Source organism: Nicotiana sylvestris, chromosome 2 (assembly GCF_000393655.2).
Source record: "Nicotiana sylvestris chromosome 2, ASM39365v2, whole genome shotgun sequence".
Taxonomy (NCBI): domain Eukaryota; kingdom Viridiplantae; phylum Streptophyta; class Magnoliopsida; order Solanales; family Solanaceae; genus Nicotiana; species Nicotiana sylvestris.
Window position 1 is genome coordinate 33,747,928 of NC_091058.1, and position 72,089 is coordinate 33,820,016.

The window sequence follows — 72,089 nt, forward strand, 5'->3', positions numbered from 1 at the left end:
ATTGCGGTCCTCCCTTTCTCACAGAATTCATTGTCTGACTACCTTGGATATTCTGATCTCCCCCTTCCGTCTTCGATTTTCTCGCCATTTCAGCTGTCGTTGAGAGAAATTCTCATCCTAGAGAGAGAAAGTCTTTTAGTCTCTTAACCCACATTTAATGTTTTATTTCTCTTATTTTCTTTATCTTTGTTATTCACTTTTTGTACACTTACAGTTTTATTATTCATTTATATTACATATTTACTTCCTTTATCATTTTCTGGATCTTCAAATTTTATTTAGATGTAATTTAATCATTTTCTTTTTCTATGTATCTAATATTTTTATTAATTACAAAAATATTTATAGTGATGCATCAGACATAATATAATATAATATAATATTAATCAGCTACATGTAAATTGAAGGGACGTATCACATATTTGTTTATGCATAAAAAAATTAAATTCAAAATGAATATAATCGAACCGAATTAATCCAAATTAAACGAATCTAAAAGTGTACACCCTCAATTTTCTTCACTAATCGATTTGCATTAAAATAGTGGCACCCGCGGGTATCATATCCTAGATTCGTCTCTGTGTAAGATCAAACATGTAAATAGAAGAAATAATGTTTGTCATAGTGCAAGACATTAAAGTGAACGCCAACGAAGTCATCACATAATTAAGATGACGTCTTCTTCATAATCAAAGTGATTCATATTTGCTTTTATTTTGCATCTTCTTAGTTGAGATATTTCGTGAAATTGGAACGTGTATACTTAGCTTGGTGAATTGATTCTAATTAGTTTTATTCCGGTAAATACGTTGTCATTCAACATTTGTTCTTTGTTCGTTTTGTTTTGTCATTTTTCTTCTTGCACAGATACAATTTTCTAGTAGCTGTAGCTAAGACCGGGTATGATATTAGGTAGTTAGATGACAGGTTGAAGATATAGTTTAAGAAAATATTTGTTTGATATATAAAATATTTTACTAATATTAGTTGGTATAGTACTACCTGCCATTCTATCATATTTTTCACCTTCACAAAATCATGTTGTAATCTCATGTTGTTATTGTTAAACCATTGAAGCGTGAGAATGGAGCTTCTGAATGTATCGAACAAGAAGAGAAAGAAGATTCTAGAAGGGACTCCAATTGTATTGCAAAAACTAATCAAATTATTTACAAGACTAAGCTATACATACTATACACTTGACTGCTAATTAACTTAATCTCTTAGCCAACTAACATAACTGACTTGGCTAAGAGTGCATAGCTGTCACCTAATGTCCTTCTCACCCTCTAAGTTGTTAGACTCACAGCTGCCACAAACTGTTACTCTATTCATCTCAATACCCCCCTTCAAGCTAGGTGTTGTAAAGATATTCAAAACACTTAGCTTGGAAAGTAAATGATAATATTGCACGCTGCCAGGTCCTTTGGTCAATATATCTGCCTCTTGATCTTCTGTTGGAACATATACCGAATGGATTAGTCCTTCTTGCACCTTTTCCCTTATAAAGTGACAGTCTATCTCTATATGCTTGGTTGGCTCATGAAATATAGGATTTTTGGCTATTTGCATTACTGTCTTGCTATCTGTGAACAGCTGAATAGGAGTTGAAACTGCAAGTCCTAGCTCTTTGAACACTCCCAATAACCAGATCAATTTAGAAACGGTTAATGCTATACTTCTATACTCTGACTGTACTGAAATCTTTGCAACTGTATTCTGCTTCTTTGATTTCCACGATATCAATGAGTCACCAAACTTCACCAAATACCTTGTCACAGATTTTCTTGAATTTGGGTAGCTGGCCCAATCTGCATCACTATATGCTCTCAAGGTCATGTCACTATTTGCACTTATTAGAATGCCTAGACCTGGCTCATTTTTAATGTACCTTACCAATCTGTATGCTGTCTCTAGATGAGATCTCTTAGGTGTTTGCATAAACTGGCTCAAGGTCTGCACGGTATAGGCAATATCAGGTCTTGTCAAATGTTAAGTAAAGAAGTTTCCTTATAAGCCTTTAATACTCGTTCACAGTTGTAAGTTGTGAATCGTCATTCAGATCACAATGCATATCATATTCCATAGTTGTTAGCTTCCTATTCTGCTCCATTGGTGTTATAACTGGCTTTGAGCCTGTCGGTCCCAACTCAGCTATGAGTTCAACTGCATACTTTCTCTGACACAACAATATACCTTTCTGAGACCTACTTATTTCTATCCTCAAGAAGTACTTCAATGACCCTAGATCTTTAATCTTAAAAGCCTTGTGAAGTATAGTTTTGTCTTCTTGTATTAAAGTTTCATCATCTTTTGTTATGAGAAGATTATTAACATAGACAAGGATGATGACAAGTTTGCTGTGCTTTATCAGAGTAAACGGAGAATGATCATGTTTGCTTTGGGAAGATCCTGCCTGTAAGAGAGCTTTTGGAAGCTTCAAGTTCCATTGTCTTGATGCCTGTTTAAGCCCATATAATGATTTGAGTAGTCTACAAGTCTTATTCCCCTATTGACTACCAAAACCAGGTGGAAGCTGCATGTAAACCTCCTCTTCCAGGTCACCCTGAAGAAAGGCATTATAGATATCCATTTGGTAAAGATTCCACTGGTTAATAGCAGCTAAAGCAATGACTGCCCTCACTGTAACCATTTTTACTACTGGAGAAAAGGTCTCCTGATAATCTAAACCCTCCTGCTGGCTATAGACCTTTGCAACCAGCCTAGCTTTGGACATTTCAACTTCCCCATCTAACTTGTATTTGACCTTGTACACCCATATACATCCAATGGGAACTTTCCCTCTAGGTATGTCAACTACCTCCCAAGTATTGTTCAGAACAAGAGCATCAATCTCATTGCCTCAACCCATCTAGGGTCCTTCATAGCCTCCATATAAGATGTAGGTTCTTTATCTGATATAACAGCTAAGAAAGACCTATAGCCTTTTGAGATAGAATTGTAACTTATGTAATTGGACATAGGGTAAACACAATTTGCGGATGAACTTCTTTTGCCTAGACAAACATAGTCTTTTAACCATGTTGGAGGTTTAGAATCCCTTAAAGATCTTTTGGGTTGTAGTTCTGGTTCTGCAATAGACTGCTAAACATCAGGAGCTTGATCATTCTCTGCTACTACCTCATTCTCATGAGTCTGTTCAGTTTGTGGCATATGTTGATCCTCATGTAGTACTTCAGGTATGTTGGATGTACTTTGTATTTCAGCCACCTCCTTTGGATGTTGAGTTTCCATATGATTAGGACTAGCTTGATGGACTATCTAATCATCTTGAAATTCCAGAAAAAAAGGAGAGTCTGCAGTTCTCTTCATGGATTAAAAAGGAAAGATATCTTCCCGGAAGATCACATCTCTGCTCACAAAGAACTTCTTCCATTGAGATCATATAGCTTATAACCCTTCTGTGATATTGAGTATCCCATAAGAACTGCAGTTATTACTCTTGGTGAAAACTTATCAACCTTTTCTATGACTGTAGAATAACATAGACAACCCATGGTCCTTAAATGTAACAAGCTTGGCTTAGATTTATGAAAAACTTCATATGGAGACTTGCCACCTAAGTTTGAGGATGGTACTCTGTTGACAAGGTAAACTGCTATTAGCACACAATCTCCCTAGAAATGCAATGGCATACTTCCCTGAAATCTTAAGGCCCTTGCAATCTCTAAAATGTTCCTATGTCTCCTCTCCACCACTCCATTTTATTGTGGAGTGTGTGGACAACTGCTCTGGTGAATGACACCATAACCTGCTAAGAAATCTCTGCACTCTTTGCTAAAAAATTCTGCACCATTATCAATTCTCAACATTTTAACATCCTTTCCAAACTACACATGCACTAGTTTAAAAAAGGATCTTAATAAGACAACGATGTCACTTTTCAACTTCATTAGAAATATCCAAATTATCTTTCAGTGATCATCTACAAGTGTTAGGAAATACCTATTTCCATTATATGTAGGAACTCTATATGGACCCCAAATGTCCACATGAACTAATTGAAAAATATCTACAGCTCTATTGTTGCTAAGAGTAAATGATTTTCTTGTTTGTCTAACCAATGGAAATACATTACAACTTTTGAAACTACAACTTGATATTTCTTTATTTTTCAAAAATCCAGCTTCTTCATGACCACTGCAAGTATGTGTCCAACCTTTTGTGCCAGGTGAATATGTCAGTTTTTATCTTTGCTATAAGACAACTCCTAATTCTTTGAGCTTCCTTATTCATGTCAATCTTCCTTGGGATCAAGAGATAAAGGCCACCTCTTTCCTTACCAATCCCCTTCACCCTCCCAGTGTACAGGTCCTGAAATACACAAAATGTTGGAGAAAAGTTCATTGATAATAAATTATACTTAAACTCAGGCACACACAACACATCATGGACTGTAGCATTTCCTGTGAGATTGTAGCTACATTGATAAGTAACAAGGACAAACGTACCATTTGGGAGGTGCACATTACCTCTCTTATGCTCAGATAAATTGATCACATTATGCAACAAATTATGATTTGAAGTCATATGATTAGTTTCTCCAGTATCTATAATCCAAGGATCTCTACAATTTTCAAAAAAATGTGAAACGTAATTACCTACCATGTTAGCCATGCGATCCTCTGCCTTCTCCTTGTTTAAAAACCTCATAATCTGCCCATGATTTTTCTTGTCCATGATTTTTATCACTTACCACTGCATTTGCTTGTCTGTACTGCTGATTCCTCTTTCCTTTAAGGCCCGGTGGATATCCATGTAGCTTATAACAAGTTTCTTTTGTATGACCTTTGAATCGACAATACTCACAATACAGATTCCTAAATTTCTTAAACTTTTGTAGGATTTTCCCTAGCACTCATGAACACTATGGAATCATTCATATCACTTGCCAGATTAACTTGGGAATTAGACATACAAGTTTTCCTCTGATTTTCCTCATTTATTAATATTGCAAAGGCATGACATACTGAGGATGATGGAGATTGTAGTAAAATTTGACTTCTAATTAATAGCTCCATATGACTCATTTAATCCCATTAAAATTTGAAAAAGCTTTTGTTGATCTAGATGCTCAATAAAGTCCCTTGTTCCATCATTTACAAGAAGTGAAGGAATTAAAAATTCATATTCATCCCACAGAGATTTCAGCCTTGAATGATAAACAAAAATGCTAGAGGTACTTGAGAAATTATGGCTATCTCTCGTTGAAGGTTATAGGCTCTAGAACCGTTAACTTTGTTGAAACGATCCTCTAAATCTAGTCAGACTTCATGAGCATTATCAGCATAAACGATTCCACTAATCAACTCTGGTGAAACAGTATTCATTATCCATGCTAGGACTTTTGCATTGACTCGCTCCCAATCCTCTCCTAAATCTTCAGTGAATTGGCACTTCGTACAAGTTTCGTCAATGAACCGTAGCTTTCGCTTTGTTCGCAATGCATTCACCATCACTTTTGTCACGACCCCAGTTCACCCTACGTGAACCATCGTGACGACATTAGTCTCTACAACTAGGTAAGTCTAAAATGCGGAAAATAAACTAATTTGCGGAAGAAAATAATTTAAAACAGAAATAGAGTGATATAACAGCGTTTAAAAGTGTCGCTCGGCATACACAATATAAATCCTCAAAACTAATACATTTTCCCAAAACCTGAAAACCCATGAAACACAAGCTACGAATATAATAAAAATGCTCTAACTCCGGAATGTCTACATCAACAGAAAAGATAGAAGGGTTGTCACTACAAGATAGAATGGAAAGGGACTCCTCGGTCTGCGGATGCAACCGATATACCTCGAAGTCTCTGGAGCAGTCACCTCGCCTCAAGGGTGATAGGACTGAGTCGCAGTACCTAGATCTGCACATGAAAAACATGTGCAGAAAGGGCATGAGTACACCACAGCGGTACTTAGTAAGTGCCAAGCCTAACCTCGGTCGGGTAATGAAGAGGAAGGTCAGGGCCCTACTAAAATAAAATAAAAATTATAAGGTATGACGGTATAAGATAAGCAGTACAGTTGAAAGCTAACAATAAGGATTTAATACAGGAAAACAAGGAATTCAATAACTGAAATAAAGGCAAAACAATCACAAGGAAATAACCGGGGATCTCTCAGTATCCCGAGGATATCTTAGTACTCTCAATATATGTCTGGGATCTCTTGGTATTTCGAGGATCTATAGGTTCCTCAATATGTGGTTGGGATCTTTTGGTATCCCGAGAATCTCTTGGTATCCTCAATATACGTGCTAGGGATATCTTGGTATCCTCAGTATCCATGCTAGGCATCTCTCGGTATCCCGCACCTCAGCTCAAATCATAAATACGTTCAGGGGAACCCCTGGGATGCTGTCCCGTAGTCCCAAAGTAAAACACGCGACCACAACACAAGGAATATTCATTTAAGCTCAATTTGCAACAACACAAGGAATACTCATTTAAGCTCAATTTCGTACCAAGTAAACAGGTAATTCTAACCTAACATGCTTCACATAATACGATTAAGGCAGTTTAAGCAAATAAACAGTTAAGTCAATTAGACAAGCTTTTTCTAAGCTAACAACAGGTTTAAATTGCAAGTAAGATAAAACGGGAAAAAGGAACACAATTGAAATTACTTTAAAAACCGGATTTTCAACAATTAGCTCAAGTACGCACTCGCCACCTCATGTACAGGCCATTGCAATTATCAATACCAAATCCTAAAGGGAAGGTCCCCCACACAAGGTTAGGCAAGCCACTTACCTCGAACCGGCTCAAATCAATCTGAAACCACGTTCTTACCACGAGTACTCGACTCCAAATGGCCCAAATCTATTCAATTCAATTTCATAATGTAAATAACAATTCAAGTAACTGATTCTACAAAGAAATTCTAAGCTAATATGCGAAATTAGGTAAAAAGACCAAAATGCCCCTTGGCCCACAACTCAGAATCAAGTAAAATTTATATTTCCAGAATCCTCACACTCTCAAGAGTTCAGTCATACCAAAAGTACCAAAATCGGACCTTAAATGGTCCCTCAAATCATCACTCAAAGGTCTCTAATTAATCAAGCCCTAACCCCCAATTTACCACTAATTTTCCTTAGTTTTTCATGTTTAAATTGATAAAAATCATTCCAATAACGAGTTTAGGGACCAAAGACCTTACCCCAATGAACTCCTCTGAAAATTTCCTTTGAAAATGCTCCCCAAGGCTTCTTCCCGTTAGAAAAGAGGTGAAAAATGGTTAAATTTCGCGAAGGCAAGTATTTATATGTTTCTGCCCAGCGATTGCCGCATCTGCGGTCAAGGGAGCGCACCAGCGGTCCCGCACCAGCGGAAGAATGCATCGCAGGTCCGAAAAGTCACTTAACAGTCTAGGTCCGCATTTGCGAAAACCCAGCCGCACTTGCAGATCCTGGAGCTCTAGGCCAAACTCGCTTCTGCGGCGCTGCACCTGCGGTCCCACACTCGCAGGTGCGGTTATGACAGAAAACCAGCAGCTAAAGCTGCAACTCCAAACTTCAAAATCCTTCCATCAACCATCCATAATCATCCCAAGGCCCCCGGGACCTCAACCAAAGGCACCAACAAGTCTAATACCACTATCCAAACTTTTACCAATCCTTAAGACACCTAAAACAACATCGAAATGACGAATCAACCACAGATTCAAGCCTAAGAACTCTAAAACTCTAAAAATACGCTTTCGATCAAAACGTCTATCAAACCTCGTCCGAATGACCTGAAATTTTTCACACACGTCACATTCAACACTAAAAAGCTACTCCAACTTTCGGAATTCCATTCCGACCCTCGGATCAAAATCTCACTATTGAACCGGAAACTTCAAAATTCGACTTTCGGCATTCCAAGCCTAAACTAGCTACGGACCTCCAAAACACAATCCGAACACGCCTCTAAGCCCGAAATCACACGATGGAGCTAACTGAGCCATCAGAATTCCATTCCGAAACCGTCTTTACACTGTTTTGACTACGATCAACTTTTCAACACTTAAGCTCTTATTTAGGGACTAAGTGTCACAAAACTCTCCAAAATTTAAAACCGAACATCTCGGCAAATCAAAATAGCAGAAATAAATACGGGGAAGGCAATTAATAGGGGATCGGGGCGTAAATTCTTAAGACGATCGGCCGGGTCATCACATCCTCCTATACTTAAACATTCAGTCATCCTCGAACGAGCATAGAGACATACCTGAATTAGTGAAAAGATGAGGGTAACGGCTGCGCATCTCCCGCTCGGTTTCCTAGGTTGCCTCCTCGACCGGTTAACCCCGTCACTGAACCTTTACTAATGCAATGTTCTTTGACCTCAGCTTTCTAACCTGCCTGTCCAGTATTGCCACTGGCTCCTCAACATAGGATAGATCCTTGTCCAACTGGACTGAACTGAAATCCAACACGTGCGACGGATCACCGTGATACCTCCGGAGCATCGAAACATGAAAAATTGGATGAACTACTGCCAAGCTGGGAGGTAATGCAAGCTCATAAGAAACCTCCCCAACACGCCTCAATAGCACGAAAGGTCCAATAAACCTCAGACTCAACTTCTCTTTCTTCCCAAATCTCATAACGCCCTTCATAGGCAAAACCCGAAGCAGAACCCGCTCTCTAACCGTATAGGAAACATCACAAACCTTCCGGTTCGCACAACTCTTCTGTCTGGACTGAGCTCTATGGAGTCTATCCTGAATCACCTTAACCTTCTCCAAAGCATCCTGAACCAAGCCTATGCCTAATAATCTAGCCTCATCCGACTCAAACCAACCCACCGGGGATCTACACCGCCTACCATATAAAGCCTCATATGGTGCCATATGAATGCTGGACTGATAGTTGTTGTTGTAAGAAAACTCTTCCAATGGCAAGAACTGATCCCAAGACCCTTCAAACTCAATCACACACGCACGGAGCATATCCTCAAGAATATGAGCAATGCGCTCGGATTGTCCGTCCGTCTGAGGGTGAAATGTTGTACTCAACTCCACCCTAGTACCCAACTCATGCTAAACGGCTCTCCAAAATCGTGATGTAAACTGATTACCTCTATCTGAAATGATGGAAACTGGAATACCATGCAGACAAACAATCTCCTGGATATAGATCTCCACCAACCACTCCGAAGAATAAGTAGCACATGTCGCACCTCCTTTTTTACCGCGGGGCGCGTGGGGAGTTTTCTCCAATTAAAGGACAGTCGAAACGGGATTTATTTAATTATTTAAGAGTCGCCACCTGGGAATTTTAAGGCGTCCCAAGTCACCAATTTCAATCCCTGAATCGAGGAGAATATGACTCTGTTTATTATTCTGCGAACCAGAAATCCTGAGTAAGGAATTCTGTTAATCCGGAAGAAGGTGTTAGGCATTTCCGAATTCCGTGGTTCTAGCACGGTCGCTTAACTGTTTTTATTATTGGCTTAATTATCTTGATTTTATTAAATATATTGATGTTACATGATTTTACTACCGCTTATACTTATTGTGATTGAAGACCCTTCTTTGAATCGAATTACGCGTACGTATATTCGTGTTATAAATTTAAAAATGCGGAATTGTGTCACGCGTACGTGTACACGATAACTTTTGGTAAGATATTTATTAAACAATCATTTTTCGAAATTGTGTCGAATCAAGAATATTTGTTTTTTTTTAAAATAGTGAACCGTACATCTCGGGTTTTTATGAAATTGATTTAACGCCTTTGGAAAAATCCTTTTATTAAATATTCGCTCGAAATTGCGCGTACGCATAATCCGAATTTTTTGCTTTTAAAAATATAATCAGGGTACGCGAACGTATCCCTAATTGCGCAAAATATTTGTAATGATATTAGGGATTTTTCCACAAATTGTTTATTATATTATGAGAAATCTTCATTTAAGATACCCTTTAATTCTTGAAAAAGAATTCACAATTTATTGAATGTTGCCCGTTGATTATAATTTCCGCATATAACATGTTCATCCAAGACTATTCAAATTCAAAATAAAGAATAAGAACATGATTAATACTATTCTTCACAAATACAACATATATATCTACATGCCCAATAATGAATTGTATATGAAACTAAAAATGATTTATAAAGGGAAGAATATTTTTTTTTAAGAACTTTTATTATTTCTATTTAGTGCAAGTCCTATTTTTAATTGTCGTTGATAAAAGTGTTGCAATTTGTATATCTCATCTTATTCTCATATACGTGCTTTTAATCTAATAGGCCTAATTATTTATTTAGGATGGTAAATAGGCATCAAATTGATAATAAAGGGAATTATTGTACAAATTAATTAACAACATTGCTTTACATGCCACCTATTTGTATGTCTTGAAACATTCGTAGCACTTTAACATCGTAATGAGCCATAACAACTCAACTCATTATCCACTAATGGTTCTATAAATACCTGTTATCATACCACATAAGAATGTACAACTTATATCATTCCATCCATAACTAAATCAAGTATAAGAATAAACTAGCAATATAGTTTTGATATTTTTACTCCATTCTAACAATGCCATAAGGCCTAGTAAATAGCCAATCTTTATGTCATGTTTCTTGCCTTGACAGTTCAAATATAATTAAACTAATGAGATGAAGGACTAACATTATTACAAAGCTTTATACGAACTTTCAAAGTAAGACAATTAGCTCATAGCTATCAAATTGAATTCACTACTAATTAACTAACATGAAACAAAAAAATAAAATTTAAACTGATGAACTTGGACAAAAAAAAAAACAGAATTTTCAATTCAAGCTTCATTGATGAGTCATGTTGAATCTCTTTCCAACTTAAAATTTAAAAGACATGTACCTGAAAATGAAGGTAGAAGGAGTAAATTTCAGCAGTAGCAGCAGTAACAAAATCAATGGAATAGCAGTCTTTCCACAGGTTTGAGCAACAATAAGACCCAAAGAACCCAGATGCACAGTGACAGTACTTTTAGGAAGTTTCAGGTTTTTAACTGAACAACGATATTGAACAAATCCGGACAGATTTAATGAAGAGAATGATATTTCTGATTCTGAGACTTGGAACAAAACCGACTAAAAAATTCAATTTTTAAACACAGAATCAATTTCAATACTAACTTCCGATGTAGAATTCTGTTTTAATGTTTCTGTTTTCCTTTCTTTCTATCTTCCTTTTCAGATTTCTGTTTCTGCTTGATTTTCCTCTTTCAATCTCCTAAAATCTGCCCAAGATCTCAATTTTCCTTGTTCTAATCTCTCTGAAAACTGAACTTTAAAATTTCTGTCTGAAAACTGATTTCTCTCTTTCTGAAAACTCTTAAGGTCTGTCTAAATTCTGTTCTGAAAAAAACTCTTAAACTCTCTTCAAGTTTTCTGAAAAAACCTCCCTTCCAAATCAGTCCCCATTTCCCTCTATCTTATACAGGTCTGTCCCCCCTTTTTAAGTGCTGCCCGGACCCCCTTTTATCTTTTAAAAACAGAAAAAATTCCATTAAAATCTGCCTTTACTACTTTAAATCCCATCAAGTTAACTTTTTCCTGATTTCTAGCAGCCCATTATCCCTTGTTCCCCATTAGTATCATTAACTAATAGCCATTAACATACCACTTTCAGCCCTCTATTATATCATATTACCTCACTGTTTCATTACCAGTAGTACCCCTGAAAACCTACTGTTATTACTGAAAAATCAGAACCCACTGTAAAACAGATTCTATAATCTGTATAAACTTAATTATCCTTCTGATTTACAGCTATAACCAATCCTATGATTTTGAGACAGTATATCACATTTCTAATAACTGATTGACAAGAACTGAATTTAAACAGGGGATTCTCAACTGAACACTGAATAAAACACCCTTAACATTACACAGAACATGCAGGATTATTTCAACTGAAATTCAAAACTGAACTAAAAGCAAACAAATACAGGAGCATTGTCAATATACTGACAATGCCCTGTTCAGAAAACAATATATACATACCATTGACAAACTTTCTGAATTATTAAAAGAGAATCAATTAATTGGGAAGAACTAATTGACTGAGTTCAATGACAATAAACAATTCCAAACGGATAAACAAGGTATTACAAACAGCATTAATGGCAATAAGAATTTACAAAACAACTAATCGACGAACTTAATCGAGTCGATTACACATATTATGACCATTCGTAAACAATAGAAACAATAGTATGATTCTGATCCAATAGACGAGTATGAGACAGTATAACAGAATTGACTAAAAAAATATGAAAAATTAAACAGACTAATGAAAACAAACATAGAATACTCATAGAATGCTCATAAGAAACAGAAATTACCTCTGAACCTTTAAATTCAACTGAACTCAACTCGACTTGGATTTGGACTTTGTTTGAAATCAAACAGACCTTAGTCGAAGTATTTTCCACTGAAAATACTTCGACTAAGGTCGATTAAACCTCAATCTTTATTCAATCTGGACAGAATCCAAAAGTCTGGTATTTTTAGGGTTCTTGAAAGTTCGATTTGGGACTTACTCATTTCTGGTTAGATTCGAGGGAAACCAAAGATGTTCTAGGCACGAGGGAGGTCAGGGGGGTAACTGGTGTGGGTTTGAAGTAGGTTGGGATAAGGTCAGGTTGTACTCGAATCTTCAAATGAAGATTCGAGTAGTTCCAGTATGATTCGAACCATGCAACTAACAGATCCATGATGAGGGTATCTAGGGGAAGTTGTGGTGTTATTTTGGAAGCCATCGGAGAAGATCAGGTTTTCAGGCCAACCTTCGATTTAAGATTCGAAGGGTTGGGGCCTGATTCGAAGGAAACTAAGGTCATATTCGTGTAGAGGATGTTCAGGGGATCTTAGGGTGTTATTTTGGTGACCGGCGGCGTTGATGCCGCCGGGTTTCAGGCTTTGGGGTCTTAGGGCGGCTAGGGTTAGGTGGGAGGGTCTGAGGAAGATGGTGAATAGTGAGAGGAGGGGGGTGTTCAGTTAGGGGTCGGGGTAGGGCTTGGGACTTATATAGGGGTGGGGTGGATTGGTATTGTCCGTCCGATCAAGTAAGATGAAGGGCCAGGATCAATCCACTAATCCAAACGACGTCGTTTGGTTTAACGTTGGGGTCGGACTGAGTCGGGTCACTGGATCGGGTTACGGGTTACGGGTAAAGGTGATGAAATCGCGTCCGTTGGTTGGATTTGATCCAATGGTCCTTGATAAATGTGGCCAAACGTCGTCGTTTGGTCTTGGCTTTGGACTGGACCGGACTTGGGCTGCCTGGATTGGGCTAAAGGGGGTAATTTGGCTTGGGGCTGGATTTAAATCCAGGTCCGATTTTTATTCTTTTTTCAACTATTTCATTTTTCTAATTTAAATTTCCAATTTTAATTATAAAACAATTTTAACTTCACAAAAATATATTAATTACTCTATAACAATTATTTAACACATAGACAAAACATCAATCACACAGTGAAATATTTAAAATAGAACTATCGCATATTTTTGTGATTTTATTTAAATTATCTTTTAAATGCATAATTAAATCCTATATGCATGCAACATGTATTTTATTTTATTTTTCATTTTATTATGACAAAGTAAACATTTACGGACATAACACAAATATTTAACACCACGCAAATTCAAAAATTACACAGTAAAAGAAATTTATTTTATTTTTTGATTTATTTTGGAGTAGTTTTCGTTAAGGCAAAAATCACGTGCTCACAGCTGCCCCTCTTTGTGCGGAAACTCGAAGAGTTTTCATGCAAAGATAAAGTGAGCGGATACGAGCGATTTTTGCCCGTTCGAATACTCCGTGGAAGCATTTTTGAAAGATTTGACCGAACCTCTGCTTCAAAGGTTTCCTACATATCCTTGGCTATAAAGGAATCAGGTCAATGTAGTTCGAGAAGTTTTGGGTAGCTGGGACTACCGTGGGATTGCGATGTTACTGCTGTTTCGTGCTATTTTTACTGCTTGCTGACCTCCTTATTACACCTTACTTCCAAGGTAATACAAAAAGCTAAACTAGACTATGGTACATGAATTATAAAATCTTATCTAGATTATGCCCTTGCGTTTCTTGTTGTCTTGATTTCTTGGTGACTCTTGGGCGTTTGGCTTATTCCGTATTCCTTTTCATTGTGTCCCGTATTTCTTTCATCTGTTTGGGACTCTTGTTGTTTCTTGCTGGGGATTCTGTTGGACTCCTCTGCTTTATTGATTCTAAGTGTGCTCCTTTCATATGAGCGGACTTTTGATTTCAACACTTCAATTGCATTCCCTTGTTCTTCAGGTGGGTGCCTGACTGTTTCTTTTCTTTCTTCATCCTCATTCTCCAGGTGGACGCCTGACTTGTTTTTAACTTATTCATCCTCGTTCTCCAGGTGGACGCCTGACTTCTTTAATTCTCATCCTCATTCTCCAGGTGGATGCCTGACTTCTTCTTTTCTTTGTCCTCATTCTCCAGGTGGACGCCTGACTTCTTCAATTCTCATCCTCATTCTCCAGGTGGACGCCTGACTTCTTTAATTCTCATCCTCATTCTCCAGCTGAACGCCTGACTTCTTTAATTCTCATCCTCATTCTCCAGGTGGATGCCTGACTTCTTCAATTCTTCATCCTCATTCTCCAGGTGGACGCCTGACTTCTTTAACTTCTTCACCCTCATTCTCCAGGTGGACGCCTGACTTCTTCAATTCTCATCCTCATTCTCCAGGTGGACGCCTGACTTCTTCAATTCTCATCCTCATTCTCCAGGTGGACGCCTGACTTCTTCAATTCTCATCCTCATTCTCCAGGTGGACGCCTGACTTCTTTAATTCTCATCCTCATTCTCCAGGTGGACGCCTGACTTCTTTAATTTTCATCCTCATTCTCCAGGTGGACTCCTGACTTCTTCAATTCTCATCCTCATTCTCCAGGTGGATGCCTGACTTCTTCAATTCTCATCCTCATTCTCCAGGTGGACGCCTGACTTCTTTAATTCTCATCCTCATTCTCCAGGTGGATGCCTGACTTCTTCAATTCTTCATCCTCATTCTCCAGGTGGACGCCTGACTTCTTTAACTTCTTCATCCTCATTCTCCAGGTGGACGCCTGATTTCTTCAATTTCTTCATCCTCATTCTCCAGGTGGACGCCTGACTTCTTCAATTCTCATCCTCATTCTCCAGGTGGATGCCTGACTTCTTCAATTCTTCATCCTCGTTCTCCAGGTGGACGCCTGACTTCTTCAATTCTCTATCGGGTATTTCCTGACACAAATATTATACTTGCCCCTGTTTTAAATCAAAGAAAACTTCGTTAGTTTAAAGCAGGGTGGTTGGCTGTGGTATTCTTGCAGATGGTGATGCTTCTCTTCGTCTCTCTTTATTGCCTTGGAATGGTTGAAAAGACTGTTTTGTCCTTGTAATTGATCCTTGACTATAGGATTCCCCTCTGTATGTTTTCCTTCAAAAACCTTTTAACTGTAATCATATGCCCCTTCTGACTTTGCTGATCCACTTTTGATTTTACCTTTCTTACACCCATATTTTATCTCCCACCTTTCGTGGCTGTATTTTGTAACCTTGAATCTTGGTAGTATACATTGGCATTCCTTCTTATTTGTTTGGAATAAAACTTATCTCAAAGCTTAGAGAAAGTAAGATTATTAGTAGCGAAGTACGCTGATTTCGACAATTATAGAATGAAAAGAAGAATCCAATTTTTGGATGACTGTTGGAAAAGGAATAAAGGACTTATCTGATTGGAATTACTGGCACCAATGATCAGGGTACGCATTTCGGATTACTCAACCCAGTCTTTTAATCAATCTCCTTTCAATTGTCTCAATGAGTTTTCATCGATAAATTTTCCTCATTTTTCACTTCTTCACTTCTTTTCCGCCTTATGGTGCCTACGAAGGTTTTCACCAATAAGACTTTCTCATTTTACCTTTCTCTCAACTTTCGTCGCCTTATGGTGCCCGTGTGGGTTTTCACCTATAAGACTCTCTCATTTTTACTTTCTTTTCTTGTTTGTACCAGAGTGTTATGAACCACTTCATTTGCTTGCCTCAGCATTTTTCTAAGATTGATCGAAAGGTCTTTTTGGTACGGGGTTAGAAATGGAAATGGTATTAAAAGCTAAATAGCTTTGGTATGGGTTTACAACTCTTGGAATCTTTTCTTATTTCCAATACGATTCCTGCCCTAGTTTTTGATTGGGGTCTCTTAATGTTTCTTTTTCGTGCACATTGTGTATGTTGTGCACCCTATGACCGAGCCGTGAGGCGCCTACGTATCCTTCTTTGAGGAATCAGGTCAAACGTAGTTCACTAAATAATAGTGATGTTTTTTTTGTTTTTTTTTAATTATTTCATACTTGATTTTTTTTTTATTGATTCCAAGAGAGGGTAGGAAAGAAACAAGTATGGCTCAAAGGGAAAGCAAATGGTATAGTGTTTGGATAGCAGAATAAATTGCCTTTGTCATTTCAATCTTCGAAATAGTGCTAAATACAAACATTCAAAAAGTTATGCATAATATCTCTTTACCGCGTCAGAATTGATCGCCATATCTATGCATTTGCCTTCAATATCTGTTAAACATAGTGCACCATTCGATAATACTCTGGTCACAATGAATGGTCCTTGCCAATTCGGGGCAAATTTGCCTTTTGCTTCAACCTGATGTGGAAGAATACGTTTTAGCACATGCTGACCTACTTCAAACTTCCGGGGACGCACCTTTTTGTTGTATGCTCTTTCTATTCTTCTTTGATATAATTGACCATGGCATACTGCGGTCAATCATTTTTCATCAATCAAGTTTAACTGTTCTAGACGGGTTTTGACCCATTCATCATCATCAATCTTTGCTTCGGCGATGATCCGAAGGGAAGGAATCTCAACTTCTGCGGGAATTACTGCTTCAGTGCCGTATACCAACAAATAAGGAGTTGCTCCTACTGAAGTGCGAACAGTAGTGCGGTATCCCAATAATGCAAATGGTAATTTTTCATGCCATTGTTTTGATCCTTCTATCATTTTCCGAAGTATCTTCTTTATGTTTTTGTTGGTTGCTTCTACTGCTCCATTCTCCTTTGGGCCGATATGGGGTAGAGTTACGATGTGTAATCTTAAACTGTTGACATACTTCCTTCATTAAGTTGCTGTTAAGATTAGCACCGTTATCTGTGATGATCACCTTCGGGATTCCGAATCGACATATGATATTTGAGTGGACAAAATCGACCACAGCTTTCTTGGTCACTGATTTGAATGTCTTGGCCTCAACCCATTTGGTAAAATAATCAATAGCTACCAGAATGAACCTGTGTCCATTGGATGCTGCCGGCTCAATTGGTCCAATCACATCCATGCCCCAGGCAACGAAGGGCCATGGTGCCGACATTGTGTGCAACTCGGATGGTGGAGAATGAATCAAATCTCCGTGTATTTGGCATTGATGACACTTGCGCACAAAACTGATACAATCTCGTTCCATGGTAAGCCAATAGTAACCGGCTCGGAGGATTTTCTTTGCCAATACATATCCACTCATGTGAGGTCCGCAAACTCCTGAATGTACTTCAGACATGACAGCTGCAGCTTGTCTGGCATCTATGCATCTTAATAATCCAAGATCTGGTGTTATTTTATACAAAACTCCTCCGCTTAAGAAGAATCCATTTGCCAATCGCCTAATGGTCCTCTTTTGATCTCCTGTGGCTTGTGCGGGATATATACCCATCCTGATATACTCCTTGATGTCATGGAACCATGGTTCACCATCAAATTCTTCTTCAACCATATTGCAATAAGCGTGCTGATCGTGGACTTGAATATGTATTGGATCTACATAAGCTTTGTCCGGATGGTGCAACATTGATGCCAGGGTAGCCAATGCATCGGCAACCTCATTATGGATTCTTGGAATATGTTGGAATTCCACTGATTGAAACCGCTGACAAAGATCATGTAGACATTGTCGGTATGGGATGAGCTTCAAGTCTCGGGTTTCCCATTCTCCTTGAATTTGATGTACCAAAAGATCCGAATCTCCCATGACTAAGATTTCTCGGATACCCATGTCTGCAGCTAGCCTTAACCCCAAAATGCAAGCTTCATATTCAGCCATATTATTGGTGCAATAAAATCGCAATTGAGCCGTAACAGGATAGTGATGCCCTGTTTCAGAAATGATTACAGCTCCTATTCCGACTCCTTTCATGTTAGCGGCTCCATCAAAGAAAAGTTTCCAGCCAGGCTTTTCAATTTGCTTCACCTCGTCAATATGCATTGTTTCTTCATCAGGAAAATAAGTTTTTAATGGCTCATATTCCTCATCGACCGGGTTTTCGGCTAAATGATCGGCCAGTGCTTGAGCCTTCATTGCAGTTCGAGTCAGATAGATGATGTCGAATTCTGTGAGTAGTATCTGCCACTTTGCAAGTCTTCCCGTTGGCATGGGTTTTTGAAAAATGTATTTCAATGGATCCAACCGAGAAATGAGGTAAGTAGTGTAGGATGACAAATAGTGTTTCAATTTTTGAGCTACCCATGTTAGGGCGCAACATGTCTTTTCCAGATGAGTATACTTAACTTCATAAGTTGTGAACTTCTTGCTAAGGTAGTAGATGGCCTGTTCTTTTCTGCCAGTGAGGTCATGTTGCCCCAATACACAACCAAATGAATTTCCCAAAACCGTTAAGTAAAGAATCAAAGGTCTTCCTGGCTCTGGCGGGACCAACACGGGTGGTTTCGACAAGTACCCTTTTATCTTATCGAACGCTTCTTGACACTCATCGGTCCATTTGACCGCAGCATCCTTTTTCAACAATTTGAAAATTGGCTCACAGGTTGTTGTGAGCTGAGCAATAAACCTGCTGATATAATTCAATCTTCCCAACAAACTCATTATTTCAGTTTTGTTCCTGGGAGGTGGCAATCCTTGGATGGCTTTGATTTTTGATGGGTCTAGCTCGATGCCTCGTCGACTGACTATGAATCCCAATAACTTTCCAGATGGAACTCCAAATGCACACTTGGCAGGGTTAAGCTTGAGGTTGTACCTGCGAAGTCTTAAGAAGAACTTCCTCAAATCCCCAACGTGGTCGGCCTGATGCTTTGATTTTATGATCACATCGTCCACGTATACCTCAATCTCCTTGTGTATCATATCATGAAACACTGTGGTCATTGCTCTCATATAGGTTGCTCCGGCGTTCTTTAAACCGAATGGCATTACCCGGTAGCAATAAGTTCCCCATGGTGTGATGAATGCCGTCTTTTCTGCATCTTCTTCATCCATTAGAATTTGATGATATCCGGCATAACAATCCACGAAAGACCCTATATCATGCTTGGCACAATTGTCGATCAAAATATGGATATTGGGTAATGGGAAATTATCCTTTGGACTTGCTTTGTTGAGATTGCGATAGTCGACGCATACTCTAATTTTGCCGTCTTTCTTTGGTACAGGAACGATATTAGCCAACCAAACAGGATATCGAGTGACTCGAATGACCTTTGCTTCCAATTGTTTGGTGATTTCTTCCTTAATTCTCACACTCATGTCAGGCTTGAATTTTCTCAGCCTCTGCTTGACAGGAGGCACTGTTGGATCGGTGGGCAATTTGTGAACCACTAAATCAGTGCTCAAGCCCGGCATGTCGTCATACGACCATGCAAAAACATCTTTGAATTCTATGAGTGCTTTAATTAACTCCTCTCGGATCTTTGGCTCCAGATGGACACTTATTTTAGTTTCTCGGATATTACTCGTGTCCCCTATATTGATGTCCTCGGTATCACTCAAGTTAGGTTTGATTTTTTCCTCAAAGTGAATTAACTCTTTACTAATCTCTTCAAAAACCTCATCTTCATCATATTCTGATTCATAATCACAATATATTTCTTGAATTAATGTTTCGGAACCAGATTGATTTTTAAGACTGGGCTGAGGATTCCTCATGCATGCCATATCACTAGAGCCAGCGTAAAAGGAACAAGACTCCTTTCGAATTGGGAGAGGAGTGGTTTTCCAATTATTGAGCTTTGCTTCTGGCCCAACGAATTGAACTTCTGCGTTGCTACACCCTTCTCTGCCTTCCAACATATTCACATCACTAAATAATTTCTCGAACCTTTTAATTAATTCCTCCTCAGGATTGACCCAGGATTTAGGAATTGTTGTTATCGGGCGATTTTTAGCACCGGTCTTGACAAAAGACTTTAACAGATGTGGTACTGGTTTTGGAAGAACCCATGCTTGGTGTTTCAACTTCCTGGCCCTTATTACGTCATTGGCGGTGGGTATCAACCCTAAACCGAATGTTCCCCAGTTCTCGGGGAGAGATACTGGTTGTATAATTCCTTGCAAAGATAAACCCAGACCTTTGCCGGGTATAAAGCCATTTTGTAACATTTCATAAGCTACCATGACTGATGCAGAGGATATCTTTGGATTTGGAAGATATTTCCCCTCTGGAATTTTCTCTATTGACACTGTGTCGGTCACTTGGTATACCCATGGTCCCTGGTCATTTTCTGTTCCCTCGACCGGTACAATGGTACTGCTGTGAGCATTTAAACTTTCTTCTCCATACACGACTACTTCTTGATGATCCCATTCAAACTTGACAGCCTGATGTAGTGTTGACGGGACTGCTTTAGCAGCATGGATCCATGGTCGACCCAACAACAAGTTGTAAGAAACAGTCATGTCCAACACTTGGAATTCCATTGTGAATTCAACTGGCCCTATAGTTAGTTCCAACACTATGTCGCCAAATGAATCTCTGCTTCCACCGTCAAATCCTCGTACGCAGATACTATTCTTTTGGATCCTCTCCTCTTTAATTTTTAATTTGTTTAAAGTGGAGAGAGGGCATATGTTTGCACTGGACCCATTGTCAACCAATACCCGGGTTACTACGGAGTTTTCACATTTCACGGTGAGGTAAAGAGCTCTGTTGTGCTCGGTACCTTCCACAGGTAATTCATCATCAGCAAATGTAATTCTGTTTGTCTCAAAGATTCTGTTGGCTATTTTTCCCAAATGATTTACAGAGATCTTTTCAGGAACATGAGCTTCATTCAGGATTTTCATCAACGCCAGACGGTGTTCCTCTGAATGGATCAGTAATGACAACAATGAAATTTGAGCGGGGGTCTTCTTTAATTGATCCACAACAGAATAATCATGGAGTTTCATTTTTCTTAAAAACTCCTCCGCCTCTTCTTCCGTCACAGCTCTCTTTGTTGGCATTGGATTGTTTTTAGTTTTTCTCAGCTCTTCGGGAGTAAAACATCTTCCCGAACGAGTCAAGCCTTGCACCTCACACACTTCTTCCTTGATTTCTTTTCCCTTGTACATCACAGTCACTCGTTCGTAGTTCCATGGGATGGCTTTGTTGTTGATGACCGGCAGCTGGATTACAGGTGCAATAATAACCCGATCTGTACGGGCTCCTTCCACGAATACAATGGGTTTGTTAGCAACCCCTGGTACTATCACTTTCGGCCTTTCTTGTTTTGCGGCAACTTTGCTCGATGATCCCTCATCGACTATCATAGACGGTTCATCACCATTTTTGTTCTGCTTAGACACCGGCTTCTCCTCTATTAACTGCTTATCTGGATTGGTTTCATGAGATTTGATCATCATGACAGTTTGTGACGGCTTCTTTGTCTTCCCATCAGCTTGTATGATTTCTATCATATTAGCCTCTTGATGGGCTGGCATTGGATTTCTATTGATATTTGGGGCTTCGGGGGTTTGAACCTCGATTTTATTAGTATCAATCAGCTCTTGTATTGCATTTTTCAAATGCCAGCATTTCTCCGTATCATGGCCTGGTGCACCGGAGCAATATTCACAGCTAATGGTGTAATCCAGATTCTTTGGAGGAGGATTGGGTAGCTTGGATTGTATTGGTCTCAGCATGTCTAGCTGTCTCAGCCTGTGGAACAGACTAGTGTAAGACTCTCCCAATGGAGTGTAAGTTTTCTTTTTCTGTTCCCTTTCTCCCCTGAATGCTGGCCTAGGCCTGAAACCTGGTCCGGGATAGGCTCGTGGGTAAGTATTTGGTGTGACAGGAGCACGCCAATTGGTGTGAACAGGTGGCTGATTGTATGCTTGAGCATGGTTAATGGAAAAATGAGGCTCTGAAGGGTGATAGTAGTGTTGGGATGAATCATGGTGGTAAGCTGATTGGCGAGGTCGTTGTTGATTATAGTAAAGCGGTGAACCTCTGGGTCCCGGCCAAATTCCTGAATCAACTACTGCTGCTTCCTCCCTCTTCTTTCTTCCGATTCCTCCTACCCCGCCTTGAATAGCTTGAGTAGTTGCCTTAATTGCTGAATAGCTCATGATTTTATTTGTCTTGAGGCCTTCTTCCACCATACCTCCCATCTTCACTACTTCGTTGAATGATTTCCCAACCGCTGAAACCAAGTGGGCATAGTAAGTTGGTTCCAAGGCTTGGAGGAAGTAGTCTACCATTTCGCTCTCCTTCATAGGAGGATCCACTCTTGCTGCCTGTTCTCTCCACCGAAAGCCATACTCTCTGAAACTTTCATTGTGTTTCTTCTCGAATTTTGTCAAAGATAATCGATCTGGGATGATTTCCGGGTTGTATTGGAAATGGTATGCGAATGCCTGTGCCAAGTCATCCCAAGTGTACCATCTTCCATGGTCCTGGCGTGTATACCACTCCAAAGCTGATCCGCTTAGACTTTGGCTGAAGTAAGCCATCAATAATTCATCTTTTCCCCCAGCTCCTCACATCTTGCTACAGAAACCCCTTAAGTGGGCTACTGGGTCGCCGTGCCCGCTGTATAGGTCAAATTTAGGCATCTTGAAGCCAACTGGAAATTGTACATTAGGGAATAAGCATAAATCTTTGTATGCTACACTGACTTGCCCACCTAATCCCCGCATGTCTCGGAACGACTGTTCTAGACTTTTGACCTTCCTGAACATCTCTTCTTGTTCAGCATTTTTGGCTGGCTTGTCAATTTCGGTTGGGAGATCAAACCGAGGAGCAGTTGAATTGATTTCGGAGGCTTTGAAGGTGGGCTCCGGGGGGTAATATTGGTTGTCTTGGGCCTGAAATGTAGGCTCACTAGGAGATTTGTGAAATGTAGCAGGGGGAGGTGCTACGAAAACAGGAGTCATAGGTGGAGGAAGGTACGGAACTGGTTTTGGAGGTGGAGACTGTGGTGTCTGAGAGGTGGTGCCTCGGTAGTGCTGATAAATGGGGAAACTTGGGGATAATTCAGTGGTGATATTATCCTGAGTTTGGGTCATTGATGGAGCAGGGTTATTTGGGTAAGATGGGGGTAACTGTCCTGTAGACCAAGCTTGGTACATCTCAGCCATTTGCTGCTTGAGCTTAAACATCTCTTCTTTCATTTTCCCGACATCCATCTCTTCTATCTCCATACCTGTGTCAACATCTGGGATAGACATACTTTCGGGTATTGGTCCTTTTGATCTTGTGTGATAGTGATAATATGCCAGTATACTCTTTAGAGAAACTAACTGCTTGAATTCTGAAAATGAACAAACTTGTTAGTTTTGAGAGTTTAACATATATATAATCACACGTTGAGATGCAATGCTCCTAGACAAATAATCTCTTTCTATTATGCATTTGCTCGGCTGCTTGTATCGTCCCAGCTTTCTTGAAATTGAAAATTGTCATTCACTTTTATTTACTATATATATCTTTTATCGTGGTGGTCGAATCTTAGAGATTGCCTACGTATCATGCCTCACATGAATCAGACCTTGCGTAGTTAGGACCAAAGGCAATCACTTTTATTTATTACACAAAGATGGAATTACATTTGAAAACTTTAAGAAAATGGCTTGAAAACACACACTTAAATCAAAATAAAAGATACAATTCTTAACACCTCACAACGTGCCCCACTTTCCACTTTTGTTTGTCAAATATTGGATTATCTGCTCAATGTGGGGCTTGACCCGGATGGCCTCCCAGCGTACGATACATCCTTTCCAACTCCATTGCTAGATGACGAGCAAAAGTGGGTGCATGCTCTGTAAACCTTTCATAATCCATTCCTTGGCAGTTTACATAACTTTGAGATGTGAAGACTGCCAAGTCGTGGATTTGTGCCCTGAAACCTTGGAGACGTTGGTCTTGGTCTTGCAATTGCTGCTGACGAGTGGTGGCTATATCTCTGACACGGTTTTCACGATCTAGAGCTGATTCTAATAGAGCTCGGAGTCTGGCCTGCTCTAATCTTGCCTGTGATCTTTCCCTATCGAGGTCTGCTTGTTGATGTTCTCCGTTGCATCTTCTTGCCTCTTCTAGTTGTGCACGAAGTTGGTCTTCTGATCGCATCCAATAGTCATTTTCCTTCTTGAATTGTGCCTTGTCTTTTTCGGATTGCCTATCCTGGCGTTCCTTGTTAGATCTGGCTTCTTCGTTTAATTGTTGGATCCTTTCTTTTGCCTTGCTCAATGCCCTTTCGTTTTCCGCAAGAATGGAATCATAATCTTGCATTCTTTCAAAGAGATTGGCGATGGTTTTTTGATCCTTCCAGCTCCTCTTTGGCGTTTCAGAAACTCTTTTCATTTTTTGGAATCGAGCATGAAGATTTTCATTCTCACAAGCTAGACTCTTCTTCTCGCCTTCGGCTTCTTGTGCTTGTAAATCTTTTTCCAAACTGAGGCTTCTCAGATTTTCTTTTAGGGCATGGATAGTTGCTTTGTACCCTTTTTCCTTTTCTCCCCAGATCAACCGTTCTTGGATTTTATCATTGAAGTTTTGAACATGGGGTCTTTTTGTTGGCCTTTTTAGCTCAGGTTCTGGTACATCATCCACGCGAGACCGTTTTTCGAACCACCTTGCATATCCAGGATTTATCTCACCCTTTGTAGCGTCTAGGACTTGAGTATCACTTTTCAAGTATCGGCACCCATTCCACATCTGCTGAAGTAGAGCTTCGGGAATAGTGGCTTCTGGGTGTAATTCGATTACTTGCATACTCAAATCTTCATCATCAGGAACTATTTGATATCTCCCTAGTTGCCTTAGGACTCTTAGGGGTGCATACGGCTGAATGCTTCTCAATCCCAATAGTAGTAGATAACTATTTGAGGTTGACATATGTATTGCTTCCCTCATCGGGAGCCATCCTAGGGTCCATTCAATTTGATTTGCTGTTAAAGCCTTTAGATGAGATACCCATGCTTCTATCCCTTCTGGAACCTGATAATTTTTTGTTCTTTCCTCATAGCTTTCGATGCAATTATCATTGTTTGACCCATACTGTATGATCTTGGGCTGTTGTTGGAGATGTTCAATCACCCACATTTGCAACAAAATTTTGCATCCTTCGAAGACTTTTGCTCCTGATTTGCATAAAGTCAAAGCCCGATAAATATCTGATAGAATGATGGGGACAAGGGTGTGATTTTCTTTAGTGGTGAGGATTTGCACAACTTTTGCGGTGCGAATATCAATTGTTCGCTCTTTATTTGGGAAGACCATGACTCCTAGAAAAGCCACCATGAAAGCAAATCGACGGTGCATCTGCCAAGTGTCTTTGTTTTGCTTATTAGTAAGGCCTTTCTCATGAATTTCGAACCCATCTGACTTTCCGAACCTTGAATACAAAAAGTTGAAAGAACAACATCCATTGATGACATTGCTTTTCCTGATTTGACTGCTGATGTTCAGAAGACCGAAGAATCGATGTACCGAAGGAGCCTTTGTGAATATCAAGCTTTGATTTCTTAAACTTCCGTCAAAACCAACATAGCCAGCTATCTCCTCTAATGTAGGAGTAAGCTCGAAGTCAGATAAACGAAAAACATTGTGAACAGGATCCCAGAAAGTTACTAACGCCGTAATCAGATCATCACGAGGTTCAACTTTCATAATGTCCGTGAGATTTCCCAAATGCTTGACGACCCATTTTTGACCGTCTTCGCCTAAATCATATCACCACATTTAAAGCTGACATAGAAATTCTTCCGTACTTGTGGATGAGGGACTTTGTGTGGTGCTCATTTTGTATCTGAAATTTAATTTTAATAAAGTCAAAATTCATTTTGGAAAATTTATACTAAAAAAAATCATTTTCGATTTTTTTTTTATTTATTTATTAAATACCTTTATTTCAAAATTTAAAACTATATTTTTTCGAAATTTTTAAAACAACCCATTTTATTCCTTTCTTCTTACCATGATTTTATTTAAGCTGGTCAACAAGCATGTTCGAGGCAAATGAATGCACAAGTAACAAATAGGATGCATCATGATGGTCTTTTAATTTTGGGTTCACCTGTCCTAGACAGACCCAACCCCTGTGTTGAGTCTCCAAAGCCAAATGTGTATGATGCAAATAGACGTTCCTACTAGTGATCCGGTACATGGCTGAGTTATTCTAAGTGTAAAACCTTAGGTTGATTGTTCTAAACCTGGCTTACCCAAACGGACAGTTTGAGCCGAAGCGGGGGCAACGTACCGGGAGCACGAAAGTCTGCCCGGCCTAGTTACTTGTCCCAACTCCGTCTTATTTGGTATGACTTTAACAGAAAGGTGGGTCACGCGCACGTGTACACCATAAATTCAGAAGACTCAGAAAGAAGGGGGTTTCGTAGCAGTTGTATATATTCATAATTCAAATAATATCAAATCGGTAAAAAGAAACATTTAGCATATTAGCATATATAAACAGTTGAAAATCATATAATAAATAAAGCCAATTATTGCAGTTATCTTAAGCTCGAATTCTTTAAACCCTGAACCAGTGGTTCTGGGTTGCAAAGTTGGTTCCCCAGCAGAGTCGCCAGAGCTGTCGCACCTCCTTTTTTACCGCGGGGCGCGTGGGGAGTTTTCTCCAATTAAAGGACAGTCGAAACGGGATTTATTTAATTATTTAAGAGTCGCCACCTGGGAATTTTAAGGCGTCCCAAGTCACCAATTTCAATCCCTGAATCGAGGAGAATATGACTCTGTTTATTATTCTGCGAACCAGAAATCCTGAGTAAGGAATTCTGTTAATCCGGAAGAAGGTGTTAGGCATTTCCGAATTCCGTGGTTCTAGCACGGTCTCTTAACTGTTTTTATTATTAGCTTAATTATCTTGATTTTTATTAAATATATTGATGTTACATGATTTTACTACCGCTTATACTTATTGTGATTGAAGACCCTTCTTTGAATCGAATTACGCGTACGTATATTCGTGTTATAAATTTAAAAATGCGGAATTGTGTCACGCGTACGTGTACACGATAACTTTTGGTAAGATATTTATTAAACAATCATTTTTCGAAATTGTGTCGAATCAAGAATATTTGTTTTTTTTTAAATAGTGAACCGTACATCTCGGGTTTTTATGAAATTGATTTAACGCCTTTGGAAAAATCCTTTTATTAAATATTCGCTCGAAATTGCGCGTACGCATAATCCGAATTTTTTGCTTTTAAAAATATAATCAGGGTACGCGAACGTATCCCTAATTGCGCAAAATATTTGTAATGATATTAGGGATTTTTCCACAAATTGTTTATTATATTATGAGAAATCTTCATTTAAGATACCCTTTAATTCTTGAAAAAGAATTCACAATTTATTGAATGTTGCCCGTTGATTATAATTTCCGCATATAACATGTTCATCCAAGACTATTCAAATTCAAAATAAAGAATAAGAACATGATTAATACTATTCTTCACAAATACAACATATATATCTACATGCCCAATAATGAATTGTATATGAAACTAAAAATGATTTATAAAGGGAAGAATATTTTTTTTTAAGAACTTTTATTATTTCTATTTAGTGCAAGTCCTATTTTTAATTGTCGTTGATAAAAGTGTTGCAATTTGTATATCTCATCTTATTCTCATATACGTGCTTTTAATCTAATAGGCCTAATTATTTATTTAGGATGGTAAATAGGCATCAAATTGATAATAAAGGGAATTATTGTACAAATTAATTAACAACATTGCTTTACATGCCACCTATTTGTATGTCTTGAAACATTCGTAGCACTTTAACATCGTAATGAGCCATAACAACTCAACTCATTATCCACTAATGGTTCTATAAATACCTGTTATCATACCACATAAGAATGTACAACTTATATCATTCCATCCATAACTAAATCAAGTATAAGAATAAACTAGCAATATAGTTTTGATATTTTTACTCCATTCTAACAATGCCATAAGGCCTAGTAAATAGCCAATCTTTATGTCATGTTTCTTGCCTTGACAGTTCAAATATAATTAAACTAATGAGATGAAGGACTAACATTATTACAAAGCTTTATACGAACTTTCAAAGTAAGACAATTAGCTCATAGCTATCAAATTGAATTCACTACTAATTAACTAACATGAAACAAAAAAATGAAATTTAAACTGATAAACTTGGACAAATGGAAGAAAAACAGAATTTCAATTCAAGCTTCATTGATGAGTCATGTTGAATCTCTTTCCAACTTAAAATTTAAAAGACATGTACCTGAAAATGAAGGTAGAAGGAGTAAATTTCAGCAGTAGCAGCAGTAACAAAATCAATGGAATAGCAGTCTTTCCACAGGTTTGAGCAACAATAAGACCCGAAGAACCCAGATGCATAGTGACAGTACTTTTAGGAAGTTTCAGGTTTTTAACTGAACAACGATATTGAACAAATCCGGACAGATTTAATGAAGAGAATGATATTTCTGATTCTGAGACTTGGAACAAAACCGACTAAAAAATTTCAATTTTTAAACACAGAATCAATTTCAATACTAACTTCCGATGTAGAATTCTGTTTTAATGTTTCTGTTTTCCTTTCTTTCTATCTTCCTTTTCAGATTTCTGTTTCTGCTTGATTTTCCTCTTTCAATCTCCTAAAATCTGCCCAAGATCTCAATTTTCCTTGTTCTAATCTCTCTGAAAACTGAACTTTAAAATTTCTGTCTGAAAACTGATTTCTCTCTTTCTGAAAACTCTTAAGGTCTGTCTAAATTCTGTTCTGAAAAAAACTCTTAAACTCTCTTCAAGTTTTCTGAAAAAACCTCCCTTCCAAATCAGTCCCCATTCCCCTCTATCTTATACAGGTCTGTCCCCCCTTTTTAAGTGCTGCCCGGACCCCCTTTTATCTTTTAAAAACAGAAAAAATTCCATTAAAATCTGCCTTTACTACTTTAAATCCCATCAAGTTAACTTTTTCCTGATTTCTAGCAGCCCATTATCCCTTGTTCCCCATTAGTATCATTAACTAATAGCCATTAACATACCACTTTCAGCCCTCTATTATATCATATTACCTCACTGTTTCATTACCAGTAGTACCCCTGAAAACCTACTGTTATTACTGAAAAATCAGAACCCACTGTAAAACAGATTCTATAATCTGTATAAACTTAATTATCCTTCTGATTTACAGCTATAACCAATCCTATGATTTTGAGACAGTATATCACATTTCTAATAACTGATTGACAAGAACTGAATTTAAACAGGGGATTCTCAACTGAACACTGAATAAAACACCCTTAACATTACACAGAACATGCAGGATTATTTCAACTGAAATTCAAAACTGAACTAAAAGCAAACAAATACAGGAGCATTGTCAATATACTGACAATGCCCTGTTCAGAAAACAATATATACATACCATTGACAAACTTTCTGAATTATTAAAAGAGAATCAATTAATTGGGAAGAACTAATTGACTGAATTCAATGACAATAAATAATTCCAAACGGATAAACAAGGTATTATAAACAGCATTAATGGCAATAAGAATTTACAAAACAACTAATCGACGAACTTAATCGAGTCGATTACACATATTATGACCATTCGTAAACAATAGAAACAATAGTATGATTCTGATCCAATAGACGAGTATGAGACAGTATAACAGAATTGACTAAACAAATATGAAAAATTAAACAGACTAATGAAAACAAACATAGAATACTCATAGAATGCTCATAAGAAACAGAAATTACCTCTGAACCTTTAAATTCAACTGAACTCAACTCGACTTGGATTTGGACTTTGTTTGAAATCAAACAGACCTTAGTCGAAGTATTTTCCACTGAAAATACTTCGACTAAGGTCGATTAAACCTCAATCTTTATTCAATCTGGACAGAATCCAAAAGTTTGGTATTTTAGGGTTCTTGAAAGTTCGATTTGGGACTTACTCATTTCTGGTTAGATTCAAGGGAAACCAAAGATGTTCTAGGCACGAGGGAGGTCAGGGGGGTAACTGGTGTGGGTTTGAAGTAGGTTGGGATAAGGTCAGGTTGTACTCGAATCTTCAAATGAAGATTCGAGTAGTTCCAGTATGATTCGAACCATGCAACTAACAGATCCATGATGAGGGTATCTAGGGGAAGTTGTGGTGTTATTTTGGAAGCCATCGGAGAAGATCAGGTTTTCAGGCCAACCTTCGATTTAAGATTCGAAGGGTTGGGGCCTGATTCGAATGAAACTAAGGTCATATTCGTGTAGAGGATGTTCAGGGGATCTTAGGGTGTTATTTTGGTGACCGGCGGCGTTGATGCCGCCGGGTTTCAGGCTTTGGGGTCTTAGGGCGGCTAGGGTTAGGTGGGAGGGTCTGAGGAAGATGGTGAATAGTGAGAGGAGGGGGGTGTTCAGTTAGGGGCCGGGGTAGGGCTTGGGACTTATATAGGGGTGGGGTGGATTGGTATTGTCCGTCCGATCAAGTAAGATGAAGGGCCAGGATCAATCCACTAATCCAAACGACGTCGTTTGGTTTAACGTTGGGGTCGGACTGAGTCGGGTCACTGGATCGGGTTACGGGTTACGGGTAAAGGTGATGAAATTGCGTCCGTTGGTTGGATTTGATCCAATGGTCCTTGATAAATGTGGCCAAACGTCGTCGTTTGGTCTTGGCTTTGGACTGGACCGGACTTGGGCTGCCTGGATTGGGCTAAAGGGGGTAATTTGGCTTGGGCCTGGATTTAAATCCAGGTCCGATTTTTATTCCTTTTTCAACTATTTCATTTTTCTAATTTAAATTTCCAATTTTAATTATAAAACAATTTTAACTTCACAAAAATATATTAATTACTCTATAACAATTATTTAACACATAGACAAAACATCAATCACACAGTGAAATATTTAAAATAGAACTATCGCATATTTTTGTGATTTTATTTAAATTATCTTTTAAATGCATAATTAAATCCTATATGCATGCAACATGTATTTTATTTTATTTTTCATTTTATTATGACAAAGTAAACATTTACGGACATAACACAAATATTTAACACCACGCAAATTCAAAAATTACACAGTAAAAGAAATTTATTTTATTTTTTGATTTATTTTGGAGTAGTTTTCGTTAAGGCAAAAATCACGTGTAGTACACACAGGAATAAAGTGAGCGGACTTGGTCAGCCGATCCACAATCACCCAAATAGCATCGAACTTTCTCAAAGTCCGTGGGAGCCCAACTACAAAGTCCATGGTGATCCGCTCCCACTTCCACTTAGGAATCTCTATCTGCTGAAGCCACCCACCCGGTCTCTGGTGCTCATACTTCACCTGCTGACAATTTAGGCACCGAGCTACAAACCCAACTATATCTTTCTTTATCCGCCTCCACCAATAGTGTTGCCTTAAATCCTGGTACATCTTCGCGGCACCCAGATGAATGGAATACCGCGAGTTATGGCCCTCCTCAGAATCAACTCCCGAAGCCCATCAACATTGGGTACAGAAATCTGACCCTACATCCTCAATACACCGTCATCACCAATAGTCACATCTCTGGCATCACCGTGCTGAACCTTGTCCTTAAGTATAAGAAAATGAGGGTCATCACATTGTCGCTCCCTGATACGATCAAATAAGGAAAACCGAGAAACCATGCAAGCCAGAACCCAACTAGGCTCCGAAAGATCCAATCTCACAAACTGGTTGGCTAAGGCCTGAACATCCATCGCCATAGGCCTCTCCGATGTTGGTAAATAAGCCAAACTCCCCAAACTCTCCGCCCGGCGACTCAAAGCATCGGCCACCACGTTAGCCTTGCCCGAGTGATACTGAATAGTGATATCATAGTCCTTCAGTAACTCTAACCACCTCCTCTGGTGCAAATTTAGATCATTTTGCTTGAACAGGTGCTGCAAGCTCCGATGGTCAGTATATATCTCACAGGGAACCCCGTATAAGCAATGACGCCAGATCTTCAGGGCGTGAATATTGGTAGCTAACTCAAGGTCGTGGACAGGGTAATTCTTCTCATATACCTTTAATTGTCTGGACGCGTAGGCAATCACCCTACCGTCCTGCATCAACACCGCTCTGAGGCCAATCCTTGAGGCATCAAAATAGACCGTATAAGACCCCGAACTTGTAGGCAGTATCAAAATTGGGGTTGTAATCGGAGTTGTCTTGAGCTTCTGAAAGCTCGCCTCACACTCTTCCATCCATTGGAACAGAGCACCCTTCTGGGTCAGTCTGGTCATAGGGGCTGCAATCGATGAAAACCCCTCAATAAAACGACGGTAGTAACCCGCCAAGCCAAGAAAACTGTGGATCTCTATAGTTGAGGATGGTTTGGGCCAACTCTGCATGATCTCTACTTTCTTCGGATCCACCTGAATACCTTCACTCGATACCACGTGGCCTAAGAATGCCACGAAATCTAACAAAAACTCGTATTTCGAGAACTTAGCATATAACTTCTTCTCTCTCAGAGTCTGAAGCATAGTCCTCAGGTATTGCTCATGATCTTTACGACTCCGGGAATACACCAGAATATCATCAATAAAGACAATAATGAACGAGTCAAGATACGGCCGGAACACACTGTGCATCAAATGCATAAAGGCTACTGGGGCATTGGTCAGCCCAAATGATATAACAAGGAACTAGTAATGACCATACCGAGTCCTGAAAGCAGTCTTCGGAATATCTGGCTCTCGAATCATCAACTAATGGTAACCTGAGTGCAAGTCAATCTTAGAAAACACTTGTGTGCCCTGACGTTGGTCAAACAGATCATCAATATGAGGGAAAGGATAATGGTTCTTCACTGTAACCTTGTTCAACTTGCGATAATCAATACACATACGCATAGAACCATCCTTTTTCTTCACAAACAAGACAAGAGCACCCCAAGGTGATACACTAGGCTGAATAAAACCCTTATCAAGCAATTCCTATAACTGATCCTTTAACTCTTTCAACTCAGGAGGAGCCATACGATACAGATGAATAGAAATAGGTTGAGTGCCCGGCAACAGATTAATGCCAAAATAGATGTCTCTATCAGGCGGCATGCCCGAAATATCAACTGGAAACACATCGGGAAAATCTCGTGCTACTGGGACTGAATCAACTGAAAGGGTATCAATACTGACATCTCTCACATAAGCTAAATACGTATCACACCCCTTATCAACCATACGCTAAGCTTTAAGGAAAGAATTAACTCTACTGGGAGTGTGATCTAAAGTATCCCTCCACTCAACACGCGGTATACCTGGTATAGCCAGCGGCACGATTTTGGCATGACAATCAAGAATCTCCCACAAGAGTAACCAAACACGACCAATAAATACGGTCCACAATTAGAGAATCTCCCACAGGAGTGGAAATATAAATAGGGGAACTCAAAGAATCCCGAGGTATACCCAAATGCTGAGCAAAATAAGAAGACATATAAGAGTAAGTGGAGCCTGGATCGAATAGAACCGATGCATCTCTGTGACAAACCAGTATAATACCTGTGATGACAAAATCGGAGGCAACAAAGGAAGGGCATAGTATCGGGCCTGGCCTCCCCCTCTAGGGCGACCTCTACCTTCCTAACCTCTACCTCTGGCTGGTTGAGCAGGTGGGGTAGCAACTAGAGCTGTAACCATAGCCTGAGAACTCTGCGGGCGCGTTGTGGCTGAGAAGTCTATGGAGGCGCACTCTTCCCAAGTCTAGGTCAATCCCTCACCACATGGTGTGTGTCACCACACTCAAAACAAGATCTGTGAGGATATGGTGGCTGTAACTGGCTCCGGCCAGGTCTGCTGTACTGACCTCTGAAAGCACCCCGCGTAGGAGGCGCGCTAGATACCGGAGGTGCATAATAAGGCTCCTGAGGTCTAGGAGCAGCTGGAATACCAATGGTTGCTGGAAGAGCTGAATGAATAGGGAGACTTATATAAACCCTACCATGATGGCCTACAACTAGGGCACGGGCACCAGAATAATGGCCCGACTCTAGAGACCTCTTGGCCTCCCTCTCCTCTCTCTCCCTAGCATGCATACCCTCAATCCTCCTAGCAATGCTCACCACCTGCTGATAAGAAATATCCATCTCCAACTCACGAGCCATGCTACACCTGATGCTGGGAATAAGGCCCTCAATAAACCGGCGAACCCTCTCACGAATAGTAGAAACCAAGGTCGGGGCATGTCTAACCAAACTAGTATAACAGACAGCATACTCTGAGAGAGTTATATCACCCTGGCGCAAGTACTCAAACTCTGCGTGCCATGTGTCCCTGAGGCTCTGAGGAACATACTCTCTCAGGAACAGATCTGAAAACTGAGTCCAAGTCAGGGAAGCAGCCTCATCCGGACTGTCTAACTCATAGGTGCGCCACCACTCATAGGCAGCTCCTCGAAGCTGGAAAGTAGTGAAGGAAACCCCGCTCGATCCTGATATACCGATGGTACGGAGAATACGGTAACACTCATATAGAAATCCTAGAGCATCATCTGATGCTAGACCACTGAATACAGGAGGCTTGTACATCTTGAACCTCTCAAGCCTCAGCTGCTCATCCTCGGAAATCGCTGCCCTGTCCTCGGGGTGATCTCGGATTGCAGGCTGTACAGGAATAATCTTAGGGACCTGATCAACATGCACTCGCTACTCAGGAGTGCGGGCGGCGGGAGTTTGTGCTCCTTCCCCGGCCTGAGATGTGGCTGCAACAAGGGGAAGCAACCCTTCCTGAGCCAAAGTGGTGTGCATGCTCATGAACTGCGCAAGAGTCTTTTGGATAGCTGGAGTAGTAGTAGCAATAGGCATATCAGGTGCCTGGACTCCGGCTGGAACTACTGGTGGTACCTCGGCGGCAGCTCGTGCGGGTGTTGTGGCTGCACCACGTGCGCGTCCTCGGCCTCTACCCCGGCCCTGGCCCCGGCCGCTGACAGCTGCAGTAGGGGGTGTGGGTGGCTGATCATCTTGGGTAGCGTGTGTCCTCACCATCTGTGAGAGAATAAAAGACAGAAGTTTAGAATTGTGATATCAAAATCTCGCTCGACAAGAAAATCAAATGAAGTGGAATTTTCCTAACAGTTACAAAGCCTCTCATAGATAAGTACAGACGTCTTTGTACCGATCAGCGAGACTCTAATAAACCGGCTTGTGATTCATGACTCCTATGAACCTAGAGCTTTGATACCAATTTGTCACGACCCCATTTCACCCTCCGTGAACCATCGTGACAACGCCTAGTCTCTATGACTAGGTAAGCCTAAAATGCAGAAGATAAACCAATTTGCAGAAGAAAACAATTTAAAATAGAATAGAGCGATATAACATCGTTTAAAAGTATCGCTCGGCATACACAATATAAATCCTCAAAACTAATACATTTTCCCAAAACCCGGAAACCCATGAATCACAAGCTACGAATATAATAAAAATGCTCTAACTCCGGAATGTCTACATCAACGAAAAAGATAGAAGGGTTGTCACTACAAGATAGAATGGAAAGGGGCTCCTTGGTCTACAGACGCAGCAGATATACATCGAAGTCTTTGGAGCGGTCGCCTCGCCTCAAGGGTGATAGGACTAAGTCGCAGTACCTGGATCTGCACATGAAAAACATGCGCAGAAAGAGTATGAGTACACCACAGTGGTACTTAGTAAGTGCCAAGCCTAACCTCGGTCGGGTAGTGACGAGGAAGGTCAGGGCCCTACTGATATAAAATAAAAATTATAAGGTATGGCGGTATAAGATAAGCAATACAGTTGAAAGCTAACAATAAGAATTTAATACAGGAAAACAAGAAATTCAATAACTGAAACAGAGGCAAAACAATAACAAGAAAATAACCGGGGATCTCTCAGTATCCCGAGGATCTCTTAGTACCCTCAATATATGTCAGGGATCTCTTAGTATCCCGAAGATCTCTCGATATCCTCAATATGTGCTAGGGATCTCTTGGTATCCGCAATATACGTGCTAGGGATCTCTCGGTATCCCGCACCTTAGCTCAAATCATAAATACGTGCAGGGGTTCGCCCAGGATGTCATCCGGTAGTCCCAAAGTAAAACACGCAGCAACAACACATGGAATACTCATTTAAGCTCAATTTGCAACAGCACAAGGAATACTCATTTAAGCTCAATTTCGTACCAAGTAAATAGGTAACTCTAACCTAACATGCTTCACATAATACAATTAAGGCAGTTTAAGCAAATAAATAGTTAAGTCAATTACACATGTTTTTTCTAAGCTAACAACAGGTTTAAATTGCAAGTAAAATGAAACGGAAAAAGGAACACAATTGAAATTACTTAAAGAAAACCAGATTTTCAATAATTAGCTCAAGTATGTACTCGTCACCTCACGTACATGACATTTAATTATCAATATATCAAATTCTAAGGGGAAGGTTCCCCATACAAGGTTAGGCAAGCCACTTACCTCGAACCAGCTCAAATCGATCCGAAACCACGCTCTTGCCACGAGTGCTTGGCTCCAAATGGCCCAAATCTATTCAATTCAATTTTATAATGTAAATAACACTTCAAGTAACTGATTCACAAAGAAATTCTAAGCTAATACGCAAAATTAGGTAAAATGACCAAAATGCCCCTCGGGACCACATCTCGGAATCAAGTAAAATTTACATTTCCAGAAACCTCACACTCTCACGAGTTCAGTCATACCAAAAGTACCAAAATCGGACCTTAAATGGTCCCTCAAATCATCACTCAAAGATCTCTAATTAATCAAGCCCTAACCCCCAATTTACCACTGATTTTCCTTAATTTTTCATGCTTAAATTGATAAAAAATCATTCTAGTAATGAGTTTAGGGACCAAAGACCTTACCCCAATGAACTCCTCTGAAAATCTCTCTTGAAAATGCTCCCCAAGGCTTCTTCCCGTTTGAAAAGAGGTGAAAAATGGCTAAATTTCGCGAAGACAAGTATTTATATGTTTCTGCCCAGCGATTACCGCACTTGCGGTTAAGGGAGTGCACATGCGGTCCCGCACCAGCGGAAGAATGTATCGCAGGTGCGAAAAGTCACTTAACGGGCTGGGTCTGCATCTACGGTCGCTTGGCCGCACCTGCGGATCCTGGAGCTCTGGGCCAAACTCGCTTCTGAGGCCACATAGCCGCTTCTGCGGCGCCGCACCTGCGGTCCCACAGTCGCAGGTGCGGTTATGACAGAAAACCAGCAGCTGAAGCTACTGCTCCAAACTCTAAAATCCTTCTGTCAACCATGCGAAATCATCCTGAGGCCCTCGGGACCTCAACCAAAGGCACCAACAAGTCTACTACCACTGTCCAAACTTTTACCAATCCTTAAGACACCTAAAACAACATCGAAACGACGAATCAATCACGGATTCAAGCCTAAGAACTCCAAAACTCTAAAATACGCTTTCGATCAAAAAGTCTATCAAACCTCGTCCGAATGACCTGAAATTTTGCACACACGTCACATTCAACACTATGGAGCTGCTCCAACTTTCGGAATTCTATTCCGACCCTCGGATCAAAATCTCACTATTGAACCTGAAACTTCAAAATTCGACTTTCGGCATTCCAAGCCTAAATTAGCTACGGATCTCCAAAACACAATCCGAATACGCCCCTAAGCCCGAAATCACCCAGTGGAGCTAACGGAGCCATCGAAATTCTATTCCCCTCCTCTTATCCTTCCTTTTTTCATAAGTCAAGGCCTTTAGACTAGCCCTCTTCTAGAAAGAGATTCTATAGCATCGAACTCGTTCAAAGAGCCCTTCTTTCTATTTTGTGTGACGGAGCCATCGGAATTCCATTCCGATGCCGTCTTCACACTGTTCCGGCTTATGATCAACTTTTCAATACTTAAGCTCTCATTTAGGGACTAAGTGTCCCAAAACTCTTCGAAACTTGAAATCGAACATTCCGGCAAATCAAAATAGCAAAAATAAACACGGGGAAGGTAGTTAATAGGGGATCGGGGTGTAAATTCTTAAGACGATCGGCCGGGTCGTCACAGCTTTGCTCCAAACTGAATAGTTCTCCGTTCCTTTCAGCTGAATCGAGATGATTACATTACTAGGATTGTCTAACGACTGTAAAAATAATGGATGCCTGGGGTTATCAATGTCCAGCATCGCCATTGTTGAGCTTCAAAACTTGTGAAAAAATAATTAACTGCTTTCAATTGAACAAAATTAATTTCTCCAAAATCAGAAAGTAAGAAGACGAATCTAAGATCTAATCGATCCACTCAAGCTCTGATACAATGTTAAATCTCACAATTGAAGCGTGAGAATGGAGCTTCTGAATGTATCGAAGAAGAAGAGAAAGGAGATTCTAGAAGGGACTCCAATTGTATTGCAAAAACTAATCAAATTATTTACAAGACTAAGTTATATATACTATATACTTGACTGATAATTAACTTAATCTCTTAGCCAACTAACATAACTAACTTGGCTAAGAGCGCACAACTGTCACTTAATATCCTTCTCACCCTCTAAGCTGTTAGACTCACAATTGTCACCAGTTGTTACTCTACTCATTTCAACAGTTATTGATTTTTGCTTCGCAGGAATCTTAATGTAGTTATCTGGGCTTTGCAGGAATTATTGTCACTGCCTGATCAATATTAAGAATCTCGATCGATTGATCGAATAATATCTCGCTTAATACATTTTGAGGCTTTAGTAGGTAACTATTTTTACCTAACATGCCAGATAACTTGAAATGACATGATCTTATTGGTCTAGGATTTGACCCGTCATTCCATATAATTGGAAGCACATGACATGGGCTTGGATATTATATAAGATGAAATAACATCCAAACGGACGTTCAACTAATATACTCATTACGGGAAACTCAATTAGACGTTTTAATCCAATCAAAAGTGGACTTTTAAGTAATTTTATTTATTGGATTTAAATAGTTAGTTGATATTCAGATCAATTCTTGTATTTAGGAATTAACTCAAATATTATAGTCTCAATTCAATAATGTTTAAGTGTCTACCGAGTCATATATATAAGGTTCCATAATCCTACTATAAAAGAAAGAAGAAGGAAAACAAGCATGTTATGAAGTAAATGTCAAGCACTTCCATATTTGTACGTTCCAAAACAATGTGGACGATTCTCAAATCACTTACTGAGTACGACCTAAAAAATATTTTCACCCATAAATTAATTGTGAAAATGTATATTAATCTAAGTTGGAATACTAATTAGTCGTTAAGATAAGGATTAATTAACTTTTATCTTGTCAAAACTACTGTCGCGTAATGAGACATCATTTATTCAATTCCCAGGCTGTAGTAGCCAGTAGGGAAGAGAATTGTGTGGGTTCTTTAAAAAATGAAAAGCTATAACCACTTATAGAGAAGTATTTGTGGTCCTAAAATGGGTTTTGTGGCTTGTACGACCTTCGTTTTGATAATCTCTTCGCTTTCACACATTCCTCTTTTGTGCATAATTGCCTTTGTTTAGTGATGTCTAATCCAATCATTTTTTGCAGAATGATATTTAGCATCATTATTGGCTTTAGAATTTAGATACATAATAATAATAATAATAATAATAATAATAATAATAATAATAATAATAATAATAATAATAATAATAATAATAATAATAATAATGTAAATGTTCTAGCTGTCTGCTGCTAGCTTACGACAAAAATAAAGACAACTTTTTGAACTTCATTATTGCCCTCAATGTGATTAACAAGATAATATAAAGTTGGATTAATAAAGATTTTAGTACCAAATTTATGCTTCATTGGCATAACCGAGTCCAATTCGACAAATTGTGAACAATTTAACAAAATAAATGAAAATAAAAATTTGCATCAAAGTTATGCCCCACGCAACAAAATTTGTGAACAAGGCAAGAATTGCCATTTAGAGATCAAGGCTTATAAATAATTTAATAAGATAGGTAGAGTGAAGGTTGTACCCAAATAATAAGAAGAATTAACTTAAATAGTCACTCACTCGGTAGTTTAAACTAAAAATAGCCGATGAAGGTATAATATATGCATAATTTGTGTATTATATATGTATAAATGTATATAACCAGTATGTGTGTATGTGTATGACTACAAAAAGTAAACTATGAATATAACCGGCTATTGTGTAAAAAACCCATATTATTTGAAGAAAATAATATCACACCCGACAAAACTTGTGAAAGCATTTTTCATTCTTCGGGGTATGTAACATCGATGTTTACACAAATTCCTTAAACGATGGTGAGAAATCATACCGTTTATGCAAATCTCCTAGCATCTCCAATGCAGAAAAATACATCTATGTACTTTTTTAGAATCACTGCTTATATTTTGTCCCCGTTAATTTTTTTTTTTTTTGTTGGTAAAATAGCTCCACTAGCATAATTTTAATGCCGTTGAGAGAATTTAAAGTATACGGCATGATTTCCTTTAAAAAAATTAATGTGATAAATTTTGGTGATCATCATTTGAAAATTTATGGCGATTACTATATTTTTGCAAATTGCAATGATCACCCATTCGAAACTTTCCGGCGGTTGTCACATTTTTGTAAATCCTTATAATTATCATATAAACAATTTTAGCAATTATTATATTTTTTGGCAAATCCTGAAGATTACCATGTGAATTTTTTTGGCTTTTGCTATATTTTTGTGACAAATCTTGAGAATTACTATTTCAAAAAATTCGGACGATTATCAAGAGCGCTTACCAAAATTTTGATGAATAATATTTTACTAAGACTTGTCTTAATGAGGTCATAAAATCAATAGTTGCACCAAAATATCCTATTCTGCTATCCGCCTTACCTAATGATATCTCGTTTTGTAAAAATTGCATGAGGCACCCTGTTTGGTCGCCCACATTTAACTTATACCTATATTTTTAAAATTATTTAACTTATACCCTAATTTTTACAAGTTTAGGCGTCTCCTTCTTTGCGCTCCACTCTTCCTCCTTTCTTTTCCTTTTCTTCTTCTCGTGATCACCAAGTATAATAGATGTTAAAATTAAGATATTTTGTAAAGTAAATCTGAACCTTATATCTAGTTTATTCTTCTGCCACAAAGATTATGTCCTCTGTAGCGTGTTCATCAGCAAATCTGAATTGGTACAACGAAAGTTTAATAGTTCTTATACTTTAACTGCTAACAACTGCATCAAATGTGGCTGCAGACCTACTGAGAGTTGCTTAATCAGTTGGATGGATTTGATCAGCTTGGAGAGGTTGTTGATCTTAGTTCAGCAAATATAAATAAAAACTTCAGCTCCTAGAATTCTAGTTCACCAAATACAAAACAAACTTCAGTCCTGAAGTTCATCACAAATATAACAAAGTTAAGTTAAAACATGCTGAAGTTTAGCAATATAGAACAAAACGTTAGCTAAAACATGCTGAAGTTCAACAAATAGAGAACAAAACTCCAGCTAGTAGAATGCTTAAGTTCAGCAATTACAAACAAAAACTTCAGCCAACACTAAGTTTACGTAAAAAACTTCAGCTAAAACATGCTAAAGTTTAACAATTACAAACAAAAACTTCAGCAAATAGAGAACAAAACCTCAACTATTAGAATGCTTAACTTTAGCAATTACATACAAAAACTTCAGCACACTTGGTTCAGCAACTTTTTTTACTTCAGGCCCGTCTACTAGAATACTGAAGTTACATAAAAAAGTGAGTACGCTTGTAATTTTTTTTGCAAAGCAAGTACAAGTTAAAACCCGACTCCTCATTTTCAGGAGGAATGGCCCACAAATATGCAGCCCCATAAAGCAAAAGAGGCCCAGAATATTATAGAGCAAAATTTACAGGGAGGTCCCTGAATACTTGTATTGACAAGCTATCAACTATTAATTTGTCACTATCAACTTAAAATCAAGTAATCAACCAACTTGAATAGGTCATCCGTCTTCAAATTGCAAATTGAAAGGTGTTATTGGCAAACCAAATAATAAATTGAACAAAATTAGAAAGCAAAGCTAGATAATACAATTATCCAAAAAAAAAAAAGTTAGCTACAAACTTTCTCCCTCATTTTGATCCAATTGGGCTACTACTACACCATCCTCATACCAAGATAGGTTCCTAGCCAAATTTTCCTAAAGATTAAGTTGATCTTTTTTTGCAATCCAAATCACCTTAATCTAGTTGTTTAAAATTTCCCAAATCTACATTGTTGCTGATTCATGTCTCAAAAAGAGATAAATTTTCTCTACTATTGTAACAGCTTGTTTGGATGGTTGTTACGCATCGTTTCATAATATATCGTATCATACTGTATTGTATTGTACTGTATCGTTTGATAAATACAATGTTTGGATAGATAATATCGTTTGTCATTGTTTCATGATATCACGCACCAGCAATATGAAGAATAAACTTGCAATATTATAAAGAAAAATTATGATGCAAGGTAAAATTACTATATAAAAAGTAGCGTAAATGATAAAATAAAATAATTTAATAATTATAAAGGGTGAGATTGAGAGAAAAAGACAAGGTAACGACGCGACCACACCAAATCGGTCGTTACATAAAGTGGCACATTTCATCGTTATGTAACGACGGATTTACCGATACGATACAATAAAATTTAAGTAACAATCAAAACAAACATTGTATTTAAAGTAACAATACGATACGATACAATGAGTAACAATCATCCAAACAAGCTGTAAGGGATCGTCTGATTATCAAGATAAGAAAAATACTTCTATACAATATTTAGTATTATTTTATGCTAAATTTAGTTGGTATTTTGTAATTGATATAACCAGTACAAATATAATTTTATGCTACAATTTCAATATTATCTAACGATCGTCCAGATCCAACTATAATACCTTATATGTGGATAAAACCGATGAGTATAAAGTACCTAATATATCAGTATAACTTTGATTTCATCTTTGAATTTTTATTTAGGTTAATAACAATTGTAAAATTATAAAATTTTGTATAATATATACGATATATATTATTCTTAATTGAATAAACTAAATATTTGCTCACTATTTCAAGGGGCTATATGGAACTTTACTTATTCATTAGGGACCTGTCTTTAAAAGTTATATAAGCCTCTTTTAGAGCTAGGGTTTTATCATCGTCTTTATTCTTCTACTCTCTGCTTCAATTCTTCATACTCCTCACAAACCCGCCGGAAAGTTGATAACTTATTCAACAATGGTAGGTTTTGAACTCGGCTCCGTTCCATTCAATGCCGACGGATGGGGTCCACCAGATTCCTCCATCTCTGTACCAAACCAAATCTCTAACGCCCCATTCGCTCCTTTCTCCCGCTCCGACAAGCTTGGTCGTATTGCCGACTGGACTCGGTCTCTTTCAAACCGACCCGGATCCAACTCCAAGCAAAACGCTACTGATTCCGCCTTCGACTTCTCCGGCGACGATTCATTCGCTACCCTCGCCGCTGACGAAGACTCCTCTTTCCGCCTCGTCGACACTGCCGCCAAATCCCATCACCACGGGCAACACCGCCCGAAATTCAATCCTAGGTGGCGGTTCAACCCTCACCACAACCGCTCTCAGCTTCCCCAGCGCCGCGACGAGGAAGTCGAGGCCCGAAAACGCGAACAGGAGAAAGAAAGAGCTCGAAGGGACAGGCTGTACAATCTCAACCGTTCGGGAACAAACGCTGGACAGAGAAGAGAATCTGCTGTGTTCAAATCATCAGTTGATATTCAACCTGAATGGAATATGCTCGATCAGATCCCGTTTTCAACTTTCTCCAAGCTTTCCTTCTCCGTTCCGGAGCCTGAGGACTTGCTGATCTGCGGCAGCCTTGAGTTTTACGACCGGTCCTACGATCGGATTACTCCGAAGAATGAACGTCGTCTGGAGAGGTTTAAGAACAGGAATTTCTTCAAAGTTACTACTACGGATGATCCTGTTATCCGCCGTTTGGCTAATGAGGATAAAGCTACTGTTTTTGCAACGGATACGATTTTGTCTACTTTAATGTGTGCTCCTAGGTCTGTTTACTCGTGGGATATTGTAGTTCAGCGTGTTGGAAATAAGTTGTTTTTCGACAAGCGTGATGGGTCCCAGCTGGATTTGCTCTCTGTTCATGAAACTTCCCAAGAACCATTGCCTGATGTGAAGGATGACATTAATTCGGCTCATTCGTTGAGTGTTGAGGCTGCTTATATCAATCAGAATTTCTCGCAACAGGTTCTGATAAGAGATGGGAAGAAGTTGAATTATGATGAGCCTAACCCGTTTGCGACTGAAGGGGAAGAGGTGGCGTCCGTTGGTTACAGGTACAGGAGGTGGAAGTTGGATGATGATACCTTTTTGGTGGCACGATGTGAAGTGCAGAGTGTGGTGGAAGTGAACAATCAGAGATCATTCTTGACTCTGAATGCACTAAATGAGTTTGATCCTAAGTACTCTGGGGTTGATTGGAGGCAGAAGCTTGAGACGCAAAGGGGTGCTGTGTTAGCTACCGAGTTGAAGAATAACGCAAATAAGCTCGCGAAATGGACTGCACAAGCGTTGCTAGCTAATGCTGATATGATGAAGTTGGGTTATGTATCAAGAGTCCATCCTAGGGATCATTTTAACCATGTGATATTAGCTGTTGTTGGATATAAGCCTAAGGACTTTGCTGCACAAATCAATTTGAACACATCAAACATGTGGGGTATTGTGAAAAGTATTGTGGACTTGTGTATGAAGTTGAATGAAGGGAAATATGTGCTTGTTAAGGACCCAACCAAGCCACAGGTTAGGATTTATGAGGTCCCTCCAGATGCATTTGAGAACGACTATGTTGAGGAGCCATTGCCAGAAGACGAACAAGTTCAGCCTCCTACAGAGGATGCGCAAGGTGCTGAGGCAAATGGGGCTGCAAATGAAGTAGAGGACAAGGAGATTAGCACTGAAGCTGCATAAGGGTAATATGATACTGCACTAGGATAATGATTCTTCCTCTCAATATTAGTGTTCTGCCGTTGAGAATTATTGCTCTTAGATAGTGTGACTGTACTTTGCGTTCTTAATTATTTTCAGTTTTGCTATTCTTATACTATGATTGCTCTTGGATAATGTTGCTATTCTTATACTATGATTGCTCTTAGATAGTGTGACTGTACTTTGCGTTCTTAATTATTTTCAGTTTTGCTATTCTTATACTATGATTGCTCTTGGATAATGTTGTCTCTTTTGAAGAAGGTGGGGAAAAAGTTTATCAATACATATAGTTCAAAGTGGATTTTATCTTCACTCAATTTTCTCCTTAGAACCATTCGTTGTGCTAATAGCTGATCTGCTTCGAAACTTTGATGTTTGCCTTTTCCTTTAAATGAATTAGCCATGATGTGGCTGTGAAAACCGCTTTTCATTTATAACTTTAAAGCCACATAGTTGCCTTTGATGTTATGTGAACAGATGCTATTACCCATTTATTAGTATCTTAAGGATATATTCATACTCCACTTTCCTCCGAGAGCGTGAAGTCTCTTAAAAGGAGAAAACTGAATCATAAATTTAGGATAATAGAAGACATAATAAAATCTGGAACGATGAGAAAAATGAAAGTGAATTGAAACACCTTGGTGTCAAGGACACTGTAGGGGTGGGTCCTTACCGGAAAAAGGACACCTTATGTCAAGGACTCTTGTTTGCTTTCAACTACTACACTCCGTATATAAGAAAAAAAGTAAATCCTTAGTTACAGGACTTGACAAGAAATTGCCTTATAAAGATTTTACAAGACAAACCTATTTGCAATAAGATGAACTTAATACCTACACTGAGGGACTCTTAGCTATTTGTAGAGCATTGTGGCTGAGTGTATTTTCTAGTAAGTTGGTTGCAGTGGCCCTTGTAGGGATAGCAGCTTGGTTGTGGTCTTGCGTTCCGGGGCTGTGTGCTGCATCTGTGTGAACCGATGTACTGCCGATGCAGTGGAAACTTGATGTGCCTGTGTGTTGTGGGCCAGAAGTCAATTAGTTGTACAAATAGTTGTAGATGCGCTTGTCTGTTAGCACGGCCAAGGTTTGGAGGTTGTACATAACATAGGGTGCTTATACGCTTCTTTTAGTCCGCGGCGAGTTTCGACTAATGATTCATGGGATAAATATAAAATGCAGCCCACGAGTTTTATTATGCATGTGTTGTGCTTGGATTTTTGCAGTACCTATAGAAGCTGTACTGTGGTTGTTTGCCTTCATGCATATGCTGTATATTTGGACCCAACTAGGAGAGTATAGACAGAAGAGAATGTACTCCAACATATGCTAAAAGAGTAGCTTAATGCAAAGCTGATAATCATGCCCTTCTCGAAGCTAGTTATGGATTTTCTTGGATCTGCTTTTGGTAACCTGTTCGTGTAGGAGTCTTGTGGATCACTTCATCAATACTTAACCCCCCTCCCCTTTCCCTTCCTTACCTTAGGTTTCGTGGAATCTGTTTCTGAAAGTTGTTATTGCTTGAGCCAAGAGGCTACAAGGTCTGTACTATTGTTTGCCTGTGGCTTTGCGGACAACTTGGGGTGGTTTTGGTTTTGTATAGTTATCAAACTGCACGCAGTTCCCAGGTTTCTGGTTTTTGTGTCCGATTTGAATCATGAGTTATGAGTTGTTGCAAATTACGGGTGTATGTATCTTATTATTGTTGGTGTTTTAACTGTATGAATTCTCACTTTGACTCAACCATTCTTTCGAGGGTAAATTCTTGTTGCTACAATGTAATTTGGAATTTCTATAGAGTGCAGTGTTGTCAAAGGCACACTTAAGCCCGGAAGCAAGGCTCAAAACTTGTTGAGCGCTACGCCTCGCTTTGGGGGCGCTTTAGTGTCGCATCAAGGCTTTAAGGCATACATTTTCTTGCCATTGAGTGTAATCCTGAAAAGGCGACACTAAACAATTGATATTTAATTTTATCGTAATTCTTTTTCAATTTTTTTATCTTTATATTTGTTATTCATGCTTACAATTATTGGTGTTGGACACTCTCTCTCTCTCTATATATATAGCCTTTTTTCATTAAAGTCCATGTTTTATTTGTGCTTCGCGCTTAAAGCCCCAACGGATTTTAGAGCTTTTTTGCACTTGTCACCTTTGATAACACTGATAGAGTGATCTATAGAGTGACATTTCTTAAGTATATAGTAATGAGCTACTCTATTATATTCAAGATAAAGAAATTTCATAGAAATACTGTCAATTTTGTTGCCCTGATGACTTGCTACTATGTTCCAGTATGAAGATACTGATTGTTTTTCTTGCCATCCAGGTTGTCCGGGAATAAAGTGATACTGGTTGAAACCTCTTTTAGATCTTGAGCTTTCTCTTATCAACAGCTTTATGAGGTGACTGTGCTCTTGTGTCTTTCCAAACAGATTAGAAACAAGGCATCTTGTCGAGAGCTTTGTACCATCTTAACGAACTTGTTCGGCTTCCTTTCTCCCACCTACTGTAGTGGTTTTTTGATGATTATGGACCTTTGTCAAGGCTAATTTTGTGATAGGTTTCTCTTTTAGTTGGATGTTTTTAAGAAACGGCTTTTCATTATATATTTTTCTGTGGTGTAATACATCATTGACTTTTTAGCCCAATACAATACTTTTGAGAAACCATTCATAAGTTGAAAGAGCATGTGTTGGAAGTTCAGGAAAGGAGTTGAATACGTGGAGTCCCTCTAATCCAATTGGCTTCTCTGTAGCAGTGGTTGATGAAGAATCCATGCTCTTCGACTAACTCTTGAATTTCCTCTATGTACTTCTTGATTCTCCATGGCGGCTTCCATTCGCTATTAACACATTTTGTGAGCAACATGGAGTCTGTCTCTCCCAGAACAAGACTTGCTCCTCTGTTAACGCACCATTTTAGACCAAACAACATTGCATTTGCTTCTGCCATGTTACTTGTGCCCGGGCCTAGTGGGATAGAGTAGGCAAATAATGTATTTCCATAGCTATCTCTAATTATTCCCACCTCCACATTGACCCAATAGGCAACTTCCATCACTATTGAGCTTGATTCTTAGTGTCGGAGGCTTAATCCATTTGACGATGGTTATTGTTCTATGTTGAATGTTTGAGTCACATGCTTGGCATAGGCTGGGCCAGCAGTCTCCTAACCTTGCTCTTCCAAATTGGCTTCTCATTACCTGTACCATATTAATCAATATGTTAGTAGTTGATAAGTAAATGGAAGGTCTTACACCTTCATATTTGCCGTTACACCTGGATCTCCATATTTCCCAGCATATAAATGCAGGGATGATCCTAGTGATGTAGGCCTTAATAGGATTTGTGGTTTTGTGGTTCCACCAATTGAGCAAAGTCATCTTGAGGTTTATATTTCTATGGTCAATGCCAATAGGGCCAGCAAAGAATTGCCACACTTTTTTGGCATGGTCACCATGACAAAAGATATGATCAGCAGTTTCCAGTTCAGCTCGCATATTATCAATGTTACAACAATAACATTTAGGGACTAAGATGTAACCAAACCTAGTCACCCTCTGGTCAGTTGCGAGCTTGTCATGAACAGCTCTCCAAGTTAGAAAAGACATTTTGAATGGAATACTTTTATGCCATATTTTGCTATCCATATAGATTGGTTCTTTTCTCTGTCTAATATTGTTCCATGCGGAGCCAATCGAGAATTTTCCTGTATGTGATGGTGTCCAGATAGCTCTATCATCCTTAGATTCGTTAAGGATGATTTTCAGATCAATGGTTTTATTCTTTAATTCATCAGGAGGTTGTATCATAAGGTAGTCCCAGTCCCAGTCCCAGTCCCAGGACCCCTCTTTTAATACCTCTTTTAGTTTAGCATGGCCCAAACTAGCATTAGGTGTCATCAAGTGGTACAATGGTCCTAAATTAGACCAATTATCATACCAAAAGTATACATCACCTTTTCCAATATCCCAGAGAACTTTGGAATCAGAATTGATTTTAATTTCACATAAAGCTTTCCAATTGTGAGAGTGACCATTCTGCCACTGAGCCCTTGTGGGGTGGCTCCCTGTAAAGTATTTGGCCTCCATAAAATCACTCCAAAGAGAGCTGGAGGTCCTTGAGGACCACCACTGCTTAATGTTAAAAGCAAGACATATATCAGTGAGCTTTCTAAAATTACCCCCCCCCTTGGTCATAGGGATAACACTACTGCCAGGACACCCAGTGATGTTTGCCACCACTGTCTGTCATTTCCAGACCAAAGAAATCTAGCTATGTATTTCTCAATAAGATCAAGGGTTGGGAGGAGTTACAGCAGATAGGAGGTGAATGGGAAGGGCTAATAGGACATGCCTTATTAAGATAGCCCTTCCTCCACTGGACAGTAGCTTATTGTGCCACCATTATATCATGTTGACAATCCTGCTCACCATATCAGAGAAATAAGCAAGTTTCTTTTTCCCAGTAATGAGGGGGCACCCCAAGTACTTGATAGGAAATTGTTGATGATTCATCTCAGTAATGTTTTGAACTCTAGCAACAATATTATAGCTAGTATTTGTTGCCACAGCAAAACATCTTTTGTTTTTATTGATCAGTTGCCCTGAGATATTTTCATAGGCTTTCATTGTATCCATGACCCTTTCAAGAGGTCTCTGTCCCCCGTTACAGAAAATGATAATGATTGTGTCATCTGCAAAAGTAAGGTGATTTATTTGAGGACCATTGCCTCTCATAAAAAAATCCTTTATACCCAGGCTTATCATATAGCCTACTCAACATATGTGATAATAGTTCTGCACCTAGGACAAATAGAGAGGGAAGAGGGGGTCTCCTTGTCTCAGTCCTCTCTCTGATTTGAAGAAACCATGTCTTTCTCCATTTACAACCATTGAGTACCAATTGTTGGAGATATACCTGTGAATGAGTTCCACCCATATTTCAGAGAAACCCATTTTCCTCGAGGCCATACAAAGGAAGGGCCATGATACTCTATCGTAGCTTTAGTCATATCAAGTTTTATGACTACATTTCCTCCCCTGTTAGGTTTTTTTATGTCATTGATGTTCTCTCGTGCTAAAAGGATACTTTCAGTGATGGCTCTGCCCTTAACAAAACCACTTTGGTTTTTGGAAATGATCCGGGGTAAGATGTTAGCCAATCTAGCATTTAGAATCTTAGCAATTATTTTACTAGAGACATTGCACAAACTAATTGGTCTCAAGTCACTAAATTTCTGAGGATGATCCACTTTAGGAATCATAATAAGGCAAGTGTGAGTGTAAAACTTGGGGAGAATGGCACCTTTGAAAAATGCCATAACAGCTCTATGAAGGTCATTAGCAATGATGCTCCAAGATCTTTGATAGAAGCACCCACGAAGGCCATCAGGCCCAGGTGCACTGTCAGTGTCAATGGAGAAGACAATATTTTTGACCTCTTGAATGGTGGGAATACCAGTGAGATTGTCATTATCTTCCTCTGTTATGCATCTCTCAAGACAGTTCAGGGCATCATAGTAGTTATTATGATTCTCCCTCTCAAATAATTTCTTGTAGAATCTGACTGCAGCTTCAGCAATGGGTTCGTTACCCTCAATCCATTGCTCCTCTTGATCCATTATTTTCTTGATTGTAAGCCTTCTCCTTCTTTCTTTAATAGTGCTATGGAAGTATGCCGTGTTTGCATCCCCCTCTTCAATCCATTTAATTCTAGTTTTCTGCCTGAGGATTGATTCCTGAATCTTTAAGTATCTGGTGAATTCTGCTCTACATTTTGACAATTCTCTCCTATTTTCAGGAGAATTATCATTGACACAGTTATCCTCCAGAGTTCTCAGATGTTGCTCCAATCTTTTAGGTTATTCATGGATATCCCCAAAGGTCTGTCTAGACCAGATGCTCAGTGCTTTGCAAGTTTTTATTTTTATTTTTTTATCTTCTGGTGTAGGATGTAGAGTGGATTACCATGGATCTCTTCCTCCCAGCTACTCTGAACCAACAAACTGGTTATAGTCAGGATGGTCAGTCCAAAAGTTTAAGAACTTGAAGTATTTGATTGTGCTCGTGACTTCATTGTTCATCTTCACTAGCAAAGGAGCATGATCAGAACATGCCCTAGATAAGTGTGTAACAGAGGTAGCATTTAAGAGGTCTCTGTCTAGTCTCTTCCATATTGTAGTTGGTGGATCCCTATTGTCACACCAAGTGAAGTTAGAGCCACTATATCCTGCATCTTGAAGGCCACAATCATGTAAACATGTAAGAAAATCCAAGCTTTCCTCCATTCTATGACTTCTTCCTCCTTGTCTCTCTTCACTGGTTGTGATTACATTGAAGTCTCCAATGACTCCCCATGGGTCTTGTATGGTTTCAGCAATATCTGTTAGATCATCCCAAAGCTCTTTCCTGAGTTCCTCTGTGCATTTAGCATAGACCACTGAGAGAAATAATGGATGATCATTTGAATGAGTCAATTTGATGAGTACATGTTGTTCCGTATCTTGAATGATATCTACTTCTATCTCGTTGGTCCATAGGATCCAAATCTTGTTAGAGCAGTTAAAGATACCATTTTGCATCCCTAATCTTCTTTTGTATTTCTCCATCTTACTGCTATGCACCATAGGCTCTTGCAGGCAGATTAGAGACTGGTGTTTGAGCTCTTGAAGCCTTTCCAAGGACCCTTTAGATCCTATCCCCCTAATATTCCATGATATTGTACTTATCATTGGAAATATTAAAGGTAGGATTTGTTTTGGTTATCCTGCGATTGATTTGTCAGATCATTTGTATGGTCTGAGCATTTGGAGGTGACAAATTGTTGTAGTAGATTATAGCCTCTTGGACTTGTTTCCATACTTGTACTTACCCCTCACCAATTCATCATGGCATGAGTTTCATGGGCATCTTAGGATCTATAGAGTTGTCCTCATTGAAGAACGGCATTCTTTCCTGTAGCTACTTGGAGGTCGGCTGGATCTGCTTCTTTGTTTTCAGCAAGGTTCCCTTTATGTACTTCTTTATTTTTAATTTCGGAGTTTGTACAAAATCATCACCTCTCTTTCTTTTGAATTTGGACTTGTTGTTGTAGGAGATTTTCAACATTCTCCAGCACTGGGGCTTTCTCATTGCTAGATATCTTGACGCTTAACTTTGCCTGATGCTTTTTTGCCTTCTCATTCTTCCTGGTGACTTGAGATTTGTTCCATCTAGTGTTGTTGAGAGTATATATTTTTAACAAAAGAGAAATACACAAACAAAAAGAAGAGTCGTTATAGAGAGAGAGAGCTCTTCTGGCACCGAAGATGAAAACAATCGACGGAGACACTGACGGCGAGAGTAGGTGAAGAAGACCCTGAGCTGGGTTTTATCTTAGAGGTCGTTTGGTGGAGTGTACTAGAGAAAATAATGCATGCGTTAGCTTTCTGTATTAGTAATATTTTGTTTTGTACACTTTTTCAATCTATGTATAATTAATATAAACATTAGTTATACACTCTACTTGTTATTATTCTATCTTTAACTAATGCATAAAAAATCATGGTTTAGTAATACCAAGGGTATTAATGCATGCATTAGTATGATAAAAGATAAAATTGTCATTAAAGTCCCTTAAAGCTAAAAAATAATAAGGGTATTTTTGTAAACAACTAATTTATTTAAAAGTTGTGTAATGCATTTTAATTTTTAATGCATCATACCAAACAGTGTATAAAAAATAATTTTTGCATAACTAATGCTTGCATTACTAACCCATACATTACTAATCCTTGCATTACTTGTAAGCACGTGATTTTTGCCCAATATGAGAATTACTCCCAAAAAATTAAAAATAAAATAATTTTTCTTGGTATGCAATTTTGTGATATTTTTGAATAATTATTTGTATCTGTCTGTGCATGTTTATTTGTTAAATTAATAAAAATACAAAAATATGTCGCATTTTGCATGTAGGATTTAATTCTACAATTGTTAGTAATTAAATTTGTTTTACAAAAAATAAAAAATTACAAAAATAGGCATCGTTTGCATTTTTAGCATTTAATGTCCAAATATACAATTTTATGCTTAATTATTGCTTAATTGTGCGTTAATTGTTATTGAGAGTTAATTTGCGCTTTTATAACTTAATTTAGTTCTTAATAATAGTTTAAGTATTTTTATAATTTAGTTTTAGAAAAATAAAAGAAGAAAAAAAAGAAAACAAAAATGCAAAAAAATCGGAATTGGGCTTCTTCTTCAAATTCAAGCCACAAGCCCAAAAAATACTCAATCTTCCAAAACGACCCAGTCCATTTCGAACTGGGTCGACCCAGTCCATAACCCAAAAGACCCAAACCCCCTTTGTCTTTCATTTTTTACAAAACAAAAATAAAACAAAAACAAAAAGAAGAAGAAGAAGAAGAAGAAGAAGAAAACCCTAAAATTACACTTAACTACCCGCCCCCCCTATCATTCTTCTTCTTCTTTTCTTCATCTTCCCCAAAGATAACACAAGCTTCCAGCCATGGCTGCCCCCTTACACCCCAACCACGGCTTCCCCTCCATCTTCTTTTCTTCATCTTCTCCGTCGACGTCGTCTATGTTTTCTCCGTTGCTTCATCTTCTTCGTCAAACCTCCGTTGTGCGCGCTGCTGCCTTCCCCGCTGCGTTTCAGCTAGCTTTTGCTCCTTCTGTTACGTCCAGCCATGGACGAGCTTCATCGTCACCTTGATGTTGCGTCGTCCATGGCTTCCCCTACTGCTGCGTCGTCCAAACAAGCCGCTACTAATGCTGTCGTTGCTGCGCCGCTGCTGCTGCCTGTCGCCGCCGATGCTGCCGCGACGCTGCTTCTTCCCCTCCATCTTCACGTCGAGCTGCTGCTGTGTTGAGTCGTCACTGCTGCTCACGTTTCCGCCATGGCCACGATGTTGTGGCTGCTTCATTTTCTCCGATCAAACAATCGAACGCTGCTTCTGTTTCGCGTAAATTATTGCTACTGTTTCGACGTTACTCAATAAAGTCGAGTTCAAGCTTTTGTTCGAGCTTTGGTTGATATTTGTCAAAACAGTCCATACATGGTTCGAGTTCGTCGTTGTTCATCTCCGGTTAGTTGTTCTAAGTTTTATTTTTGTTCATATTTTTGTTTGATATTTTCCGGATCCAAAATCGTTAAATGATTCAATTCTTGTTTTGTTCGTTGTTCATCGTTGAATTAATTCTTAGTTTGTTCATGTGTTTTGATTGAATTAATTTTCAGATTTTAAATGGAAAGTTAATTAGTGGGTTTTCATGTTTATTTCATGTTTGTTTTATTGTTTAGGTAAGAATTTGTTAGTTTAATGTTTGTTAGACTCAAATTGAAATTTAATTAATTGTTTCTTCAATTTGTTTCATGTGTTTATGTATTTTTAGAAATTGTTAATATTGTTAAGTTCAAGCTTAAGTTCATAATTGTTTCTTCGTCGATCTTGTTATTTGTCTAAAAGAATTTAGTTGTGTTAAGGGAAATATATTGATTTAATCGTTTGAATCCATCATGTTTGTTGTTTAAAATATTTTCATTCATGTTCATACTTTGTTTGGTTGATCTTGAATCCGAAATTTGTATAGTTTGATTTCTTGTTTATCACTTATGATTATTTCTTGAATTTGTCTCATAATCTTGTTTAAGTTTAATATAGGAATTGTTTGTTGTGATGTTGTTAGAGTTGATTTTAAGTTCAATATTATTGAATTTGGAAATCTAAATATACTTGTTTGATTGTTGTTGTTGAATCTGAAAATAGGATTGTTTGTTGCTAAAAAATATTGTTCAATCAAATTTTAGTTGTTCTTTGTTGTTCAATTTGTGTTCATGTGATTTGTTGTTGAAGTGTTGAAGAAATCATGTTCATGTGATTTGTTGTTTAAATTTGTGTAGAAATTGGTCATATTGGCTATATTTTGGTTGAGTGTGATTAATTGATTTGTTATAGCTGATGGGGTAGTTTGGTAATTTGCAGTACGTTCAGGGGTAGTTTGGTAATTTCAGTAAGGTCGGAGGGGTAGTTTAGGAATTGTATATTTTGTAATTGTTTATATGAAGCATGGGGGACAAAATGTAATGGGGTGGGTTGTGATATAGTTGTTTAATATAAAGGGGGGACAAGACAAAATTTAGTGGGGAGGAATCTTGTATTTATTTATGTTAGGCATGGGGGACAAAAAATAATGGGGTGGTGTGATATATTTATTTAATGTAATGGGGATAAGTGGGAAGATAATGGGTTTGGTAGAGAAAATGGATTGATTTTAATTGATTAAAGGGTTGAGATTATATATAGGAAGTCTTGTACACAAGACACGGACAGATACGAGAGAATACAAAAGAAAAAGAACGAATCTGAACAGAAAGAAAATAAGAGAAAAAAAGGGCTGAACATTTAAGAGAGAGAAAATTCCGAAAAAATATTTAAACTTTCAAAAAAAAAACTAAAAAAAAATCTTTTGCTTTCTTTCATTGTTAGAAATCAGAATTAATTGTTTTTCATCAAAGCTTGAAGCTTTTGTTTTGAGTTTAATACTCCACCGGTTTGCAAACTCTGTTCCTGGGTTGTTACTGCTATTGGACTTTTGTTGCTGTGCTGTATTGTTATTACTGCGTGGCTGACTTTCTTCTTCTTATATTGGCAATACCAGGTACACAACTGTAATTTTGGCATTTTGTAAGCTGAAATGAAGAACGGAATGTTAAATTTTTAATTTAGTTTTAATTTTTTTTGTATTGTATTTAGATTATTCATGTATTATTATTCTGTCAATCACTGTCATTTGGCATAATTAGACATGTTATAGCGATATATTAAATAACGCCTTAACCGGATTATTAGGAAATATATTCAAGACGGATTACTAATTAAAACTGTTTAATAATCAAAATAGAAGAAATAACGTAAAAAATGGCGTTATTGAATCAGTTTGGCAAAAATTGATTAATTCCTTATTCATAAGGTTTTTTGTCAACATTAAGTTAATCGGAATCATGTAGTTAATTTCAGTTAAAACATGAATTAGTTTGCGAATCAAGTATTAGGACATGATGTGAATTAAAACAAAGTTAGTTAAGTTTAAATTGTTTAACTTTTAGAAATATGGTTTAGTAATCAAGTTTTTTTTTTAATTTTCAGTATTTGTAAATAATTAATTTCAATAAGCTTAAGTCATACTAACAATATGTTTTAATCCAACTATGGGATAATTAGTTTTTTTTTACTTTTTGGGCAATTCCATGTTGTTCGTAATTATCATTTTAGTAATATTACTTTCCATTAATATTTGTTTTGAATTAGTAATTAATATGTTATTTTTAAGTATGTAGAGATTGACTTCATAATTATGGACAAACTTAGTAATAATAAAGATGTAGTCATTAAAGGGTATTCATAAAATAAGGGAGGATCTCGCTAACAAATAAACAAATATAAATAATACAAAAAATTGCAGTCCTCCAATCTTATTTATTTATTTTTTTTATATAAGAAAATACCTAGATTTCAAGATGGGCGATTTAGTAAAATTCACGGTCTTACCTAATAATATCATAACGCGTAGTATTTTGGCGCATATTTAATAAGGTTATTTTCTTGAATACGGGTGTACATTTATGTAACCCAAATCACGATCTTGACGAAGTCAAAATGCGTCAACAAATCACGCGTGCACTGGTTGTGGCGTGGCTCGAGATGCGTTTTCACGACGTTGCAATTTTGTATAAAATAAATAATGATAAAAGCGGTTTTTAAAAGTTAAATTTGCACATAAGTTTATAATACGTATTATATCAGATAGTCAAGCCAAATATAACAGTTGAGCGACCGTGCTAGAACCACGGAACTCGGGAATGCCTAACACCTTCTCCCGGGTTAACAGAATTCCTTATCCGGATTTCTGGTTCGCGGATTGTAATACAGAGTCATTCTTTTCCTCGATTCGGGATTAAACTGGTGACTTGGGACACCCTAAATCTCCCAAGTGGCGACTCTGAAATAAATAAACAAATCCCGTTTCGACTGTCCTTTAATTGGAAAAAAACTCCTTGTACCCTCGCGGGGCGGAAAAAGGAGGTGTGACAGCTTTGGCGACTCTGCTGGGGAATTATTTTGGTAACCCAGAACCACTGGTTCGGGGTTAGAGATTCAAGCTTAGATAAATTGTTATATTTGGCTTTATCTGATTTTTACATGTTTGAGCCTAATGTGCTAAATGCTGCTTTTACCGCTTTGATATTATTTGACTGTATATATAAACTGTGCCGAACCCTTCTCTCTTCACCTCCGGGGATGTGCTTACTGGTTGAGACTCCCTATTCTGTTAGTGTTATACCCTGAAATAAGAAAGAGGTCGGACAAGTTACGAAGCCGGATGGCCTTTTGGTTCCCGGTAAGTTGCCCCCTCCTCGACTCGAGTTGTCCGCTCGGGTACACAGTCTAGTACACTGACCCAGGTTTTGAATATAGAATAACGTGACTTCATGCCGGATCCCTAGTAGGAACGCTTATTTGCATCACGTTGCATTTGACTTAGGGGACTCAACACAGGGGTTGGGTCCGTCTAGGACTAGCAACCTGAAATGAAAAGACCATTCTGATGCATCCTACTTGCTCTGTACATATATTTGTTTCGAACTTGCATGTTGACCGGTTTCTGAATCTCGGGAATGTTGGAAAATTGAAGAAAAAAAGGAAAAAGAATATATCAGTTAGGGAGTTAATTGATTATTTTAGAAAAAAAATCAATGACCAATTACTGGCGAAACTCTGCCAAAATTTTGAAAAAAAAAAAAGAGGAAAATATTTTATTTTGTTTTACTAAAAAATATAGGAAAAAAAAAGAGTCTTTTATTTTTTTTGGAAAAATAGATTGTTTTATTGTTTGTTGAAAATGAAAAAAAAAATCGTTATTTTGTCTTTTTCAAAAATAGAAAAGGAAAATAGATTGTCTTGCCAGGAAAAAATAAAAATGGAAAAGAGTCATGTTTTAAAATAGTTCGGTTAATTTGCCCGAACTACGCGGGTTTGATTCTCACCGGATGTGAGATACGTAGGCAACCCTCATCGGGTCCAACCTCCCTTTTTGCTATAAAAGCCAAAAACAAATAAAAAAAACAAAAAAAAAAACATGGCAAGATTTTTAATTTTGTCATAAATAAGTCGGGTGATGTCCAACCTCCCCTTTGCAAAGATAGCCAAAAAATATCAAAATTTTAATTTTTGTCATAAATAAACCAGGTGATGCTGTTTTTGTCAAAAATAGCCAAATATTCCCAAACGGGGCACTGGAGGGCTGACTTTGCATAAACAGCCACCTTTGGTCGTATTTTGATTTTTGACCCTCACAGCCTTAAAATTTTCGCCCCTGAGGCGCAGGAAGGCCGTGTCGCAATATCGGGTCTTTTATCTAAAAATATTAGAATTAAGAATTGAGTTCTTCATTTGAAATATAGGGTTAATTTTGAGTCGATAATATAGATAGTAGTTTTTGGAGTTAAATAAAAGTTTTCTTTTGCTTAAACGCTTTAATAAATGTGCAGGATGAGCACGACAATAAATGAGCCTTTTTCAATAATGACCAAAATCCCTTTTGAGCTGCAATTGTGGTGGAATGATTTGGGCAAAGAAGGGCAAGACGAAGTGAGAAAATATTTGAAAGACCTTCCGGATTTATTAGACATTCAGCCTCGGGGGGATATCATCAGGGCATTGGTCGCCCATTGGGATTCGGCACATAATGTGTTTCATTTTTCAGACTTTGAACTCACCCCAACAATAGAAGAAATAGCGGGGTACATTGGAAGTGACCAAGCTCCATTGAGATTCAAATACTTGATTGCTCCTAGGGCCATTACCATACATCGATTCCTGGATTCCTTGAAAGTACTCCGGACAGTTCATCACTCAGATTTTGCAAAGGGATTCTGCAGTTTCCGCTTCGTGTATGATAGATATGGCCATGTGGGCGGGGTCAATAATCCAGACTTTAAGCTTTGCAGCAGAAATAGCCGACAAAAATGGGAGGAACACAGGCGAGTGGCATTTATGGTAGCTTTTTTGGGTCTCGTAATATTCCCAAGGAAAGATGGTAATATTGATTTGAAAGTAGCAGGCGTCGTCAGTACTTTGCAAACCATGGGGAAAAGCACTTTAGCACCTATGATTGTGGCTGATATCTTCAGAGCTCTCACTGCGTGCAAAGCTGGGGGCAAATTTTTTGAGGGATGTAACTTATTGTTACAAATGTGGATGATTGAGCATTTGTGCCCGCGCTCTCAGTTATTGAGTTATGGCTCGGCTGAGAAAACTTGTATAGGGGAATTTTGTACGAGAATCAAAGGGGCTGGTCTACCTGAAGGAGTCACGGCTTGGGCATTATTATTTCGGAACCTCGAGGCTAGCCAGATACAGTGGGTGCTTGGATGGTTGTCTATCGAGGAAGTCATATATATGCCAGCAGCCCGACCACATTTTTTGTTAATGGGACTCAAAAGCATACAACCTTATGCACCGTATCGGGTTCTGAGGCAACTCGGTAGATATCAAGTAATACCGAGAGATGAAGATTTGAGTACCCAAGTGGTCGAAATTAGTCCTGACGGTCGATTCCCCGAGGAAGAGGTTCGTCAAATTTGGAGTGAGTGTCAATATCTGATGGCAAACACTTGTGTGTCTGATAGGGTCAGGGGGGAAATTGCTCTAGGGTATCACGAATGGTTCAGAGGTGACATGGCGTATGGGAGACCGGCTAAAAGACCTCATCTCGAAGATTTCGCCAAGTCGTCCCAAGAGCAGTGGGATTGGTTAGCAAAGGAAGAAAGTTATCGAGTTGAGATTGGTAAATTAAAGCAACAAGTCGAGAGTCTGAAATTCGAGAACAGTGTACAGGTTGCCGAGGATCAAGGTGAAAAGAATACAGAGAAAATGACGCTCTTAAGGCCCAAATCCGACAGTTGAAGATAACCATCGATAAGCAACCGAGGAGCCGATCCGATGAACAATTGGTAAAAAGATTGGAAGGCGAAGTCAGAGAATGGCGGGATGAGCTAGGAAAAGCTGAAAACGTCATGGCAGAACTTAAAGCACAGTGGGCGACAAAAACCGAAGAGCGTCGCCAATACTTGAATCAGTTGAAAAGGGACCATGAGAAAATTGTTGCCAATTTAAAGAGAAAAGTAGTTGCCCTTGAAGGTAAAGCGGTTAGGCAGGCTAGAGACTTTGAAACTGAAAGCGGACATTGTTACAACTTGTTAGCCCAAATGGAGGCAGAAGTGCAACAGCTGCAAAACCAGCACTTGCAAGACTCCCGAGCTTTAAAGATATGCAGCGATCAGATAAGGCGCTTGCTCATAGAAAAGACGCAAACAAAAGACAGGATTAGAGCCATTGTTCATGCTATTGTCAGGAGATGCCGGGTTTGGGAAGACATGACCCGTACTACTTTTATCTCAGCAGTGATGATCTATGTGAAGCGAACCATGAATGAGTTAGAGCAGCTTGAAAGGGATTTGGATCCCAGACCCGCGGCGAGGCCGAACGACGCCCCGCGGATACCTAAGTTTGAAGCACTAGAATATGCATAGTCCGTGTCTGTGAGTGTCTACCATTTTGAGTCAGTCTTTTGTACGTCCGTTATCTTTCTGGATTGAGTATGTTTGCAAGCTTAGAGTTTTTGTTTGCTTTCAGATTGCGTTTGTTAGTTTCTTTCCAAAACAAAAGATGTCGAGTTTGTAAGAGTCTGTTTATTAATGAAAGTTGAGCATTTTATTTCCACCCTTATTTTTACATTTATCTTCATGAACTACGCTTGGTTTGATTCGTGCGGGGTCACGATACGTAGGCAATCTCCATAAGATTCGACCATAACCGAAAAGAAAACAAAAAGAATGAAAAGGAAAATATAAGGAAAACCAAGAAAAATAGAAAGAAAGAAAAGAGCGGAAAAACAAGAGAGAGAAAAGAAAAAGCACAAGAGAGGGATAAGGCGAGGAGAAGAAAAATGAAACAAGGAATGAAATGCCGGGATGACGCATGCAATCGGGCAAACGCATAATAGAAAGGAATAACTGTATAAGTGCATTCATGCCAACGTGTGGTTGTTAAATCTGTTAAGACCTAATCGCTAACAAAGTGGTTGTCTAAATGTGTGATACCAGGCAGGTGGTTAATTGATTGGCAATTCTGGCAACTCATCCATACAACACCCGGTCGAAAGATCAAGTAAAAATGGCAGGGCAGGATTCGGAAATCAGCATCGTAGACCCTTCGAATGAGGTTGAGGTAACAGATGTGGGTGCTATGAAAGAAGAGATGAGGAAATTAAAAGCACAAATGGCTGAAATGCATCAGGCATGGTCGTAGGGATACCCAGCACCACTATATCCTGCCAACCCATCTTACATCCTACCCTTGGCTCAAGCTCAGGAGCCTACCACTTCCCACACATCTTCAGCTTTCCCTTATCAGGCCCAGGGTTATGGTACCACGTCATACGCTCCCCCAGCTCCACCCTCCAAACAAAACCCTCCACCACCCATGGTTCCCGTCTTTGTGGCACCTCCCCCAGCTCCACTACATAGATCATCCAGTGAGCCGCTATTCCAAGCTCACGACACCCAATATTACCCTCCCGAACCCACTTTCAAAGCGCCTGAGCCATATACCTCCTCTCCCCATTTTGAAATCCCGGGAGAAGTTGAGAAACCGGTTAAGAATGCAGAACAAGAGGAGGTGATTCGTAAAGTCAAAAGCCTGGAGCAATCCTTCAGGAACATGCATGGTTTAGGAAACCAAGTTAGTGTCGCATACAAAGATTTGTGCCCTTTTCCTGATGTACAGTTGCCTGCGGGGTTTAAAATGCCGAAGTTTGACTTATATGAGGGGCACGGTGACCCAGTAGCCCATCTGCGTGGTTTCTGTAGAAAAATGAGAGGGGCCGGGGGAAAGGATGAGTTGTTGATAGCATATTTCGGGCAAATCCTGAGCGGGTCAGCGCTAGAATGGTACACGAGGCAAGACCCCGGCCGATGGTATACATGGGATGATTTGGCCCAGGCATTCATTGGCCATTTTCAATATAACCTCGAAATAGTCCCTGATCGTCTGTCATTGTTGAAACTAGAAAAGAAGCCTGGGGAAAGTTTTAGAGAGTTTGGTTTCCGCTGGAGGGAACAAGCTGCAAGGGTTGATCCTCCCATGCGGGAGAGTGAGATGGTAGATTACTTCTTGCAAACATTGGAACCTACCTATTTTGGTCATCTAGTGACATCTGTCGGGAAGTCGTTTAATGAAGTGGTAAAGATGGGAGCCATGATTGAAGAAGGATTGAAATCTAACAAGATCTTGAGCTACTCGGCGTTGAAAGCAACCACCCAGGCCATCCAAAGCGGTACTGGTGGTGTGCTAGGGAAGAAGAAGAAAGAAGAAGTTGCTACAGTTGAAGCTAATATTTGGTCCAGGCACAATAATCGTCCACTCTACTACAACCAACCCAGACCCCACCACCCAAACTATCAATATACCCCATATGGTCCACCGCAACACTATTATCCACCACCAGAACCACACTTTTCTATTCACCACGCCCAGACCTACACTCAACCCCCAGTGCACTCGCAATGGCGTACACCAAGTCCCCAAAATACACAGCCACACCCACAAAACACCTATCTACCTCCCAGGGATAACATACCAGGAACCCGCTTCCGCCCAAACCAAGCTTTTAGAAATGAGAAGGCCCCAAACAAAAAAACATTTACTCCGCTGGGAGAATCTTACACTTCTCTCTTCCACAGATTGAAACAGTTGGGGATGCTGACCCCAGTTGAATCCAAAGCACCAAATCCTCTTCCCAGAAACCTGGACCACTCTGTTAGCTGCGAGTATTGCTCAGGGATGCCGGGGCACGATACTGAAAAATGTTGGAAGTTGAAAAACGCAATCCAAGAGCTCATTGATAATCGTCGTATTGAGGTACAGGCTCCAGAGGCCCCGAACATCAATCAAAATCCGTTACCAGCGCATTATGAGGCCAACATGATCGAACTGATACATAAGGGGGCAGAGCCTAAGAAACCTTCGCAGGTGGTTATGGTGATTCGTTCTACGGAAACCAAAGAAAAGACAGTGAGTGCAAGGCCAGTGGTTCAGTTAAAAACAATAAAAGACAAGCCAGTGCTAGTAATAGGAGAGGGACCATTTGCGACCAAGAAAAAGCAGGAGCCAGTCAAGATAGTGGTACCAAGGTCAGTATCCGCGCCCGTGGTGGTTGTGAAGGGAGCCTATGTAGAACCGGTTGTCATAAAACCGGTAGTCCAGTTACCCATGGTTGATAGCAAAGTCGTACCCTGGAAATATGACAAGGTAGTGGTGACATACAAAGGAAAGGAAATTGAGGAAGAAAGTTGTGAAGCACAGGGACTGACTCGGTCGGGACGTTGTTTCGCCCCCGAAGAGTTGAGAAAAGCTAAAGGCGCAAAAGACAATCCAGTACCAGTTAAAAAAGCTGTAACAGAAGAAGAGGCAGAAGAGTTTCTGAAAAAGATGAAAGGACAAGATTATTCCATTGTTGAGCAACTGAGAAAAACACCGGCCCAAATCTCGTTGTTGTCATTATTAATTCACTCTGATGAGCATTGCCGAGCTTTAATGAAGATATTGAATGAGGCTCATGTGCCTGACAAAATTTCAGTAAACCATTTAGAGACAATTGCCAACAAGATCTTTGAAGTGAACAGGATAGCATTTTCTGATGATGAATTGCCTATGGAAGGCACAGAACACAACAAGGCTCTCAATTTGACGGTCAAATGTGAAGGTTCAATGGTTACTCGGGCACTAATCGATAATGGGTCGAGCGCTAATATTTGCACGTTATCCACATTGAACAAGTTAAAGATTGATGAGGATAGAATCCGCAAAAATAGCATTTGTGTTCGAGGGTTCGATGGAGAGGGAACAAACACGGTAGGGGATATTGTACTCGAATTGACTATTGGCCCAGTCGAGTTCACGATGGAATTTCAGGTGTTGGATGCTGCAGTATCCTATAATCTTTTGTTGGGTCGACCGTGGATTCATGCGGCAAAAGCCGTGCCCTCCACACTGCACCAAATGATCAAATTCGAGTGGGACAGACAAGAAATTGTGTTACATGGGGAAGATCCCACATGCGCCATGAATGATGCCATTGTACCCTTTATAGAGACCGAAGATGATAAGGGGCCATGGGTGTATCAGATCCTCGACACGGTTCCGGTGAGCAGGGTGCCTGAGGGTAAAAGCATGCCATGTCCCAGGGTGTCAGCTGCGACCGTCATGGTAGTGTCAGAAATGTTGAATAACGGGTTCGTGCCCGGGAAGGGTTTGGGGGTTGAACTGCAGGGCATTACTCAACCTGTGTCTTTGCCCAAAAATCTGGACACCTTCGGGTTAGGGTTCAAACCAACAACGGCAGATGTCAGAAAGGCCCGTAAATTGAAGAAGAAAGCTTGGGTGCTCCCTAAACCAATTCCTCGATTGTCCAGGTCCTTCGTCAGACCAAGTATTAAGAAACAGTCATTGGCAAAGATGCCAGGTTCGTTAATTGAGGCGGATGGGAATTTGGATAAGGTGTTTGAGAAAGTATTTGCTGAAGTAAACATGGTTGAGGCCGGGGAAGGGTCAAGCAGAGCAGACATACAGTACATCGGACCACGTGCTAACATCAACAATTGGGAAGCTACTCCTCTTCCAGTTCGGAGGGAGTCGTGGTAGTGGGTTTTGTTTTCCTTTTTGTCACCTGGATTATTCCAGGGTTTGTAATCCAGTTGTTATGTTCCGTCCGTTTGGATGAGTTAAAACCTTGTTGTCTTTACGTTTAATGAAATGCAATTTTCTTCGTCCCTAATTCTCTTTCCATTTTCTTTTCTTTTCTTTGTACAGTTCTTTTTATGCTGATATCAATGACATGACATGCATGAGGAATCTTCGGCCCAGTTTTAAAAGCCAATCTAGTTCAGAAGTAATAATACAAGAGATCGAGTGTGATGATGGGATGGATTGTAATAATGATGAAGCTTATGAGGAAATTAGTAAAGAATTAAGTCACTTTGAAGAAAAACCCAAACCTAACCTAAATGACACAGAAGCAGTTAATCTAGGGGACCAAGACAATGTACGGGAAACTAAAATAAGTGTTCATTTGGAGCCACAACTCAAGGAGGAGATAATTAAAGTATTGCATGAGTACAAAGACGTTTTTGCATGGTCATATGATGATATGCCGGGTCTAAGCACCGATTTGGTGGTTCATAAATTGCCCACTGATCCAGCACTCCTCCCTGTCAAGCAGAAGTTGAGAAAGTTCAAAACAGACATAAGTGTGAAGATCAAAGAAGAGATCACCAAGCAGTTTGAGGCAAGGGTCATTCAGGTTACACGGTACCCCACTTGGTTAGCCAATGTCGTGCCTGTGCCAAAGAAAGATGGCAAGACCAGGGTGTGCGTCGATTATCGAGACCTTAACAAAGCAAGCCCAAAAGATAATTTCCCACTGCCCAACATCCATATACTGATCGACAATTGTGCCAAACATGATATTGGCTCTTTTGTGGATTGTTATGCGGGTTATCATCAGATTCTAATGGACAAGGAAGATGCAGAAAAGACGACATTCATCACGCCGTAGGGAACGTATTGTTATCGGGTCATGCCGTTTGATTTGAAAAATGTTGGGGCAACTTATATGAGGGCCATGACAACTATCTTCCATGATATGATACATAAATAAATCGAGGTATACGTGGATGATGTGATCGTGAAGTCTAGACGGCAATCCGACCATGTCAGAGATTTGAGAAAATTCTTTCAAAGGCTTCGCAGGTACAATCTTAAGCTCAATCCTGCGAAATGTGCTTTCGGGGTGCCATCTGGGAAGTTGTTGGGATTTATAGTTAGCCGGAGGGGTATTGAATTAGACCCGTCAAAGATCAAAGCTATTCAGGAGTTGCCACCTCCAAGAAACAAAACCGAGGTGATGAGTTTGTTGGGAAGACTGAACTATATCAGCAGGTTCATTGCTCAGCTCACGGCAACGTGTGAACCAATTTTCAAATTGTTAAAGAAAGATGTCGCGGTCAAATGGACTGATGAATGCCAGGAGGCTTTTGATAAGATAAAGGGGTATTTGTCAAACCCACCCGTGTTGGTCCCACCAGAACCAGAGAGGCCTTTGATTCTGTATCTGACAGTTATGGACAGTTCATTCGGCTGTGTACTGGGGCAGCATGATGTTACGGGCAGAAAGGAGCAGGCTATCTACTATCTCAGTAAGAAGTTCACATCTTACGAGGTCAAGTATACTCATCTGGAAAGGACATGTTGTGCCCTAACTTGGGTGGCACAGAAATTGAAACATTACTTGTCATCTTACACCACTTACCTTATATCTCGCTTGGACCCGTTGAAGTATATTTTCCAGAAACCCATGCCCACAGGAAGGCTTGCAAAGTGGCAGATCTTACTTACAGAGTTCGACATTGTCTATGTGACACGGACTGCCATGAAAGCACAGGCATTAGCCGATCACTTGGCTGAGAACCCCGTTGATGAAGATTATGAGCCTTTGAAAACTTATTTCCCTGATGAAGAGGTAATGCACATTGATGAATTAGAACAAGCTGAGAAGTCGGGATGGAAACTTTTCTTTGATGGGGCTGCAAATATGAAGGGTGTGGGAATAGGAGCAGTACTTATTTCGGAAACAGGTCAGCATTACCCCGTTATAGCTCGGCTTCGTTTCTACTGTACAAACAACATGGCAGAATATGAGGCGTGTATATTGGGATTGAGATTAGCTGTGGATATGGGTGTACGGGAAGTCTTGGTCATGGGTGACTCGGACTTACTGGTACACCAGATTCAAGGGGAATGGGAAACACGGGACTTGAAGCTTATACCGTATCGGCAGTGTCTGCATGAGCTTTGCCAGCATTTTCAGGCCATAGAATTCAGACACATTCCAACGATTCATAATGAGGTTGCTGACGCTTTGGCTACTTTGGCGTCAATGTTGCACCATCCAGATAAGGCCTATGTTGATCCATTGCAGATTCAAGTCCGTGATCAGCATGCTTACTGTAACGTGTTAGAAGAGGAAATCGATGGAGAGCCGTGGTTCCATGATATCAAAGAGTACATCAAAGCGGGAGTATATCCAACGCAGGCCACCGGTGATCAGAAAAGAACAATTCGACGGTTGGCAAGTGGGTTTTTCCTTAGTGGAGGAGTACTGTACAAAAGAACGCCAGAGCTCGGTTTGTTGAGATGTATAGATGCACGGCAGGCCACAACTATCATGACTGAGGTGCATTCCGGAGTTTGCGGACCGCATATGAGTGGGTATGTTCTAGCAAAGAAGATTCTCCGAGCAGGTTATTATTGGCTCACGATGGAGCGAGATTGTATCAGTTTTGTGCGTAAGTGTCATCAATGCCAAGTACATGGAGATTTGATTCATGCTCCACCATCAGAATTACATACGATGTCCGCGCCATGGCCTTTTGTTGCATGGGGCATGGATGTTATTGGGCCAATTGATCCAGCAGCATCAAATGGGCACAGGTTTATCTTGGTAGCTATAGATTATTTTACCAAATGGGTGGAAGCGAAGACATTCAAGTCTGTGACCAAGAAGGCTGTAGTTGACTTCGTGCATGCAAATATCATCTGTCGGTTTGGGATCCCAAAGGTAATCATCACAGATAATGGGGCTAATCTTAATAGTCATTTGATGAAGGAGACACGTGAGCAGTTTAAGATTGCTCACAAGCACTCTACTCCGTACCGTCCCAAGGCAAATGGTGCGGTTGAAGCAGCCAATAAGAACATAAAGAAAATACTCCGAAAGATGGTTGAAGGATCTAGACAATGGCACGAGAAATTGCCTTTTGCATTGTTAGGATATCGCACCACCGTGCGTACCTCGGTAGGGGCGACTCCTTACTCATTGGTATACAGTACCGAGGCAGTAATACCCGCAGAAGTGGAAATCCCATCTCTGCGAATCATTGCAGAGGCTGAGATCGATGATGATGAATGGGTGAAAAGCCGTCTTGAGCAGTTGAGTTTGATCAATGAGAAAAGATTGGCATCAGTGTGTCATGGCCAACTGTACCATTGAAGAATGGCAAGAGCATACAACAAAAAAGTACGTCCAAGGAAATTTGAAGTCGGGCAATTAGTAATGAGGCGGATCTTGCCTCATTGGGCTGAGGCAAAAGGAAAATTTTCCCCAAACTGGCAGGGACCATTTGTAGTAACCAGAGTGTTGTCTAACGGAGCATTGTATTTGATAGATGTGGAAGGAAAATGTGTAGAAATGACCATCAATTCCGATGCGGTCAAGAGATATTATGTATGATTTCTTTATTTTCTGAATGTATCTGTGCGTATTTGGCATATCTTAAAGATTGAAATGATGAAGGCATTTTGTTCTGCTATCCAAACACTTATATCCCTTATTATCCCCTTCGAGCCTTGCTTATTTTTCATACACCTCTTTCGGAATCAGCGACACTATCAGAGAACACAGGTGCCGAACATAAAAAAAAGAAAAAAAAAGAAAAGGAAAAGAAAAAGAAAAGAAGAAAAGGAAAAGAAAGAAAAGTGAAAGAAAAGGAAAGGAATAAAATCACAACAACAAAGTTAAATACAGTGAACTACGTTTGACTTGATCCCGAAAGGGTACGTAGGCAGCCTTACTCTGAGGTTCAGTCATACCAAATAGAAATCCAAAAATCCCCAAGCAAGAAACTGGGGCAGAAGTGGTGATTGTTATGAAAGTGGGATTCCGAAAGTTGTAATTTGAACCCATTTGAATTGTTTTGAGCCTTTTATACCTTTCTTTCTAACTCAATCCAAAAGCCTACATTACGGTCCAAAGAAAGACCTTATGATCAGTTTTGAGAAATGCCAAGATGAACAGGTAGGAATAACCCACGACAGGGGCAACACTCTGGTTCGAGCAAGAAGAACAAAAATAAATGAGAGAGTCTTATGGGTGAAAACCCTCACGGGCACCGTAAGGCGACGGGAGCTGAGAGAAAAATAAATGAGAGAGTCTTGTTGGTGAAAACCTTTACGGGCACCTCAAGGCGAAGGTGAGATAAGAAATGGAAAACTGAGAAAGGTCTGTTGATAGAAACCGTTTCGCGGTACCGCAGGGAAACAAGGTTAAGGTCTGGATAAATCAAACAAGTGATGGAAGTTCTGGGCAATGAGGTACGACAATTGAGAGTTGTTTGGTTGGATAGATTGGGCTGATTAATCCAAAATGCATGTCTTGACCATTGGTACTAGTTGTCTCGCTCAGATAAGTTTCTTTTCCTTCTCTTTTCAAACAGTCATCTGGTTTTGGATTCTTCTTATCCTTAACTCAAAAATCATTGCATTTCATTTTCTTTTGAGGGTTTTATCTAGCTGAGATGTTTCAGTGCCAGTTTTGTTCAATGCAAGCAGAAAGGACTTCAAAGTTCACTACCAGCTTCTAGAATTGTAAAGCACAACGTGGTCAGAGCATGTCAAAAACAACTTGATGTCAAGTGGAATACAGGGAATTAACGGAAGTTTCATCGGTGAAATGATTGGGAAATGTCGTGGGAAAGGCGAAAGCTCAAACAAAAAGGTCAGAAAAGTGAAATAACAGCAGGGGTGTAAAACATTTAGGTCGCCAGAGGTTGGGAAATTTAAAAGTTGGTCAGAAAGTCAAGCGGTTTAGGGTCAGTGCGTGGAAATTAGTCAACACAAAGCAAGGCAGTGGAAGGATTTTTCAGCAAGAATGCCATCAACTAACCACCGTTTTAAACTGACGAAATTTTCTTTGATTAAGCAGGGGGAGAAAAGTTAGTTGTTGAAGAGGAATTCTCCAGGAGGGAAAAACAAGCACTAATCAGGATAAATGCAAGTTGTCAGGAGTCCGCCTGGAGAACAGAGACGTATTTTTCAAGTTTGACGTCAGGAGTCCGCCTGAAGAACGGAGACATACAGTTTAAATTTTAAAAGTCAGGAGTCCGCCTGGAGAATAGAGACATTCAATTTCAAATTTAGCAATCAGGAGTCCGCCTGGAGAACAGAGACGTACTTTTCAAGTTTGACGTCAGGAGTCCGCCTGAAGAACGGAGACATACAGCTTAAATTTTAAAAGTCAGGAGTCCGCCTGGAGAACAGAGACATACTTTTCAAGTTTGGTGTAAGGAGTCCGCCTGAAGAACAGAGACACATAGTTTAAATTTTAAAAGTCAGAAGTCTGCCTGGAGAATAGAGATATTACATTTCAGGAGTTGAAGTTGGGAGCCCGCCCATAGAACAGAGGCATACATTTCAGTCTTTTCATTTCAAGCATTGAAGTTGGGAGCCCGCCCAGATAACAGAGGCATATATTTCAGTCTTTACATTCCAAGCGTTGAAGTTGGGAGCCCGCCCAAATAACAGAGGCATACATTTCAGTCTTTACATTTCAAGTATCGAAGTTGGGAGCCCGCCCATAGAACAGAGGCATACATTTTTCAAGTGTTGAAGTTGGGAGCCCGCCCATAGAACAGAGGCATACATTTCAGTCTTTTCATTTCAAGTGTTGAAGTTGGGAGCCCGCCCATAGAACAGAGGGATACATTTCAGTCTTTTCATTTCAAGTGTTGAAGTTGGGAGCCCGCCCATAGAACAGAGGCATACATTTCAGTCTTTATATTTCAAGTATTGAAGTTGGGAGCCCGCCCAGATAACAGAGGCATACATTTCAGTCTTTATATTTCAAGCATTAAAGTTGGGAGCCCGCCCAGATAACAGAGGCATACATTTCAGTCTTTAATTTTCAAGTATTGAAGTTGGGAGCCCGCCCATAGAACAGAGGCATACATTTCAAGATCAAGTCAGAGGACAATAAAACAGAGGGTTACAATAGGAATCCCCAGCAGGAAACAATAAAATTCCCCGGCACCGGAAAACAGAAGGTTGCAACAAGAGGTCACAGTACAAACTCAAGTACATGTGTCAAAAGAAGAAAAGCACCAGAAGAAATGCATGCAGACAAGAAAGCAAGGCAACAAGAACAAATTGCAGTCTAGCCTAGCTTCTTGTTTTCTTTTAAGCACGGTGTAACAAGGAGATCGGAAAGCAGTAGTAATAGCATGCAACAACAGTAACATTGCAGTCCAACCGGTAGTCCCAGCTACCAAAACTTCCCGAACTACATTGACCTGATTCCTGTTTAGCCCAGGATATGTAGGAAACCTTTGAAGCAAAGGTTCGGTCAAATCTTTTTCAAAAAAAATGCTTCACACGGAGTACTCGGATGGGCAAAAATCGCTCGTTTTATCTTTGCACGAAAACCCTTCGTGTCTTCGGGCAAAGAGGGGCAGCTGTAAGCACGTGATTTTTGCCCAATATGAGAATTACTCCCAAAAAATTAAAAAATAAAATAATTTTTCTTGGTGTGCAATTTTGTGACATTTTGTGATATTTTTGAATAATTATTTGTATTTGTCTGTGCATGTTTATTTGTTAAATTAATAGAAATACAAAAATATGTCGCATTTTGCATGTAGGATTTAATTCTACAATTGTTAGTAATTAAATTTATTTTACAAAAAATAAAAAATTACAAAAATAGGCATCGTTTGCATTTTTAGCATTTAATGTCCAAATATACAATTTTATGCTTAATTATTGCTTAATTGTGCGTTATTGTTATTGGGAGTTAATTTGTGCTTTTATAACTTAATTTAGTTCTTACTAATAGTTTAAGTATTTTATAATTTAGTTTTAGAAAAATAAAAGAAGAAAAAAAAGAAAACAAAAATACAAAAAAATCGGAATTGGG

The 72,089-nt window shown here is 39.3% G+C and overlaps 2 protein-coding genes across 2 annotated transcripts; one reads left to right on the plus strand and one right to left on the minus strand.

The window, feature by feature from the left end:
• Nucleotides 1-43,386: 43,386 nt before the first annotated feature.
• Nucleotides 43,387-47,903, plus strand: LOC104211460 (eukaryotic translation initiation factor 3 subunit D-like). Its single transcript, XM_009760520.2, has 2 exons — nucleotides 43,387-45,205; nucleotides 47,547-47,903. The coding sequence occupies exon 1, from the start codon at nucleotides 43,473-43,475 to the stop codon at nucleotides 45,201-45,203; it is 1,731 nt and encodes a 576-aa protein (XP_009758822.1). The 5' UTR covers nucleotides 43,387-43,472; the 3' UTR covers nucleotides 45,204-45,205; nucleotides 47,547-47,903.
• A 330-nt stretch (nucleotides 47,904-48,233) lies between these two features.
• On the minus strand, nucleotides 48,234-53,785 carry LOC104211459 (uncharacterized). The gene is made up of 6 exons (XM_070165151.1): nucleotides 53,664-53,785; nucleotides 52,280-52,432; nucleotides 51,228-51,923; nucleotides 50,140-51,011; nucleotides 49,653-49,915; nucleotides 48,234-49,466 (listed from the first exon to the last, which is right to left on the minus strand). The coding sequence occupies exons 1-6, from the start codon at nucleotides 53,783-53,785 to the stop codon at nucleotides 48,234-48,236; spliced, it is 3,339 nt and encodes a 1,112-aa protein (XP_070021252.1).
• Between the last annotated feature and the right edge of the window lie 18,304 nt (nucleotides 53,786-72,089).

What these genes read in the sequence shown, in the direction of transcription:
- LOC104211460 (XM_009760520.2), top strand. Translation starts at nt 43,473, where the DNA reads ATGGTAGGTTTTGAACTCGGCTCCGTTCCATTCAATGCCGACGGATGG.
- LOC104211459 (XM_070165151.1), bottom strand. Translation starts at nt 53,785, where the DNA reads ATGAAGAAAAGAAGATGGAGGGGAAGCCGTGGTTGGGGTGTAAGGGGG. An exon ending in CAAATTCAAAAGAAAGAGAG is followed by an intron (nt 51,924 to 52,279) that starts GTGATGATTTTG and finishes ATGGAATATTAG; the next exon opens with GGGGATAGGATCTAAAGGGT. An exon ending in GACCATCCTGACTATAACCA is followed by an intron (nt 51,012 to 51,227) that starts GTTTGTTGGTTC and finishes TCCTGAAAATAG; the next exon opens with GAGAGAATTGTCAAAATGTA.